This window comes from Nicotiana tabacum, chromosome 16 (assembly GCF_000715075.1).
Source record: "Nicotiana tabacum cultivar K326 chromosome 16, ASM71507v2, whole genome shotgun sequence".
Classification (NCBI taxonomy): domain Eukaryota; kingdom Viridiplantae; phylum Streptophyta; class Magnoliopsida; order Solanales; family Solanaceae; genus Nicotiana; species Nicotiana tabacum.
Genome location: NC_134095.1, coordinates 138545398 through 138617486, shown reverse-complemented (window position 1 = coordinate 138617486; position 72089 = coordinate 138545398). Strand labels below are relative to the sequence as shown.

Genomic DNA, 72089 nt, shown 5'->3' with positions numbered 1-72089 from the left:
AGGCGAATAAAGAAGGATATAGTTGGATTTGTAGCTCGGTGCCTCAACTGTCAGCATGTGAAGTATGAGCATTAGAGACCTGGTGGGTTGCTTCAGCAGATAGAGATTCCGGAATGGAAGTGGGAGCAGATCACCATGGACTTTGTAGTTGGGCTCCCACGGACTTTGAGAAAGTTTGATGCTATTTGGGTGATTGTGGATCGGCTAACCAAGTCCACTTATTTTATTCCTGTGTGTACTACGTATTCTTCGAAGCGGTTGGCAGAGATTTATATCCAGGAGATTGTTCGTTTGCATGGTATTCCAATGTCCATCATCTCAGATAGGGGTACTCAGTTTACATCACGGTTCTGGAGGGCCGTTTAACATGAGTTGGGTACTTGAGTGGAGTTGAGTACAGCATTTCACCCTCAGACGGACGGACAGTCCGAGTGCACTATTCAGATTCTTGAGGATATGCTCCGTGCATGTGTGATTGAGTTTAGAGGGTCTGGGGATCAGTTCTTGCTATTGGCAGAGTTTGCTTACAACAACAACTATCAATCCAACATTCAGATGACACTGTATGAGGCTTTATATGGGAGACACTGTAGATCCCCGGTGGGTTGGTTTGAGTCGGGTGAGGCCAGATTATTGGGCAAAGATTTGGTTCAAGATGCTTTGGAGAAGGTGAAGGTGATTCCGGATAGACTCCGCACAGCCCAGTCCAGACAAAAGAGTTATGCAGATTGGAAGGTTCGTGACGTTTCCTATATGGTTGAAGAGGGGGTTCTGCTTTGGGTTTCGCTTATGGAGGTCGTCATGAGATTCGGGAAGAGAGGAAAGTTGAGTCCGAGATTTATTGGCCCTTTTGAGATATTGAGGCGTGTTGGGGAGGTTGCTTATGATCTTGTCTTACCTCCCAGCTTGGTCGGAGTTCATCTAGTATTTCATGTCTCGATGCTCCGGAGGTATCATAGTGATCCATCGCACATGTTGGATTTCAGTTTAGTCTAGTTGGACAAGGATCTATCCTATGTTGAGGAGCCAATGGCAATATTGGACAGACAGGTTAGACAGTTGGGGTGAAAGAACATTGCTTCGGTAAAGGTTCAGTGGCGGGGACAGCCGGTCGAGGATGCGACCTGGAAGACCGAGCAGAATATGCGCAACCGTTACCCTCATCTTTTCACTACTTCAGGTATGTCTTTATGCTCGTTCGAGGATGAATGAATATTTAAGTGTAGAAGGATGTGACGACCCGGCCGGTTGTCTTAATAATTAATGCCCCAATCCCCTATTAACTGCTTTCCCCAAGTTTATTTCTACTAATTTGACTTACCGGGATGTTCGGTTTTGAGTTTCGGAGAGTTTTGGGACACTTAGTCCCTAAATGAGAGCTTAAGTGTTGGAAAGTTGACTGTAGTTAGAACAATGTGAAGACAGCCTCGGAATGGAAATCTGATGGTTCCGTTAGCTCCATCGGGTGATTTCAGGGTTAGGAGCATGTTGGGATTGTGTTTTGGAGGTCCGTATCTAGTTTAGGCTTGAAATGCCGAAAATTGAATTTTGGAAGTTTCCGGTTCGATAGTGAGATTTTGATCCGAGGGCTGTAATGGAATTTCGAGAGTTGCAGTAGTTCCATTATATCATTTGGGATGTGTGTGAAAAATTTCAGGTCATTCGGAGGTGGTTTGGTTGGGTTTTTGATCCAAAACGTAATTCAGAAGATTTTGGAAAGCTTAGGCTTGAATCCGATGTGTTTTGGTTGAATTGATTTTATTTGAGGCATTTTGAAGATTTGTACAAGTTTAAATAAGGTTTTAGGATATGTTGGTGCCTTTGGTTGAGGTCCTGGGGGCTTCGGGTGTGTTTCAGATGCTCAACTGATCATTTTTAGTTGTTAAAAAGTTGCAGATTTTGTTCAACTGTTGCAGAGGAATTTTACCTTTTGCATTCGCGAGTGGACCCTCGCGTTCGCAAAGCAGTCAGTTGAGGAAGGCAAATATTAAGCCTTCGCATTCGCGATGGGATCTCCGCGTTCGCGATGGAAGCTACGCGTTCGCGAAGGGCTGGATACTTGTGAACCGTGTTCGCGACTGGGCTTCGCATTCGCTCAATAGAATTTACTCATTGTGTTCGCGATGAGAGGAACACGTTCGCCGAGGCTAGCCGGGTAAAGCATCGCGATCGCGAGGGCCTTGTCACATTCTTATAAGAGAACTTTTGGTCAACGTCATTTTTGTGCTTCGCGAACGTGAGGGTTTGACCGCGTTCGCGAAGAAGGAATTAAATGCCTGGGCAGAATGTTTTAAAAGGGTTTATCTCGCGAATTTTATCCTAGGTTCCTCCATTGTTAGGTGATTTTGAAGCTTTTTGAAGAGGGTTGTAGAGGGATTCAAGAGGAATCACTTGGAGGTAGCATTTTTGACTTCATAACTCATTTTGATGTGATTAAGGACCTAATTAGTGGTGAAAAATTTGGGAAAAATGGTTAATTAGGGCTTGAGTTTAAGAGACCTTTGAATGAGGATTTGAGGGGCCATTTGGACTCCGACTTCAGTGTTCTTGTTATGCATAGACTCTTGAGAGTACGTGGTTTCTGAAAATATAAATTTCACCTGATTCCGAGACGGGGTGCCCGAGGGGCGTTTTGGTCATTTTACATAATTTCGCGTATTAGCTCAGAATTTAACTATAGAATCAGTTACTTGAAGTGTTTTTTACATTATGAAATTGAATTGAATAGATTTGGGCCATTTGGAGTCGAGTACTCGTGGCAAGAGCGTGGTTTCAGATTGATTTTTGAGCCGGTTCGAGGTAAGTAGCTTGTCTAACCTTGTGTGGGGGACCTTTCCCTTAGGATTGGTATATTTTGTAATTAAAATGCCTTGTGCGCGAGGTGACGAGTGCTTACTTATGCTAATTGTTGGAAATCCGATTTTATTTACGTAATTACTTGTATGTTTCCTTTCCTATTTTTATTACTTGCACTGTTAAGCCTGTTGTTAGCTTAGGAAAGCATGTCTAAGTGACTTAATTGCTTTATTTGTTCAACCTGCCTTACTTGAATTCTGTGCAACATGCTAGGCTAGAATCACTTGTTGCCTTAATACGAAGTCTTGCCATTTCTATATATTTTCCTGTTGCTCCTGTGTATTTATTTTGGGACTACGGATGTGAGATTCTGGTAGCTCCGCCTTGTCTGTTTATTTTGGGACTACAGTTGTGGGATTGTGGTAGCTCCCCTTTGTCTATTTATTTTGGGACTACAGATGTGGGATTCCGGTAGATCCCTCTGCACAGTTATATGGAACTACGGGAATACACCCGGTAGATTCCCCCAGTACTGGGTATTTGAATTTGGGACTATGGAACGGGATTTCGGTAGATCCCCACACACTATGAGTTGGAATATGGGACGAGTTCCAGGAAGATCCACTGGATATGTATATATGGGACTACAGGACGATATCTTGGGAGATCCCCGATTGTTATTATTAGTGCTAAGCTGTATTTCCTTTCCATGTTTACCTCGTTCTGCATAGTTGTTGCTGTCCTGTACATACTGTGTTATTATATTGCCGTACTTATTTTTATTGTTTTGTTCTGCACTATTGATCTTTATATTTTATTTAACCTCAGTAGGGCCGTGACCTTCCTCGTTACTACCCAACCGAGGTTAGGCTTGGCACTTACTGAGCACCGTTGTGGTGTACTCATGCCTCTCCTGCACATGTTTTTCATGTGTAGATTCAGTTACCGCTACTCAAGCCTACCATCCTTGAGGGAGGGGACTGCTCTAGAGACTTCGAGGTACATCTGCCACGTTCGTAGACCGAGAAGTCCCTTTTCTATTCCAGCTGTAAAACCTTGCCCTTCTGTATTTTCTTTCTTGTTAGAATTCTGGAGTTAGACTGTTAGATATTCCAAAGGTTTGTGTTTCCGTGAGTTTTTGGGTTTTGGGATAGTGCACTTGGTTCTGAGAAATATTGTGTTGTTTATGCCGAGCGACACTTTTAACATTGTTTTTATCACTCATCATTCTATTTTAATTGTTGATATTTTGCATTTCTGTTATCTTCCGCAATTTAGGCTTACCTAGTTGTAGAGGACTAGGTGCCGTCACAATGGTTCATAGAGGGAGAACCGGGGTCGTGACAACAAGCCTGTTGGTTAATTAAAATTCTGGGTCTTAAAACTATGACTGCTTGTTTGATGTATGCTTGAATTCAGATTAACAAAAATCAGTAGGAAACTGATAGGTACTCGTCTGCTCGCTTTAATAAACTACTGTATATTCCGTTTTTGTGCTCATTTAGATATCCTGCCTATAGGATCCTAAAAATCATTTGAAATTGCTTGTTTGAATAGTGTGCATTTGTTTGTCTATTTGTGGAGGTTAACATGAGCCCACTTAATTACTTTTTGTGTGACAGTCCTACTTGGCTTTTGTTTGTTGTTTAGTTTTCTCCTTTTAAACACATAGGTGAGTCTAGAACCGCCTTAAATAGAGACCCTAAACACCTTTAGGGCCAGAGGTAAGGGACAAGTAGTGCACGCATAGGGTACTTATTGGATGTTATTAGAACGCTTAAGTAATAATCAAAAGGGGAGGGTAATTGGGTAGTAAAAGGAAATCATGACCTGTGCGCTAATGTTATGTGTAGCACCCCACCTTGGGGACGATTACCAAGTATTGCACAAAAGTAATCCTACAGGCTAAGAAACCTAGGACCCCCTTTTATTCCTCTTTTTAAAAGTAATATCTATTTGTTTATCTGCTTATAAGATTAATTCACTTAAATTGAGTTTAGCGACCCACCGTTGTGGACTTCGAGGGGTGCCTAACACCTTTCTCTCAAGGTAATTTCGAGCCCTTACCCAATCTCTGGTAATGTAAACTAGTTCATAAGTTATTTGCTTTAGGTGCCCTAACGCACCTTACTCCGTTAGGTGGCAACTCTTCAAATCTCTTATGCAATTCTCAAAAGGAAAGGAGTTATCTCAAAATGTCGAAACCCGGACTCCGCGAGGAAAAAGGAAGCGCCACAGCATGACGACTCTGCTGGGGATATTTTTAGGCTCTTACCATAACAAACTTGTTTTTTTGTGAATTAGTCTTAAGCATGCTTTATTCTGTTAATACATGTGCACCCTTCCCCTTCCCTCTTATTTGGATTTAATTGCCTATTTTTCAAGCATTTATGATTTCCTTTATTATAGAAACTGACTTGTCTCCTTGTTTTCTTTCTTAAACGTATTTCAATTATTAAATACCCTATTTATCATTCTTTTTAACGTGCAAATACGTGAGAACATGCTATATATTGTTGCATAAATCATGCTCAACATCATATTCCACTCGTGTGTAATCAATCCTATAGAAACGCTTGATGAGTGTTTGTGCCCTTCCAATTTATCACCCTTTAAATTTGAAAAGGCGTATTAGTGGTAAAACTAGTCGATTAGTGGTGCAGTCGACGATTCCATGCCTTCCCCCTCAAGTTGTCCACTTGAGGGTACCGGTCTAGACCTCTCTAGAATCCTTATTCTGATTAATTGTTCATGCATCATGGTCAAACCTCGTATGTTGTCCATATAATAACCCTTTAAGACAAGCCTCGTCCAAAAGTCCATCGGGTTTACCATAATTCCAACGGAGGCAACCACGATAGTGTGCATTAATTTTGGAGAAATAAGTGCCAATATGCTAATCATTGTTGTATAAATAGTCGGATTTGGAGGGGGAAAGGGCCTAACTATATTTGTTTTGTAGAAAATGAGGCATGAAGTCCCCGGGTTCGGTATGGTTCGTAATATACCACAATTATTGCTGGATTGGTGGGAGGAACTTCCGTCAAGTGATAAAAATAATGTGAAAAGGGTCTTGGAAAATTTTCTTTTTATTGGACTTCCTGCCGAACAACATGTTAATCGAAACTACCACAATGTTCTGGAACAAAGACAGAGCTGTGTTTCGCTTTGGAAATAGAGAAATGGCCCCTCTATTGGAAGAAATAAGGGGATTCGATGGGCTACCTTGGGATAGTCCTGGTTTATTGGTGCCGGAAAATTGCACTACTAGGGGGTTTCTGAAGATGATGGGATTAAAAAAGAATGATGACTTGGAGTGCTTGAAAAATTCCTACATACCCTTCGACTTCCTCTATGAACGATACGGTCGCAACAGATCTTATCATGATTTAGATGACGAATTCTCCATCACTTCCTTGGGTTGGATTCACCGTAGGGTTTTTGTGTTCATCGTCTGCTTCTTGGGTATGTTAGTGTTCCCGATCAAAGGAGATAGAATCCACACCAGATTGGCCATGGTAGCCAAAACCTTGATGGATGGGATCGAGGGGTAGACATATACCATTGTCCCTATGATCATAGCAGACATATACCGGGCCTAAGAGCGCTGTTAGAAGGGCTACAAATACTTCGAAGGTTGTAATCTACTGTTACAAGTTTGGTTGTTAGAGCATCTCCAAAAAGGTCAATACCATCAAGAGTTTCCGTGAAGGCCGTGGAATAATCACATAGATTTTCATCATCCTAAGAGAATGACCTATATCCTAGACTAGTTTGCTCAACACGAGAATACTATAGCATGGGCGTAGTTTTTCAGCAATTTGACAGAGGATCAGGTTCAATGGATGTTCGAATGGTTACCTACCGATGAGTTCATCATCAGATCTAGGGTTGTTCCACACTTGGTACTGATCAGGTTAAGAGGAATATACCCTTATGCTCCCATCAGGGTTACATGCAGGTAGGAAGTAGGTCATACTGCAAGTTGCTAAAATGAGTCACTACAGGGTAGATTTTCAGGATGACGACGTCCCATACAAGTGTGAAGCTCAACATATATGGCATTTGAAAATTATAGTAGAAAAGGATACCATCGAGTCAGATCGATGTCATGCCGGTCATGTGTACTTTTACCCATCATGGTTAGAGGATAACATAACAGGAATATTCGAGCCAAGGGTTGGTCCAAGAAATAGGGTCATAGATGAAGTTGCCGAAGCACATGTGAAATATAACAAACTGCACAAAAGAGTTCACGAGTCCGAGGCCGAGCACCTAGAGCGACACAAGACCGATATAGAACTAATAAATGAATGGAGGGAGAGGGCTGTTAAATCAAGCGAAAGGTTGGAATATCTGGAGTACAGTTTGATGGAATAGGAGGGAAAAATGAGGAAGAGAGTCACTGATTGCCAAAACACCGAAGGAAGTGAAGGAGGACATTTAGCAAGGGCATACCTACTACAGAACCCACGAGAATAGGGGAATTTGATCGACAAAGTAGATTAGGTTTATTTGCTTTTTCAAATGTAATAAAGCCAAGTGCCATTAGTGTCTTATCTTATTTAGTGTCGTTTTAGATTCATCTATTTTTACATTAATAAAATAAGGGAATTATTGGCATTAAAATTCTCCAAATCTATTTGTCGCTAGGCCTACCTCGGGCACAACGAGGCTCCCAAATTAGGACGCGAATTTACATTCCCACAATATGTATTTAAATACTGCAAACATTTTCAGAATCCTTACTAACTTGTTTACCTTTTATTTTTCTTTATTTTTATTATTCCCATTCCCTAAGGTTGGTTCGCACATACTGGCATCATCAACATATCACACCAGATCTAGAGGCCCTCCACCTCCTCCTCCTCTGATTAAACCAAAAATAGAGGGAAAGCTAAGATGGATGATTTGAGTGGCATTCGAAAAGAAAATGCTGAGAACATCGAAACTTCAGACGGTCGGAGTACTCCGGCCCACAATGATTTGGTCCTACGATTGGAGCAGAAAATACTGGAGTTACAAGGGGAACTTAAGCAGGTCCGCAACTTGGCAAACCTTTCCCTCACCCTAAACATACCAGATGTTAACCAACAAAATACTCAAATCCCAGCACCTCATCAAAATACGCCAAACCAACGTCTACAAAATCCTCCAGCACCCCATCAATATGCAACTCCTCCCCAAAATCTCAATCCTCCACCAGTACCCACTCCTCCTTAGCATCAACATCTTCCTACCTAGTACCCACAAACCACTACCTATCACGCTCCTCAAAACATACCACAATCTATTTCCAATCCTCAAAACTCGACCAATGACCACCACTACACCCAAATCCCTAGCACCCACCAAAACAACCCCATATAAATAGAAACCTTACCTCACTCCACTCAAACAATCTCCTATACACCAGAATCCGTCGAGAAGGACCTGCTTATCAAAAACATGGTCGAGGAACTCAAGAAGTTGATAAGTTGAGTTCGGGGTATTGAAGGAGGTAAAGGGATAGAGGGACTGAACTATGAGAATTTATGCATACAACCAGATGTGGAACTGCCGGAGGGTTACAAACCTCCCAAGTTCGAAATGTTTGATGGAACAGGTGATCCCAAGGTTCATCTGAGAACTTATTGTGACAAGCTCATGGGGGTCGAAAAAGATGAAAGGATTCAAATGAATCTCTTCATGAGAAGTCTTACTGGAGATGCCCTGTCCTAGTACATAAGCCAGAATCCTAAGAAGTGGGCCAATTGGGTGAGTATGACATCTGATTTTATGGACCGATTCAGGTTTAATACGGAGAATGCACTAGATGTCTTCTATATCCAGAACCTAAAGAAGAAGCCAACTAAGACTTTCCGCGAGTATGCTACTCGGTGAAGGTCAGAAGTAGCCAAGGGCAGACCAATATTAGACAAGGAACAGATGAACAAGTTGTTTATCAGGGTACAGGACCCACCGTACTATGAAAGGCTAATGGTCATCGAGAATCATAAGTTCTCCGATATCATAAAACTCGGAGAAAGGATTGAAGAGGGTATTAAAAGCGGGATGGTGACAAATTTTGAAGCACTGCAGGCTACGAACAAAGCACTACAATCAGGTGGCATATCAAAGAAGAAAGAAGTAGGGCATTAATGGTGGCCCAAGGCCCAAAATCTCCACTCACATACCAAACACCTCCACCTATATATTAACCCCAACCTCCTAGATATTCTCAACCCGCCACCACCTATAACACTTATAACACCCAGCCAACCTACTATCATTCACCTCTAACTCGCCCAAATTTCTTGAAACCCCGACCTAACTTTGATCGCAAACTACCTAGACAATACATCGCCATTACTGAACCCATCGACCAGCTGTATGAAAGATTGAAGGGTGCTAGTTATGTCACCCCTATCCCGCTGTAGCAATAGGAGAATTCATCTCAATGGGTCAACCCGAACAAAACCTATGCATATCATTCTTGTATGAAAGGGCATACTATTGACGAGTGCCGGATATTGAAAGATAATATCCAGGCATTGATTGATAATAAAGTCATACAGGCGAAGGAAGTCGCACCCAACGTCCGCAACAATCCTCTTCCAAATTATAGGAGCGAAGGGATCAGTGTGATAGAAACAGACGAGGAGTGGGATCCCGAGGGATCAATCGGACTTATCAAAGAGGGTGACGATCCTAAAAAGCCCACAGTTATGCTCAATCCTATTATGGTACAGGTACAACCGCCAGTTGAGGTTGAGGTAACCGCATCGGTTCCATTTTGTCACGACCCAAACCGATAGGCCGCAATAGGCACCCGGTACCTTACTCAACCGAGTACCAACATAACATATCTTTCTTATTACATTTTCATATACACATGACATACATGCCTAATAGGCCAACATGTTTATTTATAAACTCAAAACATAGGCCGACAAGGCCGTACAATCTTTCACGTACACGACATATGTCTACAAGCCTCTAAGAGTACATAAATGTCATAAAGGTCAAGACAAAATCCTGCCATACCAAACAATACACGTCTAAATCATACTAGCCAAACAAGCAACTCCGAAGCAAATGGAGCTAATGGCCTATTTGGAAGTCTCTCGGCCTGTTTATCAGGACCTGCAGGCATGAAACGCAGTGTCCCCAGGCAAAAGGGATGTCAGTAAAAAATATACCGAGTATGTAAGGCACATAAATAAGTATGAACAGACAAAGAAGAAATATAGAGTACTTGACTCAACCGGTAAGTCTGAATAACTCTGTAAATCATGAAATACTTTTAGCATCATGCATATGAGTATGAATATCATATCGTGCATAAGTACATGTTTCATAACATCATCAGCCTCTGAAGGCATCCCATTGTATCATATCAGCCACTGTCTGCAAAATCATCAACGTATACCAGCTGATCAGGTGGTGGTGCATATATAACGCCATAACCTTTCCCATATCCTATATATATATACACACACACACATAGATAGGGGTATATAATGCCATCTGGTCACGGGTCAATGTACATGATTGCAATGCATGAAAAGTACGTTAATAAAATCTTTCGGAATGTCATAAGACCATTTTGCCTTTGAGTAATATCATAAAGTAAACTCTTTTCTACTTTTGTATTTTTTTGAGACCCATAAACAAATGATAAAATATTATGATACATGGAAATTCAAGAACATAGATATATCTAATACTTCTATGAATAGAACTATGTATGGAATTTGTGCACTTGCACGTTTCGTTCGTATCGTATGGATCATGCCAAAAGAAAGAAGGGATAACCTTAACATACCTGAGCCGATTCTCTTGACAATCATTCTAAAACACGTTTATTGCGATAAAACACGTGACGACAGATCGAAATAGTGAAAAAATCTATGTAATATTCTTGAGAAAGATTGTACCGTGCTCTATTAGAAAAGCAATTCCCGTTGTTATTACCTTAGGAAGTCTCGTACGAAATTGTTGTAGTATAAGAAAAGGAATCTTAGAAAATCTCATCCGATCACTTGCCAAGCTCAAATCTTCAACTATGGAAAAATTTCCTCCATTATCCTAATATGTGTTTGAGATTCTGTTGGTGCGTAGCTTGAATTATATTGAATTTAAGCTTTTGCCAATTTTCAGCAACATTGGACTTGTGTCGTCCATAACATCTTGAGATAAGCTTCCCTTTTTAGGCGTTAAATGGTTGGTCCCCACATGATAATGACTAATCTACATACTACACATAAATGTGCCACCTTTCTTTCATAGTATATGAGTCATAATATGGAATTAAGGGGCTGCCACGTTATAGTAGGGGGAAAGGATTAATCTTATCCAAATATATCTCCAATTAATTAGGTAATGTCCTGTTACCCTTTCCCACTTACTTAAAATATTACTCACTTTTCACATACCTTATACACCTTGCTATTATGGTCATGTGGCTAGTCTATAAATACCGAGTATTTTAGCTTGAGCCGTATTTTATCCCAACATGCCAAACTTGGATGAAAATTCGTTTTCTTTGACTTGCTTCCCCTTTCACATTTTTGAATTTACTTATTACTTGTTTAAAATAGCATAATCCTTATAATCTCCAAATAATCTTTTCCTTGGACTGATGTCAGTTACCTTATGAGAAATTCAACGTACAACATTACATGGTGCAACATCGTCGTAATGTAGTACTGCGGGACGTGATATCTCATTTCAGGGTTGTCATTAATTTATTTATGGCTTATTTTCATGTACGAAAATATGGGGTGTAACATCATTCCCCCCTTTGGAGCATTCGTACTCGAATGTTGACTGATGCGCTTATCGTCCTCATATCCCATAGCTCTTGCGAATACTTTAGTAGCCCTTTTACCATCTAGGCAACTGTTCTATGAATAAATCCAAAGGCTAGGGCATTCCCCCCTTTTGGCCTCTTTCGTACGCTATGACTTGTGATCGAATTTCTTCCAATCTCGTAACTGTTGCTACCTCCTACCCTGTAGCCTCTATGATACTGACCTTGTCAGTGTGCCTATGCAACTTTTTTCTCCTTTTTCCTCCAGGTTTTAGCCAATCTCTAGGCCTTACTTTGTAAACAAATACAAGGCTTATAGGTGTACTAAAGTTCTTCACTCGATACTTTGTAGAACAAGTGAATATGTCTATATCTTATTTCATTGACCTAGTTATCCACCCATATGACTTTACTACATCTACATAGGTCATACTATACCATAATCCTTACTTCGATTTATTGTTACTGAGGTTTGCGACTAACTTCAGGTTACTCTCGTTGCTTATCCTTAAGACTGATGGTCTAATCTTATTTCATACTGTTGAACTTTTATCCATTTATTGTCTAGTTACCTTAAGGTTGATCCATCATCTACCACCGATAACTTGATCTCTTATGTAACACCACCGCTGGGGCTCGCGTCTCATAGGGACATCCGGAGTAATTAGATTGATCCATCTATGGGTGATACTATACTTCCATAATCGTATTTTATATCATTCCAATATGACTCACCTTATAGGGTATTTTAGCTCCTTGCAATTCATGTAATCCTCTTCAAGTCATTAGTCAATTGAAGGCCCAAACGTCATCCTTGATCTATCATAATTACGCCCTTATTCTACTACTAGAGCAGCATTCCATCCCTTCTAAATGCTACTAGTCTTAGACTCCTTTGAGTTCATTCTGGCTATACTGAGCCTTCTATAACTTAAAGAATCCATCAACTCTCTTATTTTCATGAGCTTAATCCCAAGAACGTATTCATTCTTGTCACCTTTTCACTCACCTTTTCTTATCCTTACTCATATCTTCCTATAATCTTGTCGATCTACCATACTTTAGCTTGCGACCTACACATATCAATTCATACTTTTTCCCAACCTTCCCTCAACTTGCTTGCACCATATATTTCCTTATGTTATTCTGGAACATCAAGCGAGACATCACATCATCTCTAACTCTTCTTTTACTCTCTAATTAGACCTTTCGGTACTTAGAAACCATAAGCTGGAAGGTATGCCACTGACGATGCCGGTATCATTCTCGGTTATTGAATCCCCACACTTTTAGCCTTCTATCTGAAGTTTGGGCTATTCACAATCTTCTGCATTTGAGTATCTCGTACGTTGTTCACCTTTACCTTACTTAAAATCTCGCATCATATCTTCTTTATCTTTCATAACCTCCCTTCCACATAGGTATGATCCACACCATAACTTGAAGCTCTATTGTAATACTACAATCCGGTGGGAGCTTCATATTGTCTTTTTATGAGGCTGTTACTTTTTTTAACTGGCTTTATCGTAGAGCCGTTATAGACTATGGTTGTTGTACTATTTCCTTGTACTCTAATTTTAAGGGAGATCCTGCAATGTTCTCGATCAAGATGTTTCTATTTTATAGGTCCAATAATCAGGCTCCTGATTACTTAGTTGGTGAAACTCTTCAGTTTCCTCTTCCCTCTGATCAACATTTATATAGGCTAAAGCTATCTTCCGATCTGTGGTTCATGGTATTAGTTATCATGTTTAGCCTTTCATGGGAGCTGAGGAATATGCATGATACAATCCTTTAATAATTTAATCTTTCGTTTATGACCTGGGCTCAATTCTTTCTTTTAACATATACCAGCATCTTCTACGGTTGTATATGCTATATGTATAAAACTCTGAACCCTTAAGAGCCTTCATAATGTAACCAACTCTAGATCATTGATCGAATAATTTCTTTCGTTCCATTTTAGCTTTCTTTCAACGTAAACTATTACTTTTCCTGGTCCTTCTGCCCCTTGTTGCGTCCATACTTAGATCATCTTAGCCCCCATACATGCCAGAGGTTTCGTGCAACTCATATGATCTCGAATATTACTTTTAATTTTTACTTCCCGTTCATTAACCATGGTAGGTGCCACTTTCCTTCGGAGTACTTACAATGTTGTTGTGAGTCTGTTGTTACAAGACCATTTCCTCTTTAGGTCACTGTGTTTAGGCTGAAGCCTTCTTTTTTATTTCCTTGGCTAGTCTTTCACTGTAGTACTTAGGGAAGACCCTCTGACTCTTGTAAAGCTGCGAAATTTTTACATCGTATTCCCGATAGAATTTTTGATGTTCATGGTCACTTATAATTATCCTTACTTACTTACCCCCATGCTCCTGTGCTCGTGGGGTTGCTTCTGAACTTAATTTTGACTGTTTCTTAGTGGCATTCTCCTTTATTTCCATAGTACTCATACGGTACCTTTAACTACCCCAACTCCTATCTGAATATTTCTCAAGGATCACGATATCATTATCTGCGAGACTGGATTCACTATGTTGGGGTTCACTATGTTTATCTTGCAGGGTCTGTTTATTTGACTGTACCTTCTTGTCTAGCCATAACTAGGCTTTTCCAAAATCAACTTCTAACTACTCGTTCGTCCATTCTCATATCAATATTTCGCGTTATCTTTCTTGGGGTTATTTCCCTTGCCTTAACTTACGTCTCGCACTGGCTCCTTATTTATCAATAAGATCTCGAGCATGAACCCTTACTTCCTTTCTTTGATGTCGTGTTTGCATAATGTTCTGGAATTGCAGCATACCTGTAGAATTTGGATAAGTGCAATCTTATCCCTTTCTCAGTCTTATCGCATTTTCCTTTATTATTCCATAGTTACTACAACCACTTAATTCCGACTTAATGCCATATCACTCCATATTCCCTCCTTTAGGGAAGTACTAAGATTTAGCTCTATGATGATCTAAATATAGATGTTTTATCTCTTTGGCATCTTTTCACATCATCGATGACTCATACCCGCCTTGCGGTAATCATTCTACACTAAGGATAACAAAATTCCTTACTCACGAGGGTGACACTTAGTGTTACTGGCACACTTAGTCCTTTAAACTTAACTTTACTTACATTACTTGTTTTAGGAAAGCATCTTCCGGAATAACCTTTAAGGGTTATCCATTCTTTTATTGCCAGAACGCAATATGAAATTCTCATGATGCCGAATATTATCAAATCACTCAGTCCCCAATTCATGTTTAGTTTACCTTGTTCACTAGCCCATACTGATTTCTTATTACTTTGAGATCTAACATTTTCTTCTGATAATCATGTTAGAGTCGCGAACTTATTTCTTGAAATGAGGATAAGACTCTATGGCTTATACTCTTTTGTTGTTTCAAGGCCTGTCAACTTTCGTCTTTTCCTTCACTTGACTATAGACTCTATAATACTGACATCATTTTCATCTTTCTTTTTTTTACCGTTGTCCTCCAAGTATCACATCTTACTTATAATGCTTCACTAACTCTTTTCTTATTTCCTGCTAACATCTATGACTGTCACTGTATTCGAAAAATTCAAACAAGACACTCCTTTGCTTTTACCTCCCCTTGCTTCATCCATTGGCTTTTCGAATTTCCTAACATTTTTTCCTCTACTAGGGACGAGAGCCATACTAAGATAATATTTATCCCTTCAAGGCTTCTAGTGCCTATCTTTGTAGTACTCATATCTAGCTGTACTATTTTAGAGTGCACCATCTGGGTGTCTTACAAGGAGATCTATTAGCATATTTGCAATATCCTTCGGAAATATCAACTAAAGCAAATAATCCATTCACCATTTTGAGTTACCCTAACCCCAGTCGGATCCTGATATCTCGTCCTTTTCTTAAACCATATTTGTTAGCGCCAATAGGGCATAACTTAGATTGGTGTATCCAATTCTACAAACCTTTGTTATTGTTGAAGGTAACTCAAAATGCTCATATTTCTCTTCCTGAATGGTAAATAAGGATAATCTTCATTAATTGGGTACCTCGTAGCCTCTTTCACCTTGCTTCTTTTACTTGTTAAAACTTATATTGATCTTCTGAATCTCTCATTATCTTTCACCATAAAGGTGGATAGATATTCTTGCCTTAAGTCTCCTTATCAAGAGGCTTACACGTCTTAGTACACACATGATCTGCTAAAGAACTCACATTTACTTATCGTAGACATCATACAAAAATTGAATTCTTCTGACTTAGCTCTTCCACAACTATCTCTCTTTCCAACCGTCTTTCCGGATGTAGGTATCGTTGTATGACAAATAAGATAGAGTTTAGAAATTTGAATTCTTACAACTGAGCTATACCACACGATCTAGAGTGAGAATAAAGAGCGACAATCCTAAATGTCCTGTAGCCTCCTTCTTATAAGTGTGGTGCATGACACACCCATAAACAAGACTCTACTAGACACGACTTGTAGATTCCCTAGGACAGAACTGCTCTGATACCACTTTTGTCACGACCCAAACCAATGGGCCGCAATGAGAACTCGGTACCTTACTCAACCGACTACCAACGTAACGTATATTTCTTATTACATTATCATATACACGTGACATACAGGCCTAATAGGCCAACATGATTATTTATAAACTCAAAATATAGGCCGAAAAGGCCGTACAATCTTTGACATACACGACATATGTCTACAAGCCTCTAAGAGTATATATATGTCATAAAGGTCGAGACAAAATCCCGCTATACCAAACAATACACGTCTAAATCATACTAGCTAAACAAGCAACTCCGAAGAAAATAGAACGCACCAACATCTTCCGTTGAGCTGATAGCCTACTTAGAGGGCTCTAGACCTATTTATCGGGACCTACGAGCATGAAACACAGCATTCCCAGGCAAAAGGGACGTCAGTACAAAAAATATACCGAGTATGCAAGGTACATAAATAAGTACATAACATACATGGAAGAAATATAGAGTACTTGACTCAACCTGTAAGTCTGAATAACTCTATAGAACATGAAATACTTTTAGCGTCATGCATATGCGTATGAATGTCATGTCGTACATAGGTACATGTTTCATAACATAATCAGCCTTTGAGGGCATCCCATTGTATCATATCGGCTGCTGTGGACAAAATCGTCAGCGTATACCAGCTGATCATATAACGCCATAACCTTTCCCATATCCCATATATATATATATATATACATATATACGCATCTATAATTCCATCTGGTCATGGGTCAATGTACATGATTGCAATGCATGAAAAGTACGTTAATAAAATCTTTCGGAATGTCATTAGACGATTTTGCCTTTGAGTAATATCATAAATTATAGTTTTTTCAACTTCCGTATTTTTCTGAGACTCATGAACAAATAACAAAATATTATAACACATGGAAATTCAAGAACATATATATATCTAATACTTCTATGAATAGAATCATTTATGAAATTTGTGCATTTGCACGTTTCGTTCGTATTGTATGGATCATGCCAAAAGAAAGAAGGGATATCATTAACATAACTGAGCCGATTCTCTTGACAATCCCTCTAACACACATCAATTGCGATAAAATATGTTACGACGGATCGCAGTAGTGAAAAAATCCATGTAATATTCTTGATAAAGATTGTACCGTGCTCTCTTAGAATCGCAATTCCCGTTACTATTACCTTACGAAGTCTCGTATGAAATTGTTGTAGTATAAGAAAAGGAATCTTAGAAAATCTCATCCGATCCCTTGCCAAGCTCAAATCTTCAACTATGGAAATATTTCCTCCATTATCTTAATATATGTTTGAGATTCTGTTGGTGCATAGCTTGAATTATATTGAATTTAAGCTTTGGCCAATTTTCAGCAGCACTGGACTTGTGTCATTAATAACATCTTGAGATAAGCTTCCCTTTTTAGGCTTTAAATGGTTGGGCCCCACATGATAATGACTAAGATACATACTACACATAAATGTTCCACCTTTCTTTCATAGTATAAGAGTCATAATGTGGAATTAAGGGGCTGCCACGTTATAGTAGGGGGAAAGGATTAATCTTATCCAAATATATCTCCAATTAATTAGGTAATATCCCGTTATCCGATAATTAATAAATTACTCGCAAAATTGAGAATTATTCCCACTTACTTAAAATATTACTCAATTTCACACACCTTATACACCTTACTATTGTGGTCATGTGGTACCTTCTATGGTACTAGTCCATAAATACCGAGTATTTTAGCTCGAGCTGTATTTTATCCCAACATGCCAAACTTGGATGAAAATTTGTTTTCTTTGACTTGCTTCCCCTTTCACCTTTACAAATTTACTTATTATTTGTTTGAAATAGTATAATCCTTATAATCTCCAAATAATCTTTTCCTTGGACTGATGTCAGTTACCTTATGACAAAATCAACATCGTCGTAATGTAGTACTATGGGACATGACATCTTATTTCTGAGCTCTCATTAATTTATTTATGGCATAGTTTCATGTACGAAAATATAGGGTGTAATACATTTGAGGTGGAAGTAACACTGCCTGCAACCACACCTGTTCCATTTGAGGTGGAAGTGGCCACACCTTTCACAGTGACAGTAGCAACCGCGCCTCCTTTCAAGTCCAACGCCATACCCTGGGATTACGTTGCCGAAGCTAGGCGAAAAGGAAAAGCAAAGATGGAAGAATCTAGTGCCGCACAAGGGATGACCAAAAATGGAAGGATCTATACATCCGAAAATTTGGGAGGATCAAGAAAGGAGGCTGCTACCAAACAACCTGTTATTGAAACTGGACAGACGATCTTTGGAGGAAAGTACATGCAAGAGAATACTATGTCGTCAATCATTTAAACAAGACCCCTGCCTAGATATCCATCCTGTCACTATTGCAAAATTTAGGGGCACATAAGAATGCTTTGATGAAGGTTTTTAATGAAGCTTATGAGCCCAACAATATCACCAGTGGAGAAATGACCAACATGGTAGGGCAAGTATTGGAGAGTCACAAGATCACCTTCCACAAGGATGAACTATCGCCTGAAGGGTTAAGTCACAACAGGGCACTGCACATCACAGTTCAGTGTGAAGACAAATTCATTGTAAGGGTCCTAATAGATGGGGGTTCTAGCCTCAACATTTGTCCATTGACTATTCTAAAAAGGTTGGGCAAATATTTCCATGAGATATGGGCAGGAAGTATGAATGTGCAAGCATTTGATGGGTCTCAAAGGGCCACGATTGGGGAGATTAACTTTTGTCTGTATATGGGACCAACTTGGTTCGATGTTGAGTTCTAAGTACTAGACATACGAGCTTCCTACAATCTTCTATTGGGTCGACCTTGGATACATGCCACTAGGGACGTGGCTTCCATGCTACACCAGGTCGTGAAGGAGATTGGAGTAACCTCATTCACACCAGTCAAACTATCCTAGTTATCGAGAATAGAAGAAGGCTGGGTGGAGAAACTTATCACCACATTGAACATGTCAAAGTAATTGAGAAGGACAAGTAGTGGAGTAACAAAATAGAAAGCATACTGGCATGGTCTGGATATGAACCCGTCAAAGGGATTGGGAAGGAACTCCAGGGGATTACCAAACCGATATAGTTGAAACATCACGACACAACGTTTGGGCTAGGATATCCATACACCTGGCAAGAATATGATGATTGGTCGCCTTCATGGCGTGGTCCTTATTACCCTCTCGAGCAGCCAGTGCCACATCTGAGTCAGACTTTTCACCAGGCCGATACAATATGGAGATCTGCAGAGGAGGAAGCTTTGGCTGGGTTGAGAAACTTGTTCCTGGATGACGAGAATATCGATTGCAATATGATAATTGAGGAGGAAGAGGAAGGAGACCTCACCATTCAGATTGTAGAGAAAGGAGCTATTCTCAAGAATTGGACTGCCACACCATCCCAGGCCCACCGAGTTCCTAGGTAGCTTGGTAATTAGCCCGACTTGTTTTTGTAGCCATGCTAGGCATTTAAGATATTTTTAGTAATTTTGTTTTCATTTTGTTTTGAAATAATTGCTCGAGTCATCGAGCCGTACTTGTTTTGGATATTTTCAAATTTAATTAACGCACTGCTATTTAGTATTCATTATTATCTTTCACATTTTTTCTTCTACAATATTATTATTACTTTTCCTGATGAACCGATGACTATGACATGTAATGAGACAACTCAATATAAGGATAGTGACTCAGAAGAAGAAGATGAAATACCTGAGGAGGTTATCAGAGAAGTTGAGAACTTTGAGAATAAACCTATGTTCAACCTGGTCTAAACCGAAGCAATCAATTTGGGAGACACCGAAACCGTCAAGGAGACTCGCATAAGCATTCACTTATCACCGTCAGAGAAGGAAGAGTACATTTGTTTCCTGAAGGAATAGAATGATATCTTTGCATGGTCATATGGTGACATGACCGGTTTGAGCACAACCATAGTGGCTCATAAGTTGCCTACCAATCCAATGTGTCCACCGGTGAAGCAGAAACTTAGAAAATTCAAACAAGTTATGAGCCTGAAAATTAAGGAGGAAGTCACTAAGCAAATCAAAGCCAAAGTACTCAGGGTAGTTAAGTACCCAACCTGGTTAGCCAACATCGTACCACTTCCGAAGAAAGATGGGAAAGTTAGGGTGTGTGTTGACTATCGGGATTTAAACAGAGAAAGTCCCAAGGACGATTTCCCACTGCCAAACATACACATCTTGATCAACAATCTTGCTAATCATGAACTCCAATCCTTTGTAGATTGCTTCGTGGGTTATCACCAAATCTGGATGGACGAAGAAGGTGTAGAGAAAACAGCTTTCATTACACCATGGGGAGTATACTGCTACAAGATGATGCCATTCAGTCTAAAGAATGCTAGGGCTATTTACATGAGATCCATGACAGCTATCTTCCATGATATGATGCACAAGGAATTAGAGGTGTATGTTGACGACGTCATCATCAAATCCAAGAGGGCGGTAGATCACATAGCAGACTTGAGAAAGTTCTTTGATAGGCTAAGGAGGTACAATATAAAATTGAACCCCACAAAATGTGCATTTGGGGTTCCTGTAAGAAAGCTGTTGGGATTCATTGTCAGCCGTCGAGGAATCGAGTTGGACCCGTCCAAAGTTAAGGCTATCCAAGAGTTACCACCACCAAAGAGCAAAAAGGACGTGATGAGCCTCCTAGGGCGCCTCAACTACATCAGCCGCATCATAGCAAAGTCTACAGTAATATGTGAAACCATCTTCAAAATATTAAGGAAGGGTGCTGAAAACAGCTGGACCAGGAACTGTTAGAAGACTTTTGACAAAATTAAGGAATACCTGTCTACACCTCCAGTCCTAGTCTCGCCAGAACCTGGAGACCTTTGCTACTCTATCTATCCATATTAGATGGAGCTTTTGGATGTGTTTTGGGACAATGTAACGAGACGAGAAAAGAGGAGAAAGCCATATACTACTTGACCAAGAAGTTCACACCTTATGAAGCATGATACTCTCTGCTGGAATGCACTTGCTGTGCTTTGACATGGACATCTCAGAAATTGAGGCATTAATTCTGTGCCTATACCACATACCTCATATCTAAGATGGAACCTCTAAAGTACATCTTTCAGAATCCCATGCCAACCGAGAAGTTAGCTAAGTAGCAGATATTGTTAAGTGAGTTCGACATCATCTATGTAACTCAGAAGGCAGTCAAAGGACAAGCATTGGTAGACCATCTTGCTGAAAATCTTGTGGGAGGAGAATACAAACCATTAAAAATGTATTTTCCTGATGAAAAAGTATCATTCATAGGAGAGGACATTGCCGAAGCCTACTACGGTTGGAGAATATTCTTCGATGGGGCTGCAAACTTCAAAGGAGTGGGCATTGAAGCAGTTTGGTTATAAAAAATAGGTCAATATTACCCGATATCTGCAAATCTTAGGTTTCCGTGCACCAACAATATGGAAGAATATGAGGCTTGCATCATGGGGCTCAATCGGGCCATAGATATGAATATACGGAAGTTATTGATAATTGGTGATTCAGATCTTCTGGTACATTAGGTTCAAGGAGAGTGGGCTACGAAAAACACCAAGATACTACCATATTTGTATCATGTGCAAGAATTGATGAAGTGATTCACAAAGATAGAATTCAAACATGTTCCCAGAATTCAAAATGAGTTCACAGTCACACTAGCCACTTTGTCATCAATGATACAACATCCAGATAAGAATTTCATCGATCCCATCCCGGTGAGGATCCATAATCAACCGGCTTACTATGCTCATGTTGAAGAAGAAATGGATGGAAAACCTTGGTTCCACGACATCCAAGAATATTTAGAGAAAGGAGAATATCCAGAACAGGCAAACCATACTCAGAAATGCACTATGCAGAGACTGTCCAATCACTTCTTCCAAAGCGGAGGGACCCTGTATAGAAGAACTCCTGACCTGGGATTATTAAGGTGTGTCGACGCAAAGGAGGCTTCCAGATTGCTTGAGGAGATACATGCCGGAACTTGTGGACTACATATGAACGAATTTGTTCTATCCAAGAAGATACTCAGAGTTGGATATTTTTTGGATGACCATGGAAACGGATTGCATTCAGTATGTCCATAAATGCCACCTATGCCAGGTAGATGCAGACATGATAAGGGTAACAACAAACTAGCTCAATGCAACAAGTGCACCTTGGCCTTTTGCTGCCTGGGGAACGAATGTCATCGGTCAGATCGAGCCAACCGCTTCTAACGAGGACCGATTCATTTTAGTGGCCATCGATTACTTCACAAAATGGGTAGAGGCTGCATCTTACAAAGATGTAACCAAGAAAATCATCACAGATTTTGTCAAGGATCGTATTATCTACCGATTTGGGGTTTTCGAGTCCATTATTATAGATAATGCCACCAATCTCAACAGTGACTTGATGAAAGCCATGTGTGAAACCTTCAAAATCAAGCACAAAAACTCTACAGTATACATGCCTCAAATGAACAGAGTTGTGGAAGCCACCAACAAAAATATCAAGAAGATACTAAGGAAGATGGTAGAAAATCACAAACAATGGCATGAGAAGTTACCCTTTGCCGTATTGGGATACCGTACCATAGTTTGCACATCAACTGGGGAAACTTCCTATTTACTGTTTTATGGTACCGAAGCTGTCATTCCAGCTGAGGTAGAAATTTCTTCTTTAAGGATCATACAAAAAGCCGAACTCAGTGATGCAAAATGGATAAGGAGCCTCCATGAGCAACTAGCCCTCATAGACGGAAAAAGAATGAAAGTAGTATGTCACAGTTAGATTTATCTGAACAGAATGTCCAAAGATTTCAACAAAAGGGTCAGACCGAGACAATTTACACTGGGGCAACTGGTGCTGAAATTGATCTTCTCGCATCAGAACGAAGCTAAAGGAAAATTTTCACCCAACTGGCAATGTCCTTACATGGTTCACCAGGTGCTAACAAGAGGAGCACTCATACTCGCAGAAATGGACGGAAAAGTTTGGCCAAAACCTATTAATTCAAATGAAATAAAGAGATACTATATTTAGATTATTTACATTCACTCATCTGATGTAACCGAACTACGCTTGACCTGATTCCCATTTAATAGGGGATACGTAGGCAGCCCTGTGGGTTTGGTCATATCATAATAAAATTTTCATTTACCCAAAACCATAAACTAGGGTAGAATTTTGAGGAGGACCCCCAAAATTCCCGAGCAAGTCTAGCCGATACCATCATATGACAGACAGTCAGAAATCGGTTAAGTAACTGGGGCAGAATTTTGAGGAGGACTCTCGAAATTCTTGTGCAAGGAAGCCGCAATGTCTCTAATAGTGTTACAGTCAATAGTTCATCTAATTTACTTGATATTATATACCACTATGTTTTTTAAAATAACTCTATTCCATCAAATAAGTGCAAATTTTCCGAAAACTTTATTTCTATGGCAGCCAGGTGTTACCCAGGACGACTCAAACAGGGTCTCCAGAGCAAAGCAAAGCAAAGAAAGTAGACAAGGCACGAACCAGCCTCCCCTTACAAAACTCACGATTTTTCTTTGAATGCAGGCACGATGAACATAACAGGAGAATTCACAAATATACACATATCAAAATCACTATCAATCAGACCACCAAACACAAATATATCTCCAATTAAGAAATATTCTACTCCTATTTGCTACTTGACCACTGCATAAGGCTAAACATTGCCTTTTCTTTGCATAAGACTAAGCTCTGTCTCAAATCTTGCATGAGGCTAAGCCTCGCCTCCATATTTGCATAAGGCTAAGCACTGCCCTCTCTTTGCATGAGACTAAACCTTGTCTCAAATCTTGCACGAGGCTAAGCCATGCCTTCATATTTGCATAAGGCTAAGCATTTCCTTCTCTTTGCATGAGACTAAGCCTTGTCTCAAATCTTGCACGAGGCTAAGCCCTACCTCCATATTTGCGTTAGGCTAAGCATTGCCTTCTCTTTGCATGAGACTAAGCCTTGTCTCAAATTTTGCACGAAGCTAAGCCCTGCCTCCATATTTACATAAGGCTAACCATTACCTTCTCTTTGCATGAGACTAAGCTCTGTCTCAAATCTTGCATGAGGTTAAGCCCTGCCTCCCTATTTGCATAAGGCTAAGCACTACCTTCTCTCTGCATAAGACTAAGCCCTGTCTTAAGTCTTTCATGAGGCTAAGCCTTGCCTCCATATTTGCATAAGGCTAAGCACTGCCTTCTCGTGAGACTAAGCTTTGTCTCCCTCTACATAATTATTACCCTGTTCTAGACTTTGCATTATCTTCTTCTCTTGGCGCTAAGCTCTGCCCCCAAATTCTGCACAAGACTAAGCTTTATCTTGTTATTACCTTTGGTATCATGTCTCAGCATTTCATGGGTTGATGTATAGCCAATTTTTCCAAAGACGTCTTAGTCCGAATGCATCATCCTCTAGCTTGAAGACACCATGTCATGGTCTAAGGACCTCTCAATACTATGAATTATTATTCAATGGCATCATGGTACAGAGGCACCATTTTCATGGACTGAGAATATCATTTCATGGCCTGCGAATCTCTTATCTCATGATTCATGGCCCGGGACATCATGGTCTAAGGACGTCATCTTCACTATCCAAAGACAACCTTCATGGTCCTAAGGGAATTTGCATCATAGTTAAATTCTCGCAATAATCTATATACTTGAATGCATCATATTTCAAGTTTTGCAGGAAATCAAGGAGGTAATCGTTCTTCAAACAGGAGCAACCTTCGCTCCAGTTTCTGCTCGTACCACTTACACTCTGCCATTTGACCGACTCCCATCAATTACCCGCCTTTACTTTATGACCATTCATATACTTGCCTTGTGACACACCCTTTACGATTTAGATTTATCTTCATAACTCCACGCAAACGCATTCAATACCACCCCTCACAAAAGAACCTTTTCCGAAACATACCACTATTCATATAACAATTCCACATGTTTTATTAATCGGTAGATCCAGAACTACACAGGGCCTGATTCCTGTTAAATCTGGGATATGCAAGCAGCTCAGAGACGAGGGTGCGACCTCTATTTTTTAAAGCATCCCATTCGGTCAAAATCGGTCATCATATTCTTTACCTGAAAACTCTTTCATACTTTCTAGGTAAAGAGGGGCAGCCGTTGATACCCAATTTTTCCTCATATATTTTAAAAGGTATATATACTTTCAAAATAGTGTATGAGCATCAACCAGTATTTTTACATAATTGTTCTGCAATTTTTAAAAGGATTTTAATTAATTTATTCTAGCATTTTATTATCCAAATAATTACTAATTACATCACAAAACGTTTTATGATAATTTTATTGCTTAATATTATTATTTTTATATTTATACTAATCTTTAATTATTTTCTGAATTACCATATGTACATGTTACAGTTATAATTGCAATAACTTTGCAATAATAGCCCCAAGTGTGCATAATTACCTTATTTCACAAGAAAATAACCTTTTATATTTTTATAATACTAAATAATTATTTTAAATCATTATCATGCGCAAATGATATTTTTATCATTTATAAATTATTTTATAAAATTATTTTATTAAGTTAATTGGGTATTTAACAAATAGCCTCTTTAATTTTGGTCTAATTTCGGAATTTGGCCCAAGCTACCACCCAACCCAATTAAACTAACCCAATACCCATAATCCAATTTTAATCCGCCTAACCCCAGATTCAATCCTGGCCGTTGATCTCATGAGATCAACAACCCAGGATATTCTTTCCTTTTCTAATATACCAAATCCCCAAACCTACCTCATTTTACACAAACTGACGCCCCTGAATCCCTATATCCTCTCTTCTCTCTCAACCTCCCCTTAACCCTAGCTGCCGCCGCCGGAAACCCTTTAATCCATGAGGGTTCCCTTCGATTTTAGGCCATATCTGGCCTCCTATTTCTACTGGCTATTCGATTTCCTTGTTGTTTGATGGGGTATCGAAGAGATTCAACACAGACCTGATTTCAACTCTTCATTTTTCTCGATGAACCTGCCTATGTTCATCTCAATGTTTATGAGTGTTGGTATCTTCGTGTTCATGGCTTCAAATCTTTGATTTAAACCAGATTTTTTTCACCTCTGTCTATCTTATGAATGTCCTAACTGTTTTCAGTCGAATAGGTTCAGATCTCTTTAGATCTAAAGTGTTTGGGGTTCATTCAACCATTTTCCTTTAAATTTCTTTCATTTTTACCGATATTATCTACTGATTTCACTTTTTCACTAAAACCTAGTGTTTCATCTTTTAAGTTTCTGCAAATGTTTTAACGCATTTAAAGGTTCAACCATGGCCTTTCTTCTTTACTGCTCGACTAATTCCCTTGCTTGATGTTTCATCTATGTGTTTCTACATGGTTAAAACTTTCAGTTATTCAATTATTTACCACACTGATCTTGCCCGTTTATTTTGGCTCTGTTAAATAAATGGATTAATTGGTTGAATTGCTTGACTATGGTTTAAAATTATATTTTTCTTTTTCAAATTGGTATATTTATGAGAGTTTTATTTATTCCTTCCTTATATGTGACTTATAATTGGTACTGGCCTGATTTCCGGGTTTTATTTGTTCTGGCCAACCTATAAATGGTCTCTGACTAATTTCTTACCATATTTAAACCTCAATTCTGTCCGTTGATTTATTTCGTATGAGATTTTCCCTAATTTAAGGGGTCTTTCCGGATCCTATCATGTTAATTGATTGAGTATGGCCTTAATTAACTGATTTAATGATTTGCATACCTTATTTGTGAACTCTTAATTTCCTTTACCTTATTTGTTCTACTCTGTTGAATTCTATATAACCTTACAGTTATGATTTTTTTAAGGACACGCGAACACACACGCTCAGGCTCAGACATCTATACTTACAAGCACACACTGATACACACTTACACACTTACAATTCTTTGATTTATTGCACTGTCTAGCCGGCTGACAGCCAAGGCCAAACCCTTGGATTTCATTCATCTTCACCTTCCTATTTACTACTCTCTTAACTGGTATGCCTCCATTTCTGTTATCATGTTCTCTTCTATATGCTATGTTGTTTGACTTTAACATGATTCTGTTTGCCCTTCTGTTTCCTATTTACTGCTCTCTTAACAAGTATGTCTCAAGTATTGTTACCATGTTCTATTCTATATGCTACGTAGTTAGTCTATAATAGACCTTAATATGTTCCTGTTTGATACATAATTCCTGGTCATCTTATTCTTATCTGTTATGCCTCAGTTATTGATGTTCCATGTGATTATATGATTAGCTTCTGTTTACTATGTGTTTCCTGCTTGCATTCTCCCTGACTAGTATGCCTCAAATCCTGTTAATTTGCTTTGTTCTATGTGATTATGTGTTGGGCTTGCCTTAGCATGTCTGGCCCTTGATTTCTGTTTTCTTCTTTCTAGACTAGGGAGCTTCAGTTCCTACTATCCTGTGCTATATGTTTGTTTGGTTAGTTATTTCAAACTCCATCATCCTTCTGTTCAATATATGTCTATATGAGTCCACCTAGTGATAGCTAATAAACTAAGTTATATGAAACCTTGTCTAAATCAGTTGTATGTTCCTTGTTATGAACATGGCTGGATACTGCAAGCATGTAATGTGGCTAACGCCATCTATTAATTCAAGTTTCCTTGTTTTTTTTGTGATAACTGATATTAGTATCCAATCTAAACAAATATCAATCTTCCTGAATCATGTGTTGAGTATGGATTCTGTTTATACAACTCTGTTTGCAACTTTGTAGCCTGAACCTATTTGCTTCTAAAACTAATCTATTTTCTAAAAACTTTCCCCTTTACCTTCTATGTACTGGTTTTCAAATTGGTACTATTAGTCCTTTAGGCTCCTACCATCCTAGTGTGAGCACTGCTTAGGGTCCCTGAGACTCTTTTGAACTTGGACACATTGGGATGGTTTTCCAATCTCTTATAAATCATGTGTTGAATATATGGAACCAGTGAGAGCATTGCCCGGGGTCCTTGAGGCTCTTTAGGAACTTTGACACACTAGAAGCATGACTTGAGGTGTTATGGTACCTGCCACCTATGTATATCAGACTTTCTTTCTTGAGGGCCTGGTTTCCAGGATTGATGTTAGGCTTGCCAAGGCTCCCTATAGTGTAATAAATAGCTTTGTGTAGTTTATTCATAATCTCTGCAATAAATAGATATGGGGTTATTATTAAAAGCTGAGGGAGAGGGGGGTTCTATTCTCATGTCTCTTGTTGAAATTGGGTAGAAATCCTGTCTATAGGACTTAACTATGCTGATTGCACTATGTGATGTTTAGAGATCCTGTCTATAGGATTTTATGATTGTTTGACTCTGTGCTGCACATCTGCATGTTAGAAATACTGTTATAGGACTTTACGTTTAATTCTGCACATTAGAAATCTTGTTTATAGGATATGCAAGTATTTTCAATTCAATGTGCATTAGTAACTATGTCTATAGGATCTTGTCTGTTTGAATAACAATTTTCCTGGCAAATGTGCTTAAAGAATTTTGTCTACATATAAAAAATAAAGACCATGCCTATAGGAAACGAGATAATCAATTCTGTATATAGTTATCATGCCTATTGGAAGTATCATTTTCTGCATTTAGAAATCGTGCCTATAGGAATTCAAAATATCTGCTTCTGCATTTAGATATCATGCCTATAAGGTTTTAAAATCAGTTTTTTGCATTTAGAAATCATGCCTATAAGATTTCAAAACCCGTTTCAGCGCTTAGAAAACATGCCTATAGGATTTAAAGATAAAAATCTGCCTGCTAAAATTAGTAGTTGATTTACTACTTAGATGCCGCGTCTATAGGTTTCTGCCCGATTATCACTTTGGCAAGCCTGCAAGTTAATCAAAAATTTTGGTCTAAAAACTATGACTTCTTGTTTGATGTATGCTCGGATTTAGAGTAATAACAAAAGTCCATAGGCAACTGATAGGTACTCATCTGCTCGCTTTAATAAACTGCTATATATTCTGTTTTTGTGGTCATTTAGATATCCTGCCCATAGGATCCTAAAAATCATTTGAAATTGCTTGTTTGAACAACTTGCATTTGTTTTTCTATTTGTGGAGGTTAACATGATCCCATTTAATTGCTTCTTGTGTGACAGTCCTACTTGGCTTTTGTTTGTCGCTTAGTTTTCTCCTTTTAAACACATAGGCGAGTCTAGAACCGCCTTAAATAGAGGCCCTAAACACATCCAGGGTTAGAGGTAAGGGACGGGTAGTGCACGCATAGAGTACGTACTGGATATTATAAGAAAGCTTAGGTAATAGTCAAAAGGGGAGGGTAATTAGGTAGTAAAAGGAAATGATGACCTGTGCGCTAATGCTATGTGTAGTACCCCAACTTGGGGACGATTACCAAGTATTGCACAGAAGTGATCCTATAGGCTAAGAAACCTAGGACCTCCTTTTACTCCTCGTTTTAAAAGTAATATCTATTTGTTTATCTGCTTATAAGACTAATTCGCTTAAATTGAGTTTGGACGGGACCCACCATTGTGGATCTCGAGGGGTGCCTAACACCTTCCCCTCAAGGTAATTTCGAGCCCTTACCAAATCTTTGGTAATGTAAACTAGTTCATGAGTTATTTGCTTTAGGTGCCCTAAGGCACCTTAATCCGTTAGGTGAAGACTCTTCAAATCTCTTACCCAATTTCCAAAAGGAAAGAAGTTGTCCCGAAATGTCGAAACCCGGACTACGCAAGGAAAAAAGGGGGTGCGACACAACCTAACCTTATATGTTATATAACAACTATAAAGCACAAGAGGAGCAGTAAATGAGTGAACGGGGCTTCAACTCTCGAAACAACCGGCCAGATTGTTACATCATCTCCCTTTTAAACAAATGTTCGTCTTCTCAAGACTAGACCAGGTGATGACAAAACTGAAGCAGGCACTATCGAGTGCTTCCAATAATTCTAATGGAAGAGTTCACATTCTTTCTATCATCCCTGCAAATCAAGCGGTTCAAAGAACCGATAACGAAGCTCCAAGGGAGGAGTTCAATTTTAACAAGGCAGGAGGTACCAGTAGTGGATCTGGGAATGACAACAACGCAAATTACCCTTTCAAAACCGAGTTCATGGGATTCATGAGGGAAATGAACTAATGTATGGACCAAAATTCTAAAGAATTCCATACTCGAATGGATCAGATCCCAGGAGCTCCACATGTGCTAAAGGGACCGGATTCCAAGAAGTATACATAGTTGTTGTTCAAAACAAGTGCGACCCTGGAATTGATTCTGAAAAGGATAAAGATTCTAGATTTTACAAAGTATGATGGGATTTCGGATTTGTAGGAACATATCGCAGCCTACATTATGGTTGTAAAGGAAAATAACTTGGCCCAGCATGAGATCGAATCGGTTTTGTTGAAAAAATTTGGTAATACGCTGACGAATGGTGCTTTAACCCGAAGAACACCCGAAGAAGTAACCATGACTTAATGCAACCGATCAATTTCCTACACCATGCGCACTACATCTTTCACGAATAACAACTCAATCATTCCATGATTCCCCTATACCGATAAATTGTAATATAAAATACATCCATAAATTTTCTTGCGGTCATCCTTAAAACTAGATTCTGCAAGTCATAACTCATCCACAAGCATGCCTTAAACCAAAATCGGCACAACACATAACAGTATAATCAACTCGTTGATAGTAGACTCCCCCACTTGGATCAAAGCCATGGAATAAAACACCTGAAAACTTACAATAACCACACCCCATTACTGTCATAGTACTGCAGTGACATTCAACTAAATCCTTCATAAGCTCATATAACACAAACCATCTGATACTTCAAATCATGTGCAAATCTCGCATTCATCCTTGTGACGGTAGGTCAACTATTATAACCGATCCCAGCTAAAATCACAGAAATATAACCCATAGGTAGAAAAGAAAGCCCCCATACGACATAATAAGGATCACACATCCGTAGATTACCTCGCAGATTATAATCCACCTACTTAGCCTCAAACTGACATCTCTTTATACCCTTTCACAGCCACAACCACTATGCAATTACTTAATCTTTCCCAGTCTGAACTCATCAACAAGACATGAAAATCTACTTCGTCCCACAACTAAACAACATGAAAAACCTTTCAACACTCTCATAACTCGAGACTATACGTCATATCAAGACAGAAATCAAGCACTGAATAGTCCTTCTTACATTCTAAGAAAACTCCTCTCGTCACATTCAAACCACCAGAACACATCCTGCAGCCACATCATACCCATTAAATAACCATTCAATCGGTAATTGAGCGACAAATACTACTCATAGGGACACTACTAGACATATAAGTCCAAAAGCACAAGTTCTCACAGCTAAAATTACTGAGCCTAAGCTGCGGTCTAAATCCGGCCTCAAGTCCTCCAGACTGGCCCATCATCAAAATACAGAATACATATCTCGCACCTCATGCATAAAATCACAAGTCGTGGATGCACAACTTATATCGAGCGCTAACATGCGCCTACGAGTGCGTGGAAGGAATTCAAAGAGTTAAGTTTCAAGATGAATCAATTCCGCATGAAAGGAAAATAAAGATGGTAAGTTTATCCTAAATGCCCTGTAGCCTCTCAAAGATAGGTATGTACGTCATCATACCGATCCACAAGACTCTAGTAGGCACTTGCTCATGACTCGAAGAACCTACGAACCTAGAGATTTGATACCAACTTGTCGCGATCCAAAATAAAATAAGTCGTGATGACACCTAACCCAACCTGCTAGGTAAGACAATTAACAACTATCCAATTTAGTGAGATTGATTAAGAGAAGAAATGATAATACAAGTACTTTTACACAAGAATTTCCCAAGGACTGATAGTACAAATCATGAGCTTCTAAGATTTAGATTTTTACAAGACTGAATTGAAATAATTACAACATCTATTTGAGATGTAAATGAGCAGAATTCGAATCTAATGCTTCCAAGGACAAGTGATAACCATAACTGGAATATAGGTACATCTTCAGATCTAGCTCCTACCGTACGTGACAACATCAACATCCAACATCTGCACATAAGGTACATAAGTGTAGTATGAGTACAATTGACCCCATGTACTCAATAAGTAACAAACCTAACCTTAGGTTGAAAGTCGTGGCGAGCTAGAAAAAATGTCGGAGTCCAACACAAATAGCGAACAACAATTCATGACAACATAATCAAAATAATAAAAGAAGTAATTCAGAGATAAAATGTCAGCTCGTTCGCAGTTCCGAAGAACATAGGCATGATTTTCAAGTATATAAGTGAAAACCCAAATCTTTTACTGAAATCACCAAAAATATGAGTAAGTTTGTAAAACTGTGATTTTTTTCCCAAAGATTTCAACAGGTAAATATTTCATTTTCGAATGGCATGAGGAAAATAAATCTCTATGCCTACATGTCAATGTGTGCATGTTGAATACAATGCAACTTAGTGATAAAACCATATGCATACTCTCAGAGTATCAATTCACTCAACCCTCCCAGTCAATTAGTCCTCACAGTCACTCAGTCCTCATAGTCACTCAGCATTCGCTCTCGGCATTCGTACTCGCACTTAGTAGGCACCTCCGCTCACTGTGGATATAGTGACTCCGGAGGGGCAATTCCAGCCAACACTATAATAAGCCAATCATGGCATGAATCTAATAAACATGTTGCGACGTGCAACTTGATCCCATAAATATCTTCACAATCAGGCCTACGACCTCACTCAGGCATCAATTCCTCTAGTCTCCTGGGCTCACAATGTCATGAAAATCAACGCAAAAATGATGATGTGATGTATCAATAAATGGTAACAGAGACCAAGATATGATATGTGAATGAGTGCATATGGCTGAATATGTAATTGCAATGTAAGCAAATAACTCAACAACAGAAATGACCTCAGTGGGTCCCAATAGGATAAGCATATAGTCTAGACATGGTTTCTAATATGGATCACAACTCAGTTACTCTAGCACGTAGATATTTCATAGATACAATTAAGAATAGGTAACTATACAGTAGCATAGAAATAACTGAGTCACAACTCATACGATGCATGCCCGTCATGTAGCATGTGCGCCACCTGAACAACAAATACATATCATGTATATTCAGGGGTTCATACCCTTAGCAACAAGTTTACAAGTATTACTTACCTTGAACAAGCCAAATCCACTTCCGAGCAAGCCAAACGATACTCCAAAAATGCCATCCGGCATGTTTCGACCTCTGAAAAGCTCAAAACTAGACAAAAGCAACTCAATAACATCAATAATGCCTAAGGAAACAATTCCAAGTGATAAAGGTCGAATCTTTAATCAAAAGCCCAAAATAAACAAAAAAGTCAAACCCGAGCCCACACCTTGGAACCTGATAAGACTCACAAAATCCAACAACCCATTTAATGACGAGTCAAACCATACTAGTTTCATTCAAATCCGACTCCGAATCGATGTTCGAAACTCAAAAATATAATCTATGAAACTTTAGACAAAAACCCCAGTTTCCCTCTTGAAATCCTCAATCAGATGCCCAAAACGAATATAGATCATGAAAAAAGATCAAAACCAAGTAGAGAATGCTTACCCCAATTTTTGTGGTGAAATTTCTCTTCAAAGTCTCTCAAAACCGAGCTCCAAGTAACAAAAATGTGAAAAGAAACGACCAAGTCTCGAAATATAGTTCTGCCCAAGATTCATCACATACGCGATCATATCGTCGCATCTATGACCCCCGATTCTGCGGTACAATTCTTCGCTTCTGCGAAAATAGCTTGGCCCAGTACCCTCGCACATGCGATAACAAAATTTTGCTTCTGTGAAGACCTTCACGCTGGTGCTCTAATTCATCGCACCTGTGCTCAATTCTCCGCTTATGTGATCTTTCTCACCCAACCTTATCTCTCTTCTATGATGGACAGCCCGCATCTGCGATGTCGCTTCTGCGACCACGACTCCCCATATGCGATTACACCAGTACCTGATATCTTTAGCAATGCAATAAGAGATAAAAATTATTTGAACCACGTCCGTAACTCACCCATGCCCCTCGGGACCCCCCCCCCCCAAATATACCAATAATTCCCATAACATAACACAGACCTACTTGAGGTACCAAATCACACATAAAAACATCAAAACAACAAATCGCACCTTAGTTTGAACTTAAAAGAAGTTTGAACTTTCAACTTCCAAAACACGCACTGAAACATATCAAATCAGCCCAGAATGAACTTAAATTTTGTACATAAGTCCCAAATGACATAATGAAGTTATTCCAATTCCTGGAACCACAATCCGAATCCGATATCATCAAAGTCAACTCCCGGTCAAACTCATGAACCTTCCAAAACTTCAAATTTCTAACTTTTGCCAATTATCATTGAAACCTTCTAGAAATATCCAAATGCAAATCCGGGAATATGACCGAGTCCAAAATCACCTTTTGAACCTAACGGAGCCATCAAAACTACAATACGAGGTCAAATGCTAAAAAGTCAAACTTGGTTAACTGTTCCAGCTTAAGTCTTCAATTATGAAATACATTCTTCCAAATCAGTTTCGAATAACCTGAAAACAAAAACTGATAATACTTACAAGTTGTAATACATTATATGAAGCTACTCATGCCCTCATCTACCGAGCACAGTGAAAATGCTTAGAAAGATCGATCTGGTCGTTATAGGCACGTACTGCTACAATATGATACCTTTTGAGCTTAAGAATGCCAGAGCTACTTACTAGATGCTCGTTAATAAAATATTTGAACAACATATTGGTCATGCAAACAAAGCCACCATGCTCAAAATCAACAACCACGCGCAATTCGACAACAAGTACCCAAGGTGCATGACCATGACCATGGAGAAGCAAATAACAGAATACCATAGTCTAGAAGGAACATAATCCATGCGAAATCAATCATTCAACACCGTAATACCCATGTCGCTCAAATTCTTCTATAAGGCCAAATTGAACCGCACCATGTGTGCATATAACCAACTAATTACAACCCCTCATAGCATAGAAGAGTAACTCATATAACATATCAGAACACAAATAAAATCAACTCTAACCGAGTGGCACATCCCTCAATAATAGCAGTACAAAGCCAACAAATCTGACCCGATGTAGAATACACATCCTCATTAGGCATACCAATGGACCCCAAATAACCTCTGGTCACCCACAAATAGATAAATAACACTCTGAAAGTCCATAATGACCTAACCATAATACATAACATGCACTAGCTAGTTTTGGCCACATTTTCACGGTCCACAACCACGAAACAACCTGCTCCTGAGAACACCCGGTCTCCAAATCCATAAAACACATGAATCACTACATTGGATCCCAACTCCACCGGCTGAATGTTTGACACATCTCTCATACACGATCATCCCACGAGGAATACTTCTATTATTCTTCGGTGCTACATAGAAAAAAATCTAAATACCAGTAGTGGATCACCCATGCGAATACCACAATAACAACAAAGTATCCATAAGTCAAAATACAGTGCGCCTTCTGAATGTACACTCTACACAAGTAATACCAATTAGTTCTAACATTCGAAATTGTTTATGCTGCATAAACTCATGATCTCCCATTTGGAATTGAATTGTATATTTACATATGTAGATCCCAATCTCAAAATACACCTTATTTATCATGCCATCATATCAAAATTATGAGAATCTCATAATCCACTATGAGTCGCCAACATAATACATACTTAATCAGTCAGAAACCTTCCATTTAATCTCATCTAGGAGAAAATCACAATATGCAATATGCTCTTCATGCCAATAGGAAGTACCCATCTTGGGCCGTCGTAGAAGAATTGAGAACACTTTGGAATCCATTTGCACATAACCAAGCCATAAAAACCGAATCCCTCTAACTCAACCAAGCCACGCAAGTTGCCAAAACCTAAGAGCATTGCCACAAAAAACATGTAGAAATTCATCACATCATAAGTACCCAAAGAACTGATCATACCCATTACCGTGCTGATCCAACCTACTACCAAGCTGTCCTATAATCCATAATGATGTAGAAATACCATGAGACTCAACAAAATCCAATCTAAAGCCAAATACAAATCCTGAAAATTTCCAAGTACCACATATAAATCTTGAACTCATTAGAACCCTTTCGAGAGTCATCTACTCTGCTCAAATCACATTTGCACCGCCTAAATGGGCCGAACAACTTGTGTCCCATTAGCACGACAACACCCAAAGAACTAACCATGCCTTAACACAACCGAGCAAATTCCAATACCATGCGTACTACATCCTTCACGAATAATAACTCAATTATTCCATGATTCCCCTATACCCATTCTTGCAAACGAGCTGACATTTTATCTATGAATGCTTAAGTCATCCTCAACACCAGATTCTTCAAGTCATAATCGATCCACAAGTATATCTCAAACCGAAATCGACATAATACATAACCGTGCAATCAACTCGTCGATAACAGACTTTCCCACTTGGCTTAAAGCCATGGAATAAAACATCTGATAACTTATAATAACCACACCCCATTACTGCCATAGAACCGTAGTGAGATTCAACTAAATACTTCATAAGCTCATGTAAAACAAACAATCTGATACTTCAAATCATGTGCAAATCTTGCATTCACCCTCATGACGGCAGGTCAACTATTACAACCGATCCTAACTTAAATCGCACAAATATAACCCACATGTAGATAAGAAAGCCTCCATGCAACATCATAAGGATCACACATCCATAGATTACCTCGTAGGTTATAACCTACCTACCTAGCCTCAAACTGACATATCTTTATACCCTTTCACAGCCACAGCCACTACACAATTACTTAATCTTCTTGAGTCTGAAATCATCAACAAGATGTGAAAATCTACTTTGTACCATAGTTAAACAACATGAAAAAGCTTTCAACACTCTCATAACTCGAGACTATACGTCATATCATGACAGAAATCAAGCACTCAATAGTCCTTTTTACATCTCAAGAAAACTCCTCTCGTCACATTCGAACCACCTGAACACATCTCGCAGTCACATCATACCCATCATATAATTTCAACTGGTAATCAAGCCAAAATTTCCACTCATAAGTGCACTACCAGACATATAAGTCCAAAAGCACAGGTTCTCGCAACTGAAACTATCGAGCCTAAGTTGTGGTCTAAACCCGGCTGCAATTCCTCCAGACTTGCCCATTACCAAAATATAGAATACACATCTCGCACCTCATCTATGAAATCACAAGCCGTCGATGCACAACTGATACCGAGCACTCACATGTACATACGAGTGTGTGGAAGGAATTCAAAGAGTTACGCTTCAAGCTGAATCAATGCTACACGATAAGAAAATAAAGATGGGAAGTTTATCCTAAATGCCCATATAGCCTCTCAAAGATAGGTATGAATGTCATCATACCAACCCGCAAGACTCTACTAGGCACTTGCTCATGACTCGTAGAACCTATAAACCTAGAGTTCTGATACCAACTTGTCACGACTCAAAATCCAATTAGTCGTGATGGAACCTAACCCAGCTTGCTAGGTAAGCTAATTAACAACTATCCAATTTAATAAGATTGATTAAGAGAAGAAATGATAATACGACTGCTTTTATAAAATAATTTCCCAAGGACTAGTAGTACATATCATGAGCATCTAAGATTTAGATTTTTGCAAGACTGAATTGAAATAATTACAACATTTGTTTGAAATGTAAGGGAAGAGAATTCGAATCTGGTGTTACCAAGGACAAGTGATAACCAAAACTGGAATGTAGCCACATCTTAAGATTTAGCTCCCTCCGTACGCGGCAACATCAGCTTCCAGCATCTGCACGTAAGGTGCAGAAGTGTAGTATGGGTACAACTGACCCTATGTACTCAATAAGTAACAAACCTAACCTTAGGTTGAAAGTAGTGATGATCTGGAACAAAAGTTGGAGGCCGACACCAAATAGCCAAAAATAGTTCATAACAACATAATAAAAGTGCTAAAAGAAGTAATTCAGAGATAAAATGTCAGCTCGTTCGCAGTTCTGGTAAAAATAGGCATGCTTTCAAGTATATCAGTGAAAACCCAAATCATTTACTAAAATCATCAAAAATATAAGTAAGTTTGTAAAACTGTGATTTTCCTATAGCTTTCAACATGTAAATGTTTCATTTTTGAATGGTATGACGAAGATGCATCTCTATGCCAACAGGTCAATGTGTGTATGTCGAATTCAATGCAACTAAGTGATAAAACCATATGCATACTCTTAGAGTATCAATTCACTTAATGCTCCTAGTTAATCAGTCTTCAAAGTCACTCAGTACTCGCTCTCGGCACTCGCACTCACACTCAGTAGGTACATGTGCTCACTATAGATGTGCAGACTCCGAAGGGGAAATTTTAGCCGAAGCGCTATAATAAGCCAATAATGGCATGAATAAAATAAACATGTTGCATTGTGCAACCCGATCCCATAAATATATTTACAATCAGGCCCTCGGCCTCACTTAGTCATCAATTCTTCCAATCTCTCAGGCTATCAATGTCATGAAAATCAGCCTAAAATAATGATGTGATGTATCAATAAATGGGAATAGAGACGAAGATATGATATGTAAATGAATGCCTATGACTGAGTATGTCATTGCAATGTAAGCAAATAACTCAGAAGCAGAAAGAACCTCAGTGGGTCCTAACAGGATAAGCATATAGTCTAGACATGGTTTCTAACAAGGATCACAACTCAATTACTCTACCACGTAGACATTTCATAGATACAAAAAAGATTAGGTAACTACACAGTACCACAAAAAATGACCGAGTCACAACTCACACGATGCACGCCCACACGCTTGTCAACTAGCATGTGCGTCACCTTACCACCAAACACATATCACATATATTCAGGGTTCATACCCTCAACACTAAGTTTAGAAGTGTTACTTAACTCGAACATGACAAATCCAATACCGAGCAAGACAAATGATACTTCAAAAATGCCATCCCGCATGTTGCGACCTCCGAACGGCCAGAACTAGGCAAAATCAACTCTAAGACATCAATAATTCCTAAGGAAAGCATTCTAAGTGAAAAAGGTCGAATCTTTAATAAAAGGTCCAAAATCAACTAAAACGTTAAACCTGGGCCCGCACCTTGGAACCTAAAAAGACTCACAAAATCTGACAACCCATTCAATGACGTGTCCAACCATACTAGTTTCACTCAAATCCGACTCCGAATCGATGATCAAAACTCAAAAATATAGTCTATGAAGCTTTAGACAACCCCTCCCCCCCAATTTGTCTCTTGAAGTCCTCAGTCAAATGCCAAAAATGAAGATACATTTAGGAAAAAAGATCAAAACTGAGTAGAGAATGCTTACCCCAATTTGTGTGGTGAAAATCCTCTTCAAAGTCTCTCAAAACCGAGCTCCAAATCTCAAATTGTTAAAAGAAATGACCAGGTCTCGAAATATAGTTCAGCCTAGGCTTCATCGGATATGCAATCATATCGTTGCATCTGTGACCCCCGCTTTTGCGGTACACTTCTTCGCTTCTGCGAAAACACCTTGGCCTAGTACCCCTCACACATGTGGTAACAAAACTCCGCTTCTGCGAAGACCTTCACGCCTGTCCTCCAATTCATCACACATGCGCATCCGCACGTGCGCTTAATTCTCCGCTTCTGCGATTTTCCTCACCCAGCCTCTTCTCGCTTCTATGATGGACAACCCACATCTGTGAATCACTTATGTGACCAATACTCTGCATATTCGGCTACACTAGAACCAGAAATCTTCAGCAATCTAACAAGAGATAAAAATAATGTGAATCACATCCGTAACTCACCCGAGCCGCTCGAGACCCCATCCAAATATACCATCAAGTCCTGTAACATAACATGGACCTACTCGAGGCCTCAAATCACAGACAACAACATCAAAACAACAAATCGCAACTTAATTCGAACTTAAAAGAACTTTGAACTTTCTAAAGTCGCGCTGAAACATATCAAATCAGCCTGGAATGAACTCAAATTTTGCACACAGGTCCCAAATGACATAATGAAGCTATTACGATTCCCAGAACCACAATCCGAATCCGATATCATCAAAGTTAAATGCATGAATTCTCCAAAACCTCAGATTTTCAAATTTCGCCAATTAGTGCTGAAACCTTCTAATAATATCCAAACGCAAATCCGGGCATACACCCGAGTTGAAAATCACCATCCAAAGCTAATGGAACCATCAAAACTACAATCCGAGGTCAAATGTTAAAAAGTCAAACTTGGACAACTTATAGAAACTCATGCCCTCTTATACCAGGTGAAGTGCAAATGTTTAAAATGACCGGTCGGGTTGTTACAGGCATATACTACTATAATATGATCCCTTTCGGGCTTAAGAATGAATAAGCCACTTACTAGAGGCTAGTTAATAAATTATTTGAACAACATATTGGTAAGTAAATGGAAGTTTATATTGACGACATGTTGGTCAAGTATCTTAATGCAGGTGATCATTTGTCTCATCTAGAAGAGACATTTGCCATTTTACGAAAGCAAAACATGCAGCTCAATCCTGAAAATGCGCTTTCATGGTTGGTTCCAAAACGTTCCTGGGATTTATGGTATCTTAGAGAGGAATTGAAGTAAAACCCAATAGGATAAAATCCATTGAGGATATCCCGAACCAATTAACAAGTGTGTAAGAAGTATAAGGGATGACAGGCAGGTTAGCGGCTTGAAGTAGGTTCATTTTGAGGTCTTCGGAAAAATGCCATCATTTCTTTTCCCTTTTGAAAAAGAAGAATGATTTCATGTGGATTACGGAATGCCAATAGGCATTGAATGATCTAAAAAGGTACCTTTCCAGCCCTCTATTGCTGTCTGATTCGATGGTAGGTGAGTAATTGTTAATTTATCTAGCTGTCTCAAAAGTAGCAAAAGGTACTTTGGTATAAGAGGAAAAATGTACACAATTTCCTATTTATTATGTTAGTAAAATTTTATCGGGAGCACAGACACGTTACCCGTACCTTGAAAAGTTGTCCTTAGCTCTTATAGTTCCCTCTCGAACTCTTAGGACTTATTTTCAATGTCATCACATAGACATTGTGATAACATTTTCTTTTAGAAATGTCATTCGTAAACCTTAACTATTGGGTCGATTGGCTAGATGGGCAGTCAAAGTTAGTGAATTCGACATTGAATATAAACCCAAGATTGCGATTAAGTTACAAGGTTTGGCTGACTTCGTGGTTGACTTTAGGTTGAGACATATGCCTCTGGATGCTAAAGAAGTAGTGTTGGTATCGGGGGCGATATCAGGTATTTGGTAAAAGTGTTTGATCTGATTATAGTATTAATCACTCCCCCGGGAGAAACTCTGCCACATGCCATAAGAATTGTGCCATTAACTAACATTGAAGCCGAGTATGAGGCTTTGGTTATTGGACTTGAACTAGCTTGGAGACTAGGCTCCGAGGTTATCAAAATAAAGTGTGACTACTAAATAGTAGTAAACTAGGTGTACAGAATTTTTGACACCAAGGAGGAACACATGCAACAATACTTGGTTAAGGTTCGAGTATTAATTTCCCGAATAAGGAAATGGTCAATTATACACATTTCAAGAGAAGAAAACATGGGGGCAGATGCATTGCCCAATTTGGGGTCGTCTATGGAAATAAAAGGATATGATTTTGGTGCGGTAGTTCAATTGATGCATTCGATATTTGACATGGACGACTATTGTGAAGTTAATTCAACCTACCTAATTTGATTGGAGAAAAGAACTTATTGAGTATTTAAGGCATGACAAGTTTCCTGAAGATCCAATAGTATCTCGGGCACTATAAATTAAAGAAGCTCGTTACTGTCTTGTTAGTGGTCAATTGTACGGGAGCTCTTTTCAAAGATCATTAGCCCGATGTTTAGGGACATTGGCGGTTGACTATGTGATGAGGGAAGTTCACGAAGGAGTGTGCAGAAACCACTCTGCTGCACACTCATTAGTCCTCAAATTGACACGGTCTAGCTACTATAGGCCCTCGATGGAGCAAGACACGAAGATATTTGTACAAAAATGTGATAAATGTCAACGTCATGCACAGTTAGTGCATCAGCCGGCAAAATATTTGCACTTGGTTATCTCACCATGGCTATTTATGAAATGGAGAATGGACATAGTTGGTCCCTGGCCATAAGGACCCAGACAGGTAAGATTTCTTTTGATTTTGACTGACTATTTTACTGAATGGGCTGCAACAGGTGTATATGAGGCAAAATTAGAGGACTTGATTTCTCGCTGTCATGTCATTTTCCAAGAATTCCTCGAGACCCCGAGGATGGGAAGCCACGACCGAGCTACCGACCTAGGGGCTCATCGAGGCCCGACTTAGAGAAGACGGAAATCGAAGCAAGGATAGAAGGGGAAGCTCCCAAGGAACACAACTTAGTTTGACAGGGCCGGCCTATCCAGAGCCTATGCTGAGGCGTTGCGTCAAGCCATCCCATCTTCATACTATGTAATTATTGCCCATGTACTTGTAGCTAAGTTCCCCTCCTATATAAAGGGGACTCACACTACCTCGTAAGGTACTAATGTCGCTCCATTTCTCCACAAGTGCAATAATATCTGTCTCTCTCTTTTCTTTCTAACTTGCTCGTTCGCACTTGCCCGAGGTCTCCTTAATATCCATCTGTCTCTTACTTGTTCTTCATGATATTGCTTATTATTGGCCTTAAAGAGCTTTGTTTAATTATATCCTTAACTGTTATCCCATTCTTGACTATCCCCGGTAGCTCGAGCTTGACCCCGACATCGACCCCAAGGTCCCTCATCGATCAGTCCTATATCCGGATAGTAGGCCCCTCGGTTCTATTACTATCACGTTTTAGCTTGCATTTCATCATTAAACTTCACATTCTTAGCATCAACCGCTCTAAGAACTATCCCGAGAATAGATCGCGTATTTTTAGAATACCATTTACCAATTTAATTATTGTTACCATTTTCACGGTAAATAGTTTGGCGCACACCGTGGGGCTAAAAATAATAGTGATTATTTTCTTTCTGGTTCCATTGCACAAACGCGCGTTATCTTTCACACTTTTTCTTGTCCAAAGATCTCCTGATTTCAGGTCAAAATGTCTGGCTCGATAAATAGAGTCGAGAACGACTACCTCAAAAATCACGGTGGAAACGGTGCGGTTGTTCCAGTGGTTGGCACGATGCCATAGAACCCCGATAATGCATCTGGGCCGATTCCAGCGGACGCGGGTTCGCGAGACGCGCATCAGGTCGACGAAGCCTTGCATATCGATGGGAGCATTCAGCATATCGACCAATAGGAAGCCCAACAAACCCGGCTCGGGAAACGCCGGAAGTTAATCTTCACAATATTTTTGAAATCTTACAGGCACAACGGTTGGTTATCGCTCAGTTGCAGAGCTATCCGAAGACTCCCACCACAATAGCACTTGAAATAGCTCCCCGCACCGAACGAGTACCCGAAAGATCAAGAAATAAAAGGATCGATAACAGACCTCGCCATAACGAAGGTGCTTGGGGATCTCTCCAAGAGGATCAAGTCAAGTTCGTGGAGGTTCATGCAATAGTTATCCCCCGAGGAAGCGGTCCCGGAACCCGTCGGAAATCTGGAACGCCAGAACTCCCTAGGTGCGATAGGACATCGGATCCCGACGAGCGCACCACCGCTTACACGTGCGCGGAAAAAGGCAACAACCTTCAAGATGATGAGTTCGAGCCCGTCTCGTTGAAAATGTTCGGGGAAACACTCTCAAAAGAAACCATGATGTCGTGCCACAGCCTAGCGCCTGACCTCACAAACTCGCTTACCATACCAGCAGATTCCTCCGTAGAAGCAAATGCCGATTCCATCAACATACTAACGGGAGAGCCCGACACATCTGAGGCCAAACAAAGAAAGAATGAAACATCACATGAAGTCGTGCCTCATTCCCTGATAGAACAAATAAGATCGCCCCCAGTTTCAGACGACTGGGCAACAGAGGCCTTCGTCCTAAGCTTAAACGAACCATGCCCGATGACTCCAGGACATTTCAAATGAAGCTTGATCAGATACCCAATCGAGATCTGGTCGGGTGCCCGTACCCGGCACCAACCACGAATTAGGGCCGTGGACGACCATCCGAAAACCTCCTCGGGCTTAGAGTACCCAAGCAGGCTCCCAACAAAGATATTAATTCCAAACAGGTGGAGGTACCACCCGTGCATCGTGGATAGGAGGAATGCCACAAGATGCAACCTGCCTCGCAACGTTCGAGAAACAACTCGAGGGCAACCTCCTTGAGGAATCTTTGGTAGAACCAGATTCGACGAGGCACGGCCGGCATGGGCACCCCACCTAGCAGAATATGATTTTAGAATTGCTATACCAAACATCGTGAGCACCATAAGCGAAACCAGGGATGCTAAGCGACTCAGACCTATTCGGCCAAGTCCTCTTCAAAAGAACCACGGCCTGGCGAAGGAACCCTAGGTTGCGCGCGACCACGGGGTCAAAAATGGCCATCAGCTCAGGAGAACAACGGCCGTGCTACTCAATAAAAATCGCCACCGAGTACTGCCAAGCGATCATGCTCGGATCCATACCCAAGGAAGGAAGGCAACCAGGAAGAACGAAGCAAACAAGCTGCGGCGTATTACCACGATAGTGGAGGAGCGGCGACAATCTCTGAGGACTCATAAAATGGAAAGTAAAAATGTTCATCGCCAAGAAAGAACGGGTCCAGGGATATATTTTAGACGACACCCTTACATCCAGAGAAAAGGACACCGAGACTTTGCCTCGGCCTCACACTACGGGTGCAAATCCCATTTATCACCATTGTCCCTCGACTCGGAGGTCGATGCATCTTTCTCCCCTTCGGAAGAGCACTGCCTTATTCCGAAGAACTGGCCGATACCTACAGATAGCAAATCCAGTACAAAATAAAGGAGGGAAATGTTACCTCAAAAGTACGAAGCCAAGGCAAAGGTAGCGTGCGCGCATACCTTGGTATTTCACTCCCTATCTGATATGGAATACAACTTGCCACCGATGCTCATCGCAGGTCGAATGGGTCACCAGTCTCCAGATCCAGCCTGGTAGGTCAAGAACTTTTCCTGGCGTCCATGAAGTTGATGCAGAAAGGGGAAAAACACGGTTACTCAACTGATTTTCGCTATAGGCAAAATATGAAAAAGCACCAAACGCTCTGCTCACGTGCATAATTCCATCCCTCAGGAAATGGCAAAAGCTCCACAAGGATAATGTCGACCGTCTGGACCCAAAAACCAATTGTCCCACTTTCGATCCCCGTCTTCTTTGTCATCAACAACAAAGGGCATGGACGAACGACACCTCAGGGTTAGCAGGCCTTGGTTATGAAAGGGTCGGTATAGCCTAACGAGGTGGTTAAACATTAATTCAAGCCCAGCCTTCTCCGCAAAGAACCTCATCATCCGCACCACTCACCAAAACGATGGATGTATATGCACCAAAGTAACCCTATACTTCAAGCAAAAGTCAAGCACGACCCTATCAAGGGGGCCAAATGCAAAATGATATAGGTATACGCTCAAGAATCCATTAGTAAAATCCATAATACTCTCATCCGGGGAAAGCACCTGTAGCATTATCCCCTCGCTCCATACATAGTATCTCCTCACCATCTCCAAATGTTCCCCTCTTATCAAAGATACCGTCTTCGAAGCGAACTCCCGCGGTTCCTGAGCGTCGGGAGTAGCACTCCCCACTCCCTGCCGGGCCAGACCCGAAGTGGTTGCCATGACTATGGTAAAACTAAAAGATCAGAGCAAGGACGTGCGCCAATACTTTTTGCGCCTGAAGAAATGAAGAACCCTACGCGAAAGTGGAAATGCAGCTATCTAAAATAGTGAGGTCTTGCGAAGAAGCCGAAACTGCCCCACATATATTCGAGAAGCAGCGAGGACTCACCTATCTGGAGTGAACCAAATTGCTCCCGCACCCCAAATCTTTGATGGATTCCAAACGACGATCACCACAACAAGCAAGAAAATCGTTTTCTCGAAACAACTCGTCTAAATCTCGAGTTGGGACGCCGGGCCCTTTACCATCAAAGTAGGTGCAAGGTGCGGACGTCCTATTCAGATGGACGCGGGCACACCACCCGGAGATAGCACTGGCTCCATTTCGCCAAAAGAATGAAATCCCACACAAAGGGCGGAATCAAAAAAAATGTCGACAGGGAGCAATACGCGATGAGGGGAAATTCCCTATCATATTGCACATTGTCGGCATCAATGCCTCCACCCTCAGAAGGATCAAACGGTAAACCAATCACATCTTTGGCCAAGCCTAATTAAACACAGCAGAGGGCTGCATTAAGACTCACACCTTGAAAGGGAAGGAACGTACCAAATCTCGAAATGTCACCTACACATCCCGCGGTGAGGAAGAATTGCTTCACTCCTTGTTATTTTTTCACTAAACTGTATGCAGACAAACGGCCGGGACATTCGGAAGTTCTAACTCCGCCCGAAAATCCTAATGCCTTTGTAGGGCCCATCGCGCTCTCTTCTCTCGATCGGATTTCTGCCCCGAAGAGGGTCCCGCCAGCAAGATTATTAGTGGAGCGATATATCCCCAGAGGAGGATCCGACAAGATCACACGCTTTCTCCTGCGGTCAAATGATGAGCGATGATTTTCTTTTTAAGGGCACCATCCCCTTAGAAGGAACGGGAAATGTCAGACTAAGCTTCAATAGTGAATTATGTACCCGATTGAATGGTCCGAAGAGCCGCACCCACGCGGGCCGAGCTCACGATAAATGTGTGTTTATGCCAAGCAATAAAAGGATATCTTTTCAGCATCTTATTCGCCAAACAAGGAAATAGCAATATACTCTCGGCAGGAACTGCTCCACCATATGCGTCTCCAGATACTCGAAGACTTAGCGTCAATAATTCGTCACCCGCACGACCCCAGGGTCGAAACTCCGGGCTCATAAAACCCCTGCAAGGCAACTTTGAGCTCACGAAAAGCGGCCTTCAAGCTTAAACAAACTCGATGACTATGACTAATCGCTAATGCTTTGGGAAACCCGAAACTGTAAAACCCCTAGCGGGTAGACTCGGTGTAACCAGATCTATTCTACAAAGCAACAAAATCTATAAGACCTCAATAGGCATAGCAAACTGTAAGACCTCAATAGGCATGAAAATCCCAAAGATTAGGCTGTATGTCACATTTGTAAGAATCCCAAAAGGACATATCCTCGGTGTAGACGCCTAAACTATCACTTGGGATAAAAAAATAGCTCCGACCAAACACATATGACTAAGGTCAAAATGGCTGATACAACCAAAATAACGCGACTCGGGGACGCTTGACCGTCGCTAAACAAAATCGTAGGCCATTTCTTCGAATATACTTCGAAAAGAACCGATTAAAACAGGCTTCCCTCAACAGGCAAAAAATGGGCTTCAACCATGTCAGCTCCAAATTACAAGGAGTTGATCTACTCGACCTACGAGCTAAAAAACTTTTGAGGTGCTCAAACATAGCCGATAACCACTTGAAATCGAGGTTCTTCCAGAATCGACGACGGGTCAGGCAAAATTATTTCAAAAGACCTTAATGAGCGGAAAACAAAGACTACAAAAAGTCCACAGGCAAAACAACATAAGAGGCATTGTCACCAGCCATACGAGCCTCCGGGCCGCACACTAAAAGATCTCTACGACCAAAGAGCATAAGAGCCATTGTCGCCAGCTTGAAAATTGACAACTTGAGGATTAAAATGAGCTCAAATCGTAACCCGATTTGGAGACCGGATCCAAAACAGTTAACTATGTAAGCCTCAGAGCCACATATTAAAAGGTCTCAACGACCAAAATAGCATAAGAGGAACTAACGCCGGTCTGTAAATTGAGAGTAGTTAAGGGTCAATTAAAGCTCGAGTCACAACGTGACTCGGAGACTGGACCCGAAATATTTAAACTGCAATACGTTTAATGGCACGACATAAATGCCACTATCGCTAGCCAAGTGAGCCTCCGAGCCACACGCCTATAAGGTTACTTCGATCCGAAACACGAAAGGCCATCATCGACCGCCCATGCAGGCAGGAAAGAACTTAAGTGTCAATTAAAGCTCGAATCGCAACGCGACTCAGAGACTGGACCCGAAATAGTTGAAACAACAAATTCCTGAAGGCGAGAAATGAAGGGCACCATTGTCCGCCCACGTAGGCAGGAAAGAACTTAAGGGTCAATTAAAGCTCAAATCACATCGCGACTTGGAGACTGGACCCAAAATAGTTGAAACAGCGAAATACCCAAGGGCAAGAAACAAGAACAATCACTGTCTACCCGAATGAGCAAAAAAGATTGATGGTCGGGCAAGCTCGAGCCAAGGCCTGACTCGGAGACTAAGCCCAAACAGCTGGGCAAAACGCGGAGGCCCTGACGCCTGCTCACGTCAAGGATTGTACTTAAAAGCCTCCTGGCCTGCCAGATCAGTTCCAGACCTACGAGGATCCCGCTAAATACCGAAACTAGCCCGCCTGGTCAAAAGCAATACAAAAAGAGATGCTGAAGAAGTAAAGCTCCAAGTTTCTTCATATCTTACGTATGCAAAAAAGGCGCACTCTCCATCTACAAACACGCTCTACATGTATCAAATACAAAGCGGAAAAACAATGAAATCTACACTCCGAACCAAAGGGCTACAGCTTGCCAGATTCGCCCTCAGCGATGTCAGCGAGGAGTGACTAAGCGTCACGCTCATCTGCCCTTGGTCGAGCCAATTCCTCCGAGAGAATGAAGACCCTTGCACCTTTCTCCTTGAGTACCTCTCTTTGGGATCTGCAACAGACATATTCCTCGATCCTCTTCTCCCGGTCGAGGGCTCGCTTCAGCTCGATCCTTCGAGAGAGATTAGATTCAAGCTTCCCGATCATATCCACTTGAACTTTGGCGTTGTCACGAGCCAAGCAGAGCTGGGCTTCAAAGGCAGGGACATTGGCCGAGGCGCTTGTCTCCTCTAGAGCTCGAGCTTGCACTTGAGGCCTTAGCTCACCATTAGCAGTTCTAATGCGGTCAATGTCACCTTTGAGGTACCCCAAGGCCTTCGTTTTTTTCTGCATCTAATATAATAAAAAGGGGGTTAGCCTTAAGGTCCAAAAGGAGCGAAGCACGTGCTTCAAGAGGTTACCTGCTCCGTCAAATAGCTCTCGTAATTCCAGCACTGGTACAGCTCATATTGACAGTGCAGTAACTCAGCCTCCTTCTCCTCGCTAAGGAGCCTAAGGCACTCGCCCTGATCCAGGATTTTTCGAAGTCTGGCCCCTTGATAGAGCAACTCAGACATAAGCCTATCATAGGCCTGCACAAGGAAAAGTCAATAAAGGAAGGAGGGCGCAAAATGCAGGAAAACTGCACCTAAACTCACCGCAAAGTAAATCCGACGGACTTCCTCGAAGTCGGAACATACTCCTATTGATCTTGTCGCTTCAAATCCAGGAGAACCAACCTCGAGCAAAGTATATTCACTCGGAGGAACTCCCGCCTGGGAATTAGATACTCCGGGAATAGCAGGCTTGGACGATGCCCTCTCTTTGAAGACACGGGCCCGTTCAACGCCGCTAAATGCTCCATCACACTACGGGTGCCAATCCCATTTATCACCATTGTCCCTCGGCTCGGAGGCCGATGCCTCTTTCTCCCCTTCGGAAGAGCACTGCCTTATTCCGAAGAACTGCCCGATGCCAACAGACAGCAAAGCGAGTACAAAATAAAGGAGGGAAATGTTACCTCAAAAGTACGAAGGCCAAGGCAAAGGTAGCGTGCACGCATACCTTGGTATTTCACTCCCCATCTGATATGGAATACAACTTGCCACTGATGCTCATTACAGGTCGAATGGGTCACCAGTCTCCGGACCCAGCCGGGTAGGTCAAGAACTTTTCCTGTCGTCCATGAAGTTGCTGCAGAAAGGGGAAAAACACGGTTACTCAACTGATTTTCGCTATAGGCAAAATATGAAAAAGCACCAAACGCTCTGCTCACGTGCATAATTCCATCCCTCAGGAAATGGCAAAAGCTCCACAAGGATAATGTCGACCGTCTGGACCCGAATAAACCAATTGGCCCACTTTCGATCCCCGTCTTCTTCGTCATCAACAACAAAGGGCATGGACGAACGACACCTCAGGGTTAGCAGGCCTTGGTTATGAAAGGGTCAGTATAGCCTAACGAGGTGGTTAAACATTAATTCAAGCCCAGCCTTCTCCGCAAAGAACCTCATCATCCGCACCACTCACCAAAACGATGGATGTATATGCACCAAAGTAACCCGATACTTCAAGCAAAAGTCAAGCACGACCCTATCAAGGGGGCCAAATGCGAAAGGATATAGGTATACGCTCAAGAATCCATCTGTAGAATCCATAATACTCTCATCCGGGGAAAGCACCTGTAGCATTATCCCCTCGCTCCATATACAGTATCTCCTCACCATCTCCAAATGTTCCCCTCTTATCAAAGATACCGTCTTCGAAGCGAACTCCCGCGGTTCCTGAGCGTCGGGAGCAGCACTCCCCACTCCCTGCCAGGCCAGCCCCGAAGTGGTTGCCATGACTATAGTAAAACTAAAAGATCAGAGCAAGGATGTGCGCCAATACTTTTTGCGCCTGAAGAAATGAAGAACCCTACGGCAAAGTGGAAATGTAGCTATCTAAAATAGTGAGGTCTTGCGAAGAAGCCGAAACTGCCCCACATATATTCGAGAAGCAGCGAGGACTCGCCTATCTTGAGTGAGCCTCAGGAAGTCAACAGCCTTGATACAAATTGACGGGGTGATACCCGATCTCGGAAGCGTCCTTCAACGAGAAGTCAGGTTTCGAGGAGTCGTCCGTATTATCTGTAATTTCGAGGTAGAATTCTACCTCGACGATCCCCACCAAAAAGAAGTCGAACTTTGGGAAGCTTTCAACAACATCACTCAACTCAAGGCAGTACCTGGTCTCATGGTTCCCTTTTCAAAAAAGAGGAATCAACATAGGAAGCTCCGATCACGAAATCTCCACGAAGGCCTGAGACAGCGCCTGAGTATTGGTAACTCCTCAGTAGAAGTCTATCCCATACATTTTAAAAAGCTATCTGCATCAAGATCAAAAGGGACCTCTAGGTACCCAAAGCTGACCTTCATTCAGGATAAAATTGTCGAAGACCCCGAAACTCGTCGTATTGTCTCCATGCAACTTGGAGGGCCCGATAGCCTGAGCCTATCAGATCAATTCAGGATTGGTTCGAGGTATGATGATGGGTTCGAAAGAGAGCTATGTCAATCAGCAGAGGATCAGAAATAACGCTCGCACCTTATATCAACGGTCAACAATAAAGGAAAACATTCAAAAGGCCTCGAAGGGCACGAGAGCATACCAAAATAAGGCAAGGATCGAAAGTAGAAGTTAATGAAGTATATTCATATTCATAAAAATCTATGTACAATAGCCCTCGAAGGGTCCTTATATACAATTACAAAAGCCTACAAAGGTTTTCTACACCTAAGATGGAGGAACGAAAGGATGTACATGGCCCGCCAAAGCCAAAGGTTGAATATTCGGTGGGCCCCAGCCTCAACGACCGGTAGTGCCACTTTATCCCTTGGGAAGGAAAAAACCCAAGGGATGAAGTGCCACACTAGGAACCGGTAGGAGAGTGAGCAGCGGTGCATAGTCCGAACAACTGTCTACATAAGGGGGAAACCGACTCCCTGTCCGTCATCACCTCGGGCCAACAACAGCAGCAAAAACAAGCATAACAATGACCACAGCAACAACATGCCAGCATGATAATGCTCGACAAAGCAAAGTCCCGGCAAAGGGGCACAACACGATCTAATGGAGCTCCGTCAAACGGACTTGAGGCCATGAGCCCCAAGCATCATAAAGGGGAGCCTTTATCATCTCAATACTTTGTAATTAATGCCTACGCACTTGTAGCCGAGTTCCCCTCCTATATAAAGGGGACTCACACTACCTTGTAAGGGACCGATGTCGCTTCATTTCTCCACAAGAGCAATAATCTCTCTCTCTCTCTCTCTCTCTCTCTTTTCTTTCTAACTTGCTCGTTCGCACTGGCCCGAGGTCACCTTAATATCCATCACTCTCTTACTTGTTGTTCATGATATTGCTTAGTATTGGCCATAAAGAGTCTTGTTTAATTATATCCTTAACTGGTATCCCATTCCCGACTATCCCCGGTAGCTCGAGCTCGACCCTGAGGTCCCTCATCGACCAGTCCTATTCCCGGGCAGCGTGGCAGCAAACCCCTCGGTTCGATTACTATCTCGTTTTAGCTTGCATTTCATCATTAAACTTCACATTCTTAGCATCAACTGCTCTAACAACTAGCTCGAGAATATATAACGTATTTTTAGAATCCCATTTATAAATTTAATTGTTGTTACCATTTTCACAGTAAACAAGGTCCTTAAAAATGATTTGAGGATGGGAAATGATGGATTTCATAAGGGACAACATTATCTGTCAGTTTGGAATTTCAAAAGAAATTGCTTGTGACAATAGGCTACAATTTGTAGTTCCAAAGTCACAAAGTTTTTGGAAGGGTTGAAGATTAAGCGGATTACATCTTTGCCATACCACCCAAGTGATAACATACAGGTGGAGTCAACGAATTAGATAATAATTCAATACCTTAAAAAGACGTTAGAAGATGCTAAAGGCAATTGCCCGGGTGAGTTATCGAGTGTGTTGTGGGCATGTCAAACAACGTCAAAGTACTCGGGAGGTTAATGCCGAGAAGCTGGGACCAACATGGAAAGGATCTTACTAGATTTTCAGAAATAGCTACATGCATTTTATCCCACCTTATGATGCCTCGTGGCTTCACGTAATTCCCTTACCAGCAACACGCATATAATTACCACCTTATTTTCCACATGCACATTAACCCCTAACCCGATACCACCGCATGCGCGTCAATATCATGTCGTAATTACAATTCGCACCACAAGTGCCCATATGTCACAACTTGCCAACAATCACCAACATCAATATTTCCAAAACAATAACCCATGGATCCACCACAACATGTACAAGAATATCAACAATAACAATGACTGTAAAATTCTCAACAACAAAGATATCTCTACAATTAACTTAGCCTCAATGTGATACGACTTTCACAACTTCAACATCAATAACTCAACAATGAAAAAGATAATGAGCAACCACAAAACTAAATACAAATAACTCATAATGGAAGATATAACCTAACTTCAAATAAGAATAATAGCAATAAAAAAGATGACTTGTAACAATGACTTCAAATAATGACAATCAAGATAGAAAGAGACAACATGTAACAATAAAAGAGGCAACATGAACAAAAAAAAGAGGCAACAAGTTCAGCTAAAAAATAAGAGCAAATTATAAAGTAGGATGTAGAACAAGTGTTAAAAAAGTAATTTAAGGCATGTAAAGATAGACTAACACATGTAAGAATATATTGTCTATGAGAATTTAGAACTTGATGCAACATTTTAACTAAAGCATGGAAAGAGTCTAAGTAGCCTAAACTGGTCAATTACCACATACAACCCGTATACCCATTCGTCACCTTGTGTACACGGCTTTCACATAGCACAAATGACACAATCAATCTCAAATCTTAAGGGACACAAAGTTAGGCAAGATACTTATCTCAACTAGGCCAATTCAAGCCTCGGATATAGCTTTGCCCCTATAATTTGCCTCCACATGGCTCAAATCTACCAAAAAAACGACCTAATATCATCAAACAATGCAAGGGAAATCAATTACAATATATAAAGCTAGGATCTTTATACTTTTCTCAGAAAAGTCAACAAAAGTCAACTCGGGGCCCATCCGGTCAAAATGCTGGTCCAATGGTATATTCCGACTACCTATGACCCCACGAGTTCATATATGCTAGTAGTTTCAAAATTCGAGTCCAAATCGACTCTCAAAACTCATTTTTTATTTTTCAAAAACATGACAAAGTTTCACAATATTTCACTTTGTTTCACATGACGGACCTATTCCAACTCTAAATGATATCAAATTTTGCAAAAAAAAAATAAATTAAATAGCATAACAGACGTATTCCATATCCAAAATCAAATTCCGAGCTCGATAGCTAAAAGTCAACCTACAATCAATCTTTCAACTTTAAATTGCCAAATTTTGGCAAAACAACCCAAATCTACCTACAGACTTTCGAAATCAATTCTGAGCATACGCCATGACTGAAATAACGATATGAAGCTTTTGGAGTCATCAACATACTATTCGGGGTCGTCTTTACAAAATTCAAAGTTTGGTCAATATTTCTAATTTAAGCTTCTAAGTCAAGAATCAAAGGGCCCAAAACAACCCTAAAGCTTCCTGGAACAAAACTAACAAACCTTGCAAGTCATAAAACCATAAACACACATGTGTGAAGTATCAAAATAGGAAACGAGGCACAATTACACAAAACGACCGGTCGGGTCATTACATTCTGCCCTCTCTTAAAACTAACGTTCGTACTCGAACGTGAATAAGGACATACCTGAAGTGATGAATAGGTGAGAATAACGACTCTGCATGTCATGCTCGGCTTGTCAGGTCACCTTCTCAACCAAACGACCCCCACAATTGATCCTTCGCTGAAGCAATGTTCTTTAATCTCATCTTTCGGACATGTCTGTCCCAGATAGCCACCAGCTCCTCAATATAAGTCAAATCTTTGTCCAATTGGACTGAGCTGAAGTTTAAAACATGAGATGGATCACCATAATACTTTAGGAGGATAGAGACATGGAACATTAGATGAACCACAGACAAACTAGGTGTCAATTCAAGCTTGTAAGTTACCTCACCAACCCTCTAAAAGATCTCAAAAAGATCCAATATACATAGTGATCAACTTGTCCTTTTTTCCGAACCTCATTACACTATTCATGGGTGAAACCCAGAGCAAAACTCGCTCTACAACCATGAATTCAATGCCACAAACTTTCTAATCCATATAAATATTCATTCTATATTAGGCTGTACGAAGCCGACCATGAAGTCGGAAAATCTCATGGATATAGATCTGAGCCAGCTTCTCTAAGGAATAGGTAGTCAGTATAGGAATGAAATGATCCATCTTGGTCAACCCGTCCATAATCACCCATACCACATCAAATTTATTTTGAGTCCGTGGGATCCCAACAACGAAGTTCATGTTAATACGCTTCCATTTTAACTTGGGAATCTAAAGTCTCTGAAGCAAATCTCCCGGCCGCTGATGCCCATACTTCACCTGCAGACAATTTAGGCACCGAGCTATATACTCCACTATGTCTTTCTTCATTCTCCTCCACTAATACTGCTGCCTTAAATCATGATACATCTTAGTGGCACCCAGATGAATGAAGTACTACGAACTATGGGCCTCCTCAAGAATCAACTCACGCAACCCATCCACATTGGGTACACATAATTGGACCTACATCTGCAACACCTCGTTATCTCTAATTGAAACCTCATTGTCATCACCGTGCTGAACTGTGTCTTTAAGGACAAGCAAATAGGGTTCATCATACTAACACTCTCTGATGATCATATAAAGAAGACAGAGAAATCATGCAAGCAAGAACTTGACTGGACTCTGAAACATCCAATCTAACATACTAGTTGGCCAAGGCCTGAACATCCATGGCTAGTGGCCTGTCTACTGCCGGTAGATATGCTAAGCTGCCCAAGCTCTCCGCCTTTCAACTCAAGGCATCGGCCACCACATTGTCCTTCCCAGGATGATATAGAATAGTAATATCATAGTTTTTAAGATTCTCTAACCATCACCGCTGCTTCAAGTTAAGATCTTTCTGTTTGAACAGATGTTGTAGATTCCGTGGCCGGTAAAGACCTCACAAGGGACACCGAACAAATGGTTTCGCCAAATCTTCAAAGCATGAACAATAGCTTCCAATTCCAAGTTATGGACCCTATAATTCTTCTCACGGGTCTTCAACTGTTGTGATGCGCAGGCAATCATTCTACCATCCTACATCAACACCGCGCCAAGTCCAACACGTAAAACATCACAATACACGGTATAAGACCCCGAACCCATAGGTAACACCAATAATGAGGTTGTAGTCAAAGCAGTCTTGAGCTTATGAAAGCTTGCATCACACTCCTCAGACCATCTGAAAGGAGCACCCTTCTAGGTTAATTTTGTCATTGGTGCAATAAAGGATGAGAAACCCTATATGAAACAGCGATAATACCCGGCCAAACCAAGGAAACTCCGGATCTCTATAGCAAAAGACGGTCTGGGCCAACTCTACAATGCTTTAATCTTCTTCAGATCTACCTAGATCCCCTTACTCAACACCACATGACCCAAAAAGCCACTGAATTAAGCCAGAATTCACACTTTGAGAATTTTGCATACAACTTCTTTTCACTCAAGGTCTGAAGTACAATATTTAGGTGCTTCTTATGATCTTCCCGGCTATGGGAGTAGACCAAGATGTCATCAATAAACATAATGAAGAATGAATCAAGATATGGATGGAATACATTGTTCATCAGGTGCATAAATCTTACTAGGGTGTTGGTCTGCCCAAAAGACATCAAGTTTCTCGTAGTGACCATACCGAGTCCTAATGAAAATCTTTGGAGTATCTGGATACCGAGTCTTTAGCTTATGATAATCTAACCGCAAATCAATCTTTGAGAACACTCTGGCACCCTGTAATTGATCAAATAAGTCATCAATGTACAGTAATGGATACCTGTTCTTCACTATAACCTTGTTCAACTGTCGATAATCACTACAGATGCACATAGAACCATCCTTCTTCTTCACAAACAAGACCAAAGCACCCTATGACAACACACTAAGATGAATGAAACCCTCATCAAGTAACTCTTGCAACTGCTCCTTTAGCTCCTTCAACTCCGCTAGGGCCATACGATATTATGGAATAAAAATGGGATGAGTGCGTGGCAACGAGTCAATACTAAAATCGATATCCCAATCGGGCGGCATGCCTAAAAGATCTGCTAAATATATATCTGAGAAGTCACTCACTACCAGAACTGACTCAACGGTAGGAGTATCAGCACTAAGATCCCTCACAAAGTTTAGATAAGCATCACACCCCTTCTTAACAATCCGCTGAGCCTTTAGAAATGACACAAACAGGCTAGGAACATAATCCAATGCACCTCCCACTCTAGCTATGGCAAACCTAGCATAGCCAATGCCATATTTTTGGCGTGATAATCAAGAATAGCATGATAGGGTGAAAACTAGTTCATGCCCAAGATAACATCAATGTATACCATACTAAGTAACAATAGATCAAATCTGGGTTCAAAACCACTAATAACAAATAACACGACTGATACACACAGTTCACAATAATAAAATCTCCCACAATCATGGACATATAAACAAGAGAACTCAATGAATCATGAGATATACCTAAATACAGAGAAAAATAAGATGACACAAATGAATAAGTGGATCCCGGATCAAATAAGATTGATGCATCTTAATGGAAAACCTGAAACATACCTATAATGACTGCGTTTGAAGCAACTGCCTCTGTCCTACCCGGAAAAGCATAAAATCTATCCTGGCCCCTCCTTTAGGGGGACCTCTACCCGCCTGTTCCCTAACCCTAGCTAGCTGTGTGGGTGGAGCGATAACTGGGGTAGAAACTATGGCCTAAGAAGTCTGTAGACCTGACTGAATCCGTGGAGCCTAAGTAGTCTGTAGAAGTGCACCCCTCATATGTCTAGGATAGTATTTAACAATGTGACGGGTATTACCACACTCAAAGAAATCTCTTAATAGGCATGGCTGTTAGGATTGGCTCGGTCTTGATCAGCTGGACTGACCGCTGAATGCACCCCGTGCAGGAGGTGTACTAGAAAATGGCTGAGCAAAGTGTGCAACCTAAGATCTCGGAATAACCAAAGCACCACTAGAAGCTGGAAGTGCTGAGTGAACTGGTTGGCTCACATAACCTCTACCATGATGGGTTGTAGCTATAGCATGGCTACCACTAAATCCTCCAGTATCTCAAGGCCTCTTGACCTCCCTATCCTCTCTCTCACGAGCCCGCATACCCTCCAACCTACATGCAATCTCTACCACTTTCTTACATGGGGTATCTGTCTCTAACTCTCGATCTATAATGAATCTAATATCATAATTGAGCCATTCAATGAATCGACAGACTCGCTATCTGATTGTATAAACCAAAGAAGGGGCATGTATGGACAAATCACTGAATCAGATCGCATACTCTAACACTATTATTGTCCTATGGCGTATCAGCTCAAACTCCATGCCCTATACATCCCTAAAGGCCTAAAGAACAAACTCTCTCAAGAATAACTCGTAAAACTGAGTCCATGTAAGTGAAGCTACATCGGCTGGGCTACCCTCCTTGTACACCCTCCACCACTGATATGTTGCTCATGACAACTGGAAAGTAATAAAAGCAATCCTGCTAGTCTCCACAATACCCATTGTGTGGTAAATACGGTGCAACTCCTCTAAAAACTCATATGTATCCTCTGAATCCAAACAACTGAAAGTAGGTAGGTGATACTTCTTGAACCTCTAAAGTCTAAGCTACTCCTCCTCAAATACAGCTGCCCTAAATGCTGGCTGAACTGGAACAATATGTTGTACTGGTATAACCTTTGAGACCTGATCAATATGGACCCGCTACTCTGGGGTATGGGTCGCGGGAGTGTAAGCTCCTCCAAAGCCTGAGATGTGGCTGCTACAAGTGGAATCAACCTTACCTGAGCTAAGGTACCAAACTTATTCAAGAACTATGCAAGGGTCTCCGAAAGTGCTGTGGTGGCGATAGGTGCCTTGGGTGTCTGTCCCCCTATTGGAGCTACTAGTGACTCCTCTGTCATAGCTCGGGTAGGTGCTTTGGATGCACCACCTGCCCACCTCGTCCTCTACCTCGGACCCGGCCCAGGCTTCTTGCGGCTCTAGCAATGGGTGCGGCTGCCCGATCGTTGGATCCAGCAGTGCGTTTCCTCATCATCTGTGAGAGAATAAATAATCAAAGATTAAGATTTCGGAGTCAACAATCTCACATGATAAGGAATCAAAAAAGTGAAGTTTTCCTTATAGTTTTGTAGCCTCTCGAAGATAAGTACAGACGTCTCCGTAGCGATACCCAAGACTCTACTAGACCTGCTTATGACTCGCAACACCTTTAAACCTAGGGCTCTGATACCAACTTGTCATGACCCGATTTCCCTCCATAGGATGTTTTGATGGAACCTAGTCTCTAAGACTAGGTAAGCCTAACATGCATAGAGAAATAGCAGAAATACTACTAAAACTTCAAATAAAACCTTCATACTATAATGGTAACTCGAAAGTACAATAGCCAAAAAGTTTCCCAAAACCTGGTGGAATAGAGGCATATGCTCTACAAGATGGTACTACAAGTCTCGAACTATAACACTGTTTGAAACAAGAAGAAATTGTGGAATGTCTAAAATAGAAGGGGACTTCGAGGTATGTGGATATGGAGTTGGTATACCTTGAAGTCTCCTAATGTCGCAACATTAATCAACTCTAGTGTCCGACATTGGAAGACATATATCGATCTGCACAAAAATATATGAAGAAGTGTAGTATGAGTACACCACAATGGTACCAGTATGTATAAAGCCTAACCTCGTTAGAGTAGTGACGAAGATAGGTCAATACACCTAATAGGATATAATAAATAGAATGAAAACATAATAACAAGAAGTAACAGATAGTAGAGCAAGTAATAATATGAAGCAAGTTAATAACATAGACTAATGAAAGGATTGTAAGCATAGAGATAACATATGGGAAACAATTGAAGGGAGCCACAATGTTCATATACAGATAATAACTGATAGAAAAATGAAGAACAAACAACAAGATATGTTCCCACCCAATAACTCTTAACGACACGAGATAAATAACAAGAATCACAATGAGGTACCACCTTGTAAACAATAAGAATCACCACCGAGGTACCACCTCGTATATACCAAGAGTCACAACTGAGGTACCACCTTGGATACTCAATTCACAATCTCAATCGCAATCTTTCCTTATACCGCCGCGTGAGTTTACATTTAAATAGATTTTGAAAACATTTTTCCGAAATAGATACACGCACTTTAGCCCACCTTATGATGTCCTGTGGCTTCACTGTCACACCTCCTTTTTACCTACACCCCGTAAGGAATTTATATAAGGGGGTTTTTCCAATTAAAGGACAATCGAAACGAGATCATATTACTAAAAGATTCAGAGTCACCACTTGGGATAATTTTATGGTGTCCCAAGTCACCGGTTCAAATACCGAATCGAGAAAAATATTGCCTCTGTTTAACAGTCCGCTAACCAAAAATTCGAGTAAGAAATTCTGTTAACCCAGGAGAAGGTGTTAGGCATTACTGAGTTCTGTGGTTCTAGCACGGTCGCTCAACTGTTATATTCGGCTTAATTATCTAATTTTAAATAATTATGAACCTATGTGCAAATTGTAGTTTTAACCGTTTTATTCATTTTTTAAAGAAAATTGCAACATTATTAAATCACGTCTTGAACAATGTCACATAAATGCACCCGTGGTTTTTGACATATTTTAACATCATTGAGATCTGGATTTGGGTCACATAAATGTGCACCCGAATTTTGGAAGGTAAGTTATTAAAATAACGCGCCTAAAGCAACTACGCGTTTGCAACTTTGCGAGGGCCATGGAAATTCGCTAAATGGCACGCCTCGATTCCTAAGGATAAAACATTAATCAAACTAGGGCCGTGCAATTGAAATTTTGTCTGGCACGGAACACCTTGATTGTAATTTTAAAGGATGTTTCGAACTAAGCTTTTAAGGGCCATAAACTATATCTTATTTAATATGGTACGCCTCAACTTTCTCCTAAAGAAGATATACATACTCAATTATATCTACCGAACACAATCGAATTCGATAAATATTGACATGCTATCTCTTTAACATATCCTAATAATTATCAGTAACACTTATTACTACCATATATGATTTAGCAATGGAATAAACTTATCCTTCAGAAGATCGACAAAATGAAGCTAGACATTTCAAGCTTCGTACCCGTGGGTTTAATTTTGATAAAACTAATCAAATTCCAAATACAACACAATGGCTATTTGAAATCAGTCAAATTCCTCTGAGCATAAACCGAAACCAAACGGCCATCTACTGTTCTATTCAGCTTCAAGTACAAGTAGCAACACGACAACATAATTTCAGTAAGGAAAACTCGAGGAAAGAATAAGTAGCACACAGACCTAATTGAACAAAGAAGATATGCCAACATCTGATTTTAGCAAGAGCAATTTAACCAATCAAATGCAACGAAAAATAAAATCAAAATTTTGAATGATGAACATATATTCAGTATCAATCAAATAATGATATTAGTATTCATGAGTTGTTCGAGTTCCCACAAAAAAAAACCTCCTAAATACATACATTTAACACTTCAAAGAACAAGCAACAGTGCAATTCTTAAATGTGCTGACTACTGTTTTTAATACCCTAGCAAAACAACGGACAGAAATGGCGAAGCCAAATGCCTCGCACTCCAAGTCATCATCAAACAACCTTGTCATGAAATACAAACAGAAACATTACCTCAAGATAAATTCCATGTGATAAAATTCATCATAGATTTGAATACTCAATGCTAAACTAAGAACAGATTCAAACAATTCATATTTCTTCAAGTTTCAAGAGATTCCGTCGGAAAACTTCAACACACACACAATCGGACACAGAATGCAACAACACCAACAAGTAGCTTCCAGATTCAATCAAATTTCAAACATAGAGATAGAGACAGAAAGGAAAAGAGATTAACCTGAGCAATATTTCTTTAGTTAGTTCAATTTCCAAGCCATTACAAGTCAAATTCGAATTTCAGTAGTAACAGGGAACTCCCACATGAACTTCTTCAAATTTCATTCACATGATGTCCTTGAACCGTAGAACCAAAAACTTCACCGGAGACCTCGAACAGAAATTACCAACCAGACACAAAACTCGTCGGAACCGCGACAAAATTCAGAAACGGACCTTGAATCGGCACCTCTGATTTGCTCTATTTTGGACGATACCTTTCGGACTGTTTCACGGAGATTTTATCTGGTTTAGTGGCCGAAGAAGGTGAAATCAGGGGGTGAGGTCGTTTTTGGGTGTTAAGCGGCGGATCCTTTTTGGTGTCACGGCTGAAGGGTCTGATTTTTGGGGAATTTTCAAGGTGATGAAGACGGTTGATGCTCGTCTTTGATTGAAGAAGAAGAATCCCCTTTCCTGATTGTATCTGTGTGTGTATATTCCGAGTGAGGACGAAGCCATGCTGGGAGGGGGGTTTCCTCTATGTAAAGCTGTGCTATTGTTCTTTTGTCTATATCATGCCTTTTTTTTTTGATTTTTTAAGCATTAATTTATAGGTAGAGTCTAGGTTTAGGTGTATTTTTGTGTATTTTGCCCATTAGTCCCTGGGTCTTTTATGTTAAGTCCTTAGGGTCTTCTTTATTTGTTTTTTTTGTTCCAAAGAAGAGTCTAGAAGGGTCCCTAGGCTTAATGGACTAATCTGAATTGGGCCAAGAATTGGGCTCTAAAACTCTTAAAATTGTGATCCAACACCCTAATTGACTCATTTTAAAGTAAGATAAAAATACTACCCCATGCAAAAGCTAACATAAATCTATTATATATATTTTTTATTTTCAAAATTATATACAGATGAAAATATGGTTCTATTTTTGTATTGTTTTTTGAAAGATACATACTAAAATATTTTTTTTGTAATTTTTATTTTTCTTGCAATAAAATAAAATAAAAGAGTAAAAATGAGTTGAAATAGCTATATTAGGCCTAAATTAAATATTTTACGCTAAAATATAAAAAATCTTGGGGAGGGTCAAAAATCACATGTCTACAGCTACCCCTCTTTGACTGGAAACGCGAAGCGTTTTCGGACAAAGAATGACTAGACAGGTATTTGACCCGCCCCTTATTTAAAAAAAACCAAAGCTAAGAGAAAAGGGGAATGTGACCGAGCCCTGGTATCTGAGCTGCCTACATATCCTTGGCTATAAAGGAATCAGGCCACGTGTAGTTCAGAGATGAATGAGATGACGGAGTACCGAGGTGAAGAGCCGATCGAGGTGCCGTTCCGTTGAGGTTCTGGTCCGCGTTCCTGTTATTACATCAAAAATCAAATGAAAAAGACTAACTAAGCCTTTCAACTACGAGTTACAAGATTCCTATCAAGAAGTCTTCTGAAGCTTGATCTTGAGTCTTGAATGGTTCTTCATGCAGACTTTAGATTGGAACCTTGGCGCTTGTTAGCTACAGGTGCTAGCTCGTTCTTCTTCAGCTTTTTGGATCAAGACCGGACATGTAGTGCTTGTGACTTCCACCATGTCTTAAGCAGTTCACATCTTCCATCAACTTCTGCATTTGGATTCACTTTTTGCCTTTCTCTCTTTTTTCTTTATTGTGACTAACTTTTGTTGATCACTTCGGACTGTTGACTCGCATTATTGCCGTGAGATTCTTTGGTTGTTGACTTGAATTGCAATCTGAGATGCTTTTCCTTTTCTTCAAGTGGACACCTGATTGTTGAACTCGAACTGTATTCCCTTGCTCTCCAAGTGGGCTCCTGACTGCTGAACTTGAATGTATTCCCTTGCTCTCCAAGTGGGCGCCTGATTGGATGAACTTGAATTGTATTCCCTACTCTCCAGGCGAGCTCCTGACTTCAACAAAATAGACAAAACAAAGAATATTTTCTGCCCCCGTTTAGGTATCTAGGCACACATGTAAGTGTAAAACGGATCATATTACCAAATATCAATGAGAACTTGAAAGCTAAAACATGAATTGTACTCCCTTGTTCTCTAGGTGGGCTCCTAATTGCTGACTTGAAATGCATTCCATGCTCTTCAGGCAGGCTCCTGACCGCTGACTTGAAATGTATTCCCTGTTCTCCAAGCGGGCTCCTGACTTCTAAACTTTAAATGTATTCCCTGCTCTCCAGGTGGGCTCCTGACTGCTGACTTGAAATGTATTCCCTAATCTCCAGGCGGGCTCCTAACCGCTGACTTGAAATGTATTCCCTGCTCTCTAGGCGGGCTCCTGACTGCTGACTTGAAATGTATTCCCTGCTCTCTAGGCAGGCTCTTGAATTCAACAAAATGACAAAAACAGAGGAAATATTTCTGCCCCAGTTTGGTGGCTAGGCACAGATGTGAGTGTAAAACTAATCATATTACCAAGTATTACTAAGAATTTGAAAGCTAGGTCCCATTATCCAGGGGGTCCTGACAATTCAAACCTAAACGACAATTTTAAATCTAAGTTATATCTTCTAAAGGTGCGACTTATGCTAAATCTTCTTATCTAAGAGGGTCTTTAAACTAATTCCCATTATCCAGGAGGGTCCTGAAAATCAAAGGTCAAATTTTATCTTAAGAGTGACAACTTTTATGGGTGAATTATACTACCCTACAACAGAATTTATGCTAAATGTTGTTATCTAATCGAAATCTTAAAGCTAAGTCCCATTATTCAGGAGGGTCCTGAAAACTCCTAATTGAATCTTATCTCGAACATGCAAAATTCTAAACCTGCTTATATTCCTTTGGGATACATTTCTGCTAGATTATGTTATTTCTAAGCTTTACGCTAGGTCCCATTTTTCAGGAGGATCCTGAAAATCAAAAATCAAACCTGTTTGGTGACTGCCTTTCTCCACGGAGGGTTCTTCGAAGCAATCAAAATTTCCTGCCCCTGTTTAATCAAAGAAAAATCTTGTCAGTTTAAGATGTGGTGGTTAGTTGATGGAATTCTTGTTGAAGGTCTCTCCGTTGCATTGTTTGTTTTGACTGGCTTCCCGCACTGGCCCTGAACCGCTTGACTTTCCAACTAACTTTCAAAACGCCATGACTTTGGATGACCCGAGTATTCTGAACCCGAACAATTGTTTCACACCTTTGACCCCTCTACCTGAACCTCTGCATATCCCATGAAATTACTAAATCATTCTGCTGGTGAAACTTTGCTGGCACTTTATTCCACTTCACATCATGTTATTTTTGGTATGCTCTGGCCACACTGTGCTTTGCAATCTTGAGGCTAATAGTGATCTTTGAAATTCTTTCTTATTTGATTAAACAGGACTGACATTGGGAACATCTTAGAAAAATATACCCAAAAGAAATGCAATGCAATGACTTAGAGAGTTAAGGATAAGAAAATCCAAAACTGGAAGACTAACTGAAGGGGAAAAAGAAAAAAGACTTATCTGAGTGGAACAGCTGGCACCAATGATCATGACATGCATTTCGAATTAGTCCGCCCATTCTGTCCAACCAAATCAGCTTCCAGTCGCCATACTTTGCTGCCTCAGAGTTTCCATAACCTGATTTCTTTACCAAAACCTTGGCCTTGTTCGGCCTGCGGTGCCGTGAGGGGTTTTCACCAACAAGCCTCTCTCATTTTTTGATTTCTCTCAGCTCCCGTCGCCTTATGGTGCCCGTGAGGGTTTTCACCAATAAGACTCTCTCATTTTTTATTTCTTTTTCCTATTTGGACCAGAGTGTTGCCCCTGATATGAATCACCTCTACCTACTTGACTTGGCATTTTTCGAAGACTGATCGGAAGGTCTTTCTTTGGACCATAATGTGGCTTTTGGATGGGTTTAGAAAGAAAGGGTATAAAAAGCTCAAAACAATTCGAATGGGTTCAAAATTACAACTTTCGGAATCAGATTTCTGCTAACAACCACAACTTTTGCCCCAGTTTCTTGTTTGGGGACTTTTGGATTTTTACTTTGATGGGACCGAACTGTGAGGCTGCCTACTTATCCTTAAAAAGAATCAGGTCGAACATAGTTCATGACATAGGAGTTGCTCTGTTGTTGTGATTTTTCTTTTTCTCTTTCTTTGCTTTCTCTTTTACTTTCTTTTCTCTTTTGTTGTTTTTCTTCTTCTTTTTTTCTTTTCATTCTTTTCTTTCTTTTCCATTCTTTTCTCTCTCTTCATTCTTTCCTTTCTATTTTTCTCTCCTTCCTTTACTTATCTTTTATGCTTGTGTTTCCGATATTTGCTTCTGATTTCGAAAGAGGGGTATGAAAGAAAATAAATAAGGCTCAAAAGGGGTGACAAGGGATAAAGTGTATAGATAGCATAACAAAATGCTTTCGTCATTTCAACATTCAAAACATGCCAAATACAAACAAGTACAACCAAACAAAGAAGTCATACATAGTATCTCTTGACTGCATCAGAATTGATAGCCATTTCTACACATTTGCCTTCTACATCTGTCAAATACAATGCACCATTGTACAACACTCTAGTTACAACGAACGACCCTTGCCAATTTGGGGCGAACTTTCCTTTTGCTTCAACCTGATGCGGAAAAATGTGTTTCAATACTAACTGACCCACTTCAAACTTTCGTGGACGCACCTTGTTATTGTATACTCTTGCCATTCTCTGTTGATACAACTGGCCATGACATACTGCCGCCAGTCTCTTCTCATCGATCAAACTTAATTGCTCCAGACGGGTTTTGACCCACTCATCATCATCAATTTCAGCCTCCGCGACAATTCGAAGACGGGATTTCCACTTCTGCGGGTATTACTACTTCCGTGCCATACACCAACAAATAAGGAGTCACCCCTACTGAATTTCGGACAGTAGTGCGATAACCCAGCAACGCAAATGGCAGCTCTTCATGCCACTGCCTAGAACCCTCCACCATTTTTCGAAGTATCTTTTTTATATTCTTGTTGGCTGCTTCAACTGCTTCGTTTGCCTTAGGGAGGTACGGGGTAGAATTGCGATGTGCAATCCTGAACTGCTGACATACCTCTTTCATCAGATGACTGTTGAGATTAGCCTCATTTTCTGGAATGATCACCTTTGATATCCCAAACCGGCAAATGATATTTGAGTGCAAAAAATCAACCATTGCCTTTTTGTTTACAAACTTGAATGTTTTAGCCTCTACCCACTTGGTGAAATAATCAATGGCCACCAGAATAAACTTGTGCCCGTTGGACGCTGCTGGCTCAATTGGTCCAATGACATCCATTCCCCAAGCAACAAAGGGCCACGGTGCAGACATCGTGAGTAATTCAGATGGTGGAGAATGAATCAAATCTCCATGCACTTGGCACTGATGACATTTACGCACGAAATTGATACAATCTCGCTCCATAGTGAGCCAATAATAACCTGCTCAGAGAATCTTCTTTGCCAACATGTACCCACTCATGTGCGGTCCACAGACTCCAAAATGTACTTTGGTTATGATAGCTATAGCCCGCCTAGCAACTATGCATCTCAGCAATCCAAGATCTGGAGTTCTTTTGTACAACACTCCTCTACTAAAGGAAAATCCACTTGCCAACCACCGAATTGTTCTCTTTTGATCACCTGTGTCTTGTACTGGATACACTCCCATCCTGATGTACTCCTTGATGTCATGAAACCAAGGCTCCCCATCGAGCTCTTCTTCTACCACATTACAATAAACATGCTGATCGTGGACTTGAATATGCAAAGGGTCCACATAAGCCTTATCTGGGTGATGTAACATTGACGCCGGAGTAGCCAAAGCATCAACGACCTCATTATGAATCCTCAAAATATGCCTGAACTCTATTGATTGGAATCGCTGACAAAGATCATGTAAACATTGTCGATACGGTATGAGTTTTAAATCCTGTGTTTCCCACTCTCCCTGAATCTGGTGCACCAAAAAGTCCGAGTCACCCAAGATCAAGACTTCCTGGACACCCATATCCACAGCCATCCTCAAACCCAAAATGCATGCCTCGTACTCAGCCATATTGTTAGTGTAGTAGAACCGAAGCTGAGCCGTAATATGGTAATGATTCCCTATTTTAGAAACAAGTACCGCTCCTATCCCGACACCTTTCATGTTAGCGGATCCATCAAAGAAAAGTTTCCATCTTGACCTTTCACTCTGTTACAACTCTTCAATGTGTATTGCATCTTCATCCGGGAAATACGTCTTCAAAGGTTCATATTCTTCATCCACAGGATTCTCAGCCAAGTGGTCGGCCAACGCTTGTGCTTTTATCGCGGTCCGGGTCACATAGACAATGTCAAATTCTGTGAGCAAGTTCTGCCAGTTTGCAAGCGTTTCCGTGGGTATAGGCTTCTGGAAGATATACTTCAATGGATCCAAGCGATAGATGAGGTAAGTAGTATAAGATGACAAATAATGTTTCAGCTTCTGGGCTATCCAAGTTAGGGTGCAACACGTCCTCTCAAGATGAGTGTACTTAACCTCATAAGATGTGAACTTCTTGGTGAGATAATAGATGGCCTGCTCCTTCCTGCCAGTGATGTCATGCTGTCCCGACACACATCCAAATGAATTGTCCAAGACTGTCAAATATAGAATCAAAGGTCTCTCTGGTTCTGGCGAGACCAACACAGGTGGGTTTGACAAGTACCCTTTTATCCTATCAAATGCTTCCTAACATACATCTGTCCACTTAATCGTAGCATCTTTCTTTAATAGTTTGAAGATGGGCTCACAAGTTGTCGTGAGCTAAGCAATAAACCTGCTGATGTAATTCAATCTCCCCAATAGACACATCACCTCAGTCTTGTTCATTGGGGGTGGCAACTCCTGGATAGCTTTGATCTTTGACGGGTCTAATTCAATACCTCGGCGGCTGACTATGATCCCAACAACTTTCTAGACGGGACACCGAATGCGCATTTTGCAGGGTTGAGCTTGAGATTATACCTGCGAAGCCTTTGAAAGAACTTTCTTAGATCTCTGACATGATCAGACTTCTTTCTAGACTTTACAATCACATCATCCACATAAACCTTGATCTCCCTGTGTATCATGTCGTGAAATATGGTCGTCATTTCCCTCATGTAGGTTGCCCCAGCATTTTTCAAACCAAATGGCATGACTCGATAGCAGTACGTTCCCCATGGCATGATGAATATTGTCTTTTTTGCGTCCTCCTCATCCATTAAGATCTGGTGGTAACCCGCATAACAATCCACAAAAGAACCAATTTCATGTTTAGCACAATTATCGATCAATATATGGATGTTCGGCAATGGGAAGTTATCCTTGGGACTTGCCTTGTTGAGATCTCGATAATCAATACACACCCTGGTCTTACCATCCTTCCATGGAACAGTCACAACATTGGCTAACCAGGTGGGATACCGGGTGACCCGAATGACTTTGGCCTCAAACTGTTTGGTGACCTCTTCCTTAATTTTCACACTCATATCAGTTTCAAATTTCCTCAGCTTCTGCTTGACATGGGGGAATGCTGGATCAATTGGCAATTTGTGAACCACCAAGCCAGTGCTTAGACCTGGCATGTCGTCATAGGACCATGCAAAAACATCTTTATACTCGAACAGTGTTTTAATTATCTCCTCTCTGAGTTGTGGTTCAAGATGGACACTTATTTTAGTTTCTCGGACATCATCTTGGTCCCCTAAATTGATTGCTTCTGTATCACTCAGGTTAGGCTTGGGTTTTTCTTCAAAATGGCTTAATTCTTTACTAATCTCTTCAAAGGCTTCATCCTTGTCATATTACGATTCAACATCACACTCTATTTCTTGAATTACTATTTCAGAATTAGATTGGCTTTTGAGACTGGGCCGGAGATTCCTCGTGCATATCATATCATTGAAACCAACATAAAAAGAACTGTACAAGGAGGAAAAGAAAAACAAAAATAAAACTATCAGGAAGGGAGAAAAAGGGAAATTGCATTTTATTGAAATTAGAGATAACAAGACTTATACATCTAAACGGATGGAACATAGAATCTGAACTACAACCCTGGGATAATCCAGATAAACTGAAAGAAAATCAAGGCAAACTACCAAAACTCCTTCCTTGTGGGGAGAAGAGTAGCTTCCCAATTGTTAATCTTTGTAGTGGGCCCAACAAATTGCACATCCGCCTTGCTAGAACCTTCTCCAGCTTCCACCGTGTTTACTTCGTCGAATATCCTCTAGAACGTTTCTATCAAATCACTATCCATATCAATCACCAAACTGGGAACCGTCGTCACTGGGGGCTTTTTGGTACCAGGCCTCACAAATGATCTGGAAAGACGCGGGACTAGCGTTGGAAGGGCCCATGCTCTCTGTTTCATTTTTTGGCTCTTCTCACGTCTGCGACTGTGGGCTTGAACCCCAGACCAAATGTATCCAGGTTTTTAGGAAGAGAAAACTGGTTGTACGATACCTTGCAGAGATGCACCCAAACCCTTGCTCGGTACAAAACCATTTTTCAACATTTCAACGGCTACCATGACTGATGCAACAACTACCCTTGGAGTCGGCATGAACTTCCCTTCAGGAATTTTCTCTACTGATACCGTGTCAAAAACCTGATAAACCCATGGCCCCTTGTCGTCTTCAAACTCTATGAACGGAACAATGGCATCACTGGGAACACATAAATTGTCTTCGCCATGCACAACAATTTCCTGTCTATACCATTCAAACTTAACCATTTGATGCAGAGTGGACGGGACCGCTTTGGCAGCATAAATCCAGGGTCGACCTAAGAACAGATTGTAAGAAACAACCACATCTAGCACTTGGAATTGCATACTAAATTCAACTGGCCCTATTGTAAGCTCGAGCACTATGTCCCCGACTGAATCTTTCCCTCCACCGTCGAATCCCCGAACGCAGATACTATTCTTGTGAATTCTTTTATCACCCACCTTCAACTTGTTCAGAGTGGAAAGAGGGCAAATATTTGCACTGTAACCGGTGTCAACCAGTACCCGACTAACCACGAAATCTTCACATTTCACCGTCAGATAGAGGGCTATATTGTGCTTAGTACCCTCCACGGGCAACTCATCATCAGAAAAAGTGACACTGTTTACCTCAAATATCTTGTTAGCTATCTTTTCCAAGTGGTTTACTAAGAGTTTGTCAGGAACGTGGGCTTCGTTCAAGATCTTCATCAAAGCCCGACGGTGCTCGTCTGAATGGATCAATAATGATAATAGCGATATCTGAGCCGGTGTCTTCCTTAACTGCTCCACAATGGAATAGTCCTGCACTTTCATCTTTCTCAGAAATTCCGCTGCTTCTTCCTCGGTCACAGCTTTCTTCACCAACACTGGGTTATCTTTGGAGATCTTAGCTTTCCTCAACTCTTCGGGGGCAAAGCATCTCCCCCATCGAGTCAAACCATGGGTGTCACACACTTCTTCTTTAACCTTTTTCCCCTTGTGAGTCACTATCACTCGTTCATAATTCCATGGGACTTCCTTGCATTTGACTATCGGTAATTGAGTTACCGATTTGATAATGATAGGATCTGTGCGGGCGCCCTTCACAATTACCACAGGCTTGTTCGTCACTCCTAGCACAACCACTTTTGCTATTTCATGTTTTCCTGCAACGTCACTTGAGGACCCCTTCTTGACCTCCACATATGGTTCATTATTTGCCCCATTCAACTTGATCACAGACTTCTCACTTGTTGACTTTTCAAACGGCTTGGCTTCACTAGCCCGAATCATCATGATGATTTGCGAAGGCTTTTTAGGCTCCACTCCCTTATGCACTATCTTAATCATATTTGTCTCATAATTGGTCGGCAACGGGTTCTGGTTGATAATAGGTGCCTCCGGGGCATGGACCTCAATCTGATTAGT

The 72089-nt window shown here is 40.6% G+C and overlaps 1 long non-coding RNA gene across 1 annotated transcript; it reads right to left on the bottom strand.

The window, feature by feature from the left end:
* Positions 1 to 56621: 56621 nt before the first annotated feature.
* Positions 56622 to 62771, bottom strand: LOC107787516 (uncharacterized). The gene is made up of 3 exons (XR_001648429.2): positions 62225 to 62771; positions 59876 to 59942; positions 56622 to 59368 (listed from the first exon to the last, which is right to left on the bottom strand). It is a non-coding gene; the product is annotated as an uncharacterized LOC107787516 (long non-coding RNA).
* Between the last annotated feature and the right edge of the window lie 9318 nt (positions 62772 to 72089).